Consider the following 70,208-nt stretch of genomic DNA (forward strand, 5'->3'; position numbering starts at 1 on the left):
TCACCTCTATAAAATAAATACGGAGTAAATGTTACTCCGTATTATATAATACGGAGTATATCATTAGACTAGTCATAATGTCTTGTTTCATAATATAATTTTGCTACAATATTTTTACAAATAAACAATTAAAAATATTAATGGTTAAAGTTGTATCTCGGCAAATGTGTTTTTTTTTTTTAAAAAAATAATAATAAAAAACAGAGAGAGTATTTAATAACTCTTGTCTGTATTTATCCTTTCAAAATGCTTGTAGAACAGAGAAAGAAAAAAAAAAAAAAAAGGAAAAACTTACAAGTAATTAAATTTTCCTAAATTTGAAATGACATATTTAGGATTCACATTGAATTTGCAGTTAATTTACTCTGAGCTTATTATTATTATTATTATTATGGGAAAATATATTGAAGATTGGTTTTGTGAATTTGTGCCAATCTCTTGGGTTAGCCAAACAAGCCATTTGGCCCAATTTCAAATGAACTCATTTCAAATAAGCCCTACAGCCCAACTTGGTGTTAAAATGTGCCAAGTTGCCAACCCAACTCAAATTGTTATAGTTAGTGGTCAATGCCAACTCAAATGTGCCATCACATATTTTACTTCTTCTGTTTCTTAAATATAATTTTTTTGGATGGTCCTCTCGGATCATCTTTAACGCTATTTTAGATCGGGGATCAATTCTGGGTGGTTAGGTTTCAGTCCCCTTTCGATTGTTGTTGCGGGGGATCAAACATGAATCCTCCCTACCAAATATAGTCCCAATCACCACTATACGTCTACACCAACATCCAATTGGTGTTTCTTAAAAATTATGGATACGGAATAAAAGCAGTAATTTGCATAGAGTATGTGAGTACTTTATACATCAAAGGAAGATGTTAGAAATAAATGCCTTTTATTAGGCAAAATTACACTTGTTAACATGAATTATAGCTTACCTACAATCATTGTCATGAACTTGTCCATATAGTCAATTGACATTAACTTAAGTCATTAAAGAAATACAAGCACTTAGCTTACATAAACATTATTTTTAAAACACTCAATTACGAGTACAATGTCATTGAAAACCATTCAAGTGGTGTTATTGGATTTAATTGTTAAGTTCATATTAGTGGACGATTTTAGTATAATACTTCGTACTTTGTAAAATTATGCAAAACAAGGTCGTATGATATGACCATATCGATGCTTATAATTGAGTTGTTTAGATCAATTACTATGTATTCCGTAATATAATTTTTTTGTTATTTTTTGGACAATTTTTTTTTTTTTTTGAAATAAGGACAACTTAATACCTGTTTTAGTGTTGTACTAAATACTTGCTCATCCTAATAAGTTTTGCTCCTTGTGTACTCTCGGACACTATGGACTCTCTATGTATTCTTGATTTCTTGGACACTATAGGGCCTGTTCTGATTGACTAAATTGAGCTGAGTTGAACTGAACTGAACTGAACTGAACTTATTAGAGCTAAACTGAATTGAACTTATTAGAGTTGAACTAAACTTATTAGAGCTGAACTGAACTGAAATGAATATTTTATAATAGAAGAAAATTAGGAGCTGAGCTGAACTGTTCTTATTAGAGCTGAACTGAAAATAATCGTATGCGAACAGACCCTATATTCGGCTCGTCACTCTTTCCTGGAATAAAATAAAAATAAAATAAATTACTCATCCTATTACCGCAACCCTTTGATGACCACCGTCAGATCCACGCTAACCTCATCACAAAGCTCATAGCATAGTTAACTGCGTAGTCTCACCCACACCAGAACATAACTCTAAAACCCCTCTTTTCTTCTCTCTCCAAAAAATTCTTCACAACTTCAAATCTCCCTCTACTTCACTTCTCAACTAGGGTTTTAATGGCTACTTCACATCTCGACGATGTAATTTCTTTCCCCTTTTCTCAATTCATTTCTTTTTATCATGTCTTCTGTTAATTACTCTATTTTTAATTGAATTGCTTTAATATAATGTTTATTAATTTAATTTTGGTAGGATGATGATTTCGGGGGAGATTTTCCCGGTAATCAACGCCCTGGTAATTGATTCCCCCCCCCCCCCCCCCTTCATTTATGCGCTTTTCAATTGGGATTAATGGGTGGAATTAATTCATTTTTTTTATTGATTTAATTTGCAGATATTAAGTTGTTGAAATTAGTAAATGTTGATTGTTTTTCTTGAATTTTAGGGGGTAAGCGGGGTTTCGGGGAGCTTGATGATGATGAAGATGATATATTCGGGTCGAAAAAGGTATTTCTACTTGTCTATGATACTAAACTTTATTGATTTTTTTTGGGTTTTATTGGATTGAGGACAATTTGATGTTTAGGGTTATTGAATTTATGTGCATTGCAACCTTAGTGCTGCCTAAATTTGTGGTAAGGTAATGTTTATATGTAATGTACTTTTATGAGAATAATGAGATGAAATGGGATATGGAAAGTAGCTGTGGAATTTAATGGTAAAGGTCTTGGTCGATGGGTTGGCGATGTGGCATCCGGTATGTTTTTCATAGAAGTATTTGTTTGGGACTTTGGGGTGGGAATGGGGGTGGAGGGTGAGAATACAAGTGGGAGTACATTCTATCGAACAATGTTGCCAATGTTTTCCCTATTTATCTCGACCTTAAAGATTCATTATGATTATTTGGTTTCTGTTTGTTTTGTTTACATCACTTTCTTTGTTGATGACTTAGGCGAACAATAAATTGGAAGAGACGGCTCCTGGTGTAGCAACAGGAATGATACTGTCCCTCCGCGAGAGGTATTTTTGCCGTATAAGCTGTAACTGTTGTTCATCTGTTCCGTTCAATTGTGATTTGAATACTTTATTATTTTTACTCAGTATTCTTTCTTGTTCCCAGTCTTCAGAAGTGTAAGGATGATCTCGCGAAATATGAAGTATGCATTCTTTTTACTTTTCTTCATCTCCCTCTTCTTTCTGAACTATATGTTGTTTTGAATGCTGACACTTGACAGTTACCTATACTCCTATATGCTATTTTGCATTCTGTATGAGAGATGAGGGGGTACGTAGCCGCTAGGTGTTCTAATCTTTCTTAAAGTGATGTGAATAATTTGGTATGGGGGAAGCTTTTTGAGGTGCATTAAGAGGATTGGGTTGGTTCTTCAAATGTAAAGGATTGGTTGCACTCTTTTCATACCTTTATCACAAGTTCCAATAAGGATCTCTGATCAAGGGTATTTGTGATTTTTTTAAAGGCTGATGTTAAAATTGTGAGATTTTTTTTTTTTGGTAGTTCCAAGTGTATCATTTTCTAGGTGTATAGGTTATAGAAGTTGTTCTTGTTTGATATGACCATGGTCATTGACCTTATTGTTAGATATGGAATCATAAATATACAAAGTAACAAATGATCAATTGCATCTGTGGGCAAGAGATTTTGAGGGATCTCTGGATTCTGTAGTTCACTTAAGTGATTATTGAGATTAATTTACACTAATATGTAAAGACCTGGTTAAATTAATTATGTATAATGATAATGCTAGTGATTTACTTAGTACGATATATTGAAGATGAGAATTACATACTTTAATTTGTGGCTTTGAACCGAATTGGATTTTGTCAAAGTGCATTAGCAAAGCCCAAGTTTTTTTCCCTTAAGTGATCTCTAGAAATAGAATATTTGACCTATTGACCTGTTTAGTGGAATGCTTGTCTTGTAGTGTGTTATTGCATCTTTCTTCCCATCAATAATCTGTCATTGTTTTTACATCTGCAAAGGATGACCTAAAAAAGAACTTTGAATCAGTAACTCAATTCGATTATTGTCTGCTTAAGTTTTTCTAGTTGACTATCGACAGTTGGTTAAGGGGTTTCTTAGTTTTGGCTGCTTTGTCTTAGATCGAGCTGGAATCTGCAAAGTCCGAAATTCAGAAATGGCATTCTTCATTTCAGGACGAGTCTTTTATATCCCCAGCTACTACTCCAGGTCAGTCATTATTTTTAGCTTATATTTTGTATTTTTAATGTTTTGTATATCTTTCCATTTAACTGTCTTGGAGCTTTTAATTCTGGTTGATATGAAAATGTTCGTTATTGTTCCTGCAGAACCTAAATTGGTGGTTAACTATATCCGGACCTTAAGGTCATCAGACAAGTCACTGAAAGAGCAGGTTGGTGCTTTTCTCTTTACTATCTTTATTATATTATTAATTTTGGATGGTGAATAATTTGTTATTTCTTCTTACCAGCTAGAAAAAGCAAAGAAGAAAGAAGCTGCCTTTATTGTGACATTTGCCAAACGAGAGCAAGAGGTGGCAGAATTAAAGGTCAGTTTATATTCCCATTTGTTTCACCTCGGGAATCCTGTAGTTACTCCATTAGATTAGAAAGGCAATCACCCTCTTTATTTGCTTTCATATTGATGATTGTAAATGTCTATAAAGATTTTTACTTGCTTTCACTTCTATGGAGCTAAGAAGTTGATCATTACCCTTCTCCCATGCTTTATAATCTTGGATGGGGGCACAATCGCAGAACCACTTTTGCAGTCAATGTGGATGGTTGATTGCTATTGCAGCTTGATATGTCAGCTGGTTAGATCATTAACACTTACCATGCTGTGAGGTTTCTCAAATTCCCTTACAATGGTGATATTGGCATGCAGTCGATTATAAAATTGGAGCATAATCAATATATAGACCTAGCTTGACGGTTTGTGATAGTATTCTCTAAAAATCTAATATGCACAATAAATATATGGACCTACCTTGACTGTTTACAATAGCAATCTTTTTGAAAATCCAATATTTAAATCCCACTTGAGATTGTCCTACATGTTCAACAAATGTGAAACTTGAAAGTTGAATGAGCCTCTAATAAACAATTCTTCCAGCTCTGGATTCTAAGAATTTGGCCAATTCTCTCAGTGAATTATCTTTCACATTCTTTTTTGCTGTAAGCCTGTAAGTAGCAGAGTAGACTAATCAATGTTCAGTAGGGCTATAGGATTGCCTGCTTTGAACTTTCATCGGGTAAGGGTGTTAGGTGGATCTGAATGTGCTCCATTAGAGCAATGTTGCCAAGGTAGTATTTTGGTTTTTTTTTTTTTTAAAAAAAAAAATCACTTTTGGCGGGGAAGATTTGGTATGCAAAAGTAGACTTTCAATGGATTATGTCATAGGATGAGAAATAGGTTTATGAGGTTTATAGAGATAATCCATTTTACATTTCAAATATTTGTTGTTGATTGATACATAATTATATCTGATCGAGAGAAAAGCAACTTATAATTCTATAAGTTCTCTCCTGGAAATGATCTGTGGCTGTCTATGTTGGTCCCTCTTTCTTGACGTCATTTATGGGGATTGGATTATTAAGGGTTTTCTTTTTATTTTGTGTGTGTGTGTGTGTGCGTGTGTGTATTGTTTTATTGGTTAACAGTAATCTGGAGTATTTTTCTTCATGCTTATCAGCTGGTGATTATAATTCCTGCTATTATCTAATTTCAGGCTGCAATTCGAGAATTAAGAGCACAACTAAAGCCCCCATCTTTGCAGGTATCTATGAGCGCTCTCTCTCTCTCTCTCTAGTTTTTTTTGGGAAGGCTACCTTTTTATATATGACGATATGTTTCATTTTATAATCTATATTTGAAGAAGATAAGGAGACAGTGGCTACTTGTTTAAGAATTTTATTGTATAGTCAGAATAATATTGTTGATTCTATGGTATGGATGTATGGTGGTATGTACATTCTGCTTAGTCTCCTCAAGGACCCTATAGTTCTCACTCTCCTACTTGGAACCATTGAAAGTTAAACGCTCTTTGCTTAGCTTGTTTATTTTGGCCTGGAAAGCTATAAGTCTATGATCAGAACCAAAACAAGAAAAAAAAAGCAAGTTGAATAGGGCTGATGGTTATTGGCATCACTAAAAGAGAGGGGGGCAGGGGGGGGGCAACTGTAGGAAGTTGAAGTAATAATAGAATATTGAGATACATGTTCTCATGTCATGTGCTGCGTTGTATATTTTTAATGATTGTTGAGTTATTTTTGAGATTTTTTTTTCCCTACCCCTTCTATCTCTCCCCCTTTAAACTCTTTATGGATAAATTCTCAGATTTGAGAGGTTCTATCTCTCAAATATTTCTCAGTTAGAACATATTCTTGTTCATCATATGTTATATGTTGACAAGTGGACACGTGGTACACCATATTTGCTTGGGCCAAAGATTTATTTGTTAAGGTTTTTTAATATTGTTATTATTATTTCTCAAAGTGATGTATATTTGATGTTTTGATCTTGGGCCAAGGTGGACTATTTTGCTGAAGAGACATCCTAGGGATTGTTTGCCAAACTTCATAGTCTTCAGTAGTTTTGTTAGTTATGTTTCATGAATCATTGTGTTTAACTATGCAGTATGGATTTCAGTATGTTTGATTTTTTGGGTGAAACTGTTTTCCTAAAAACCACTCTACTTTTGACTATGATTTGTTACCACTGGCATAACTTCTGGCTGTGATTGCTTGGCAGACGAGGAGATTATTGTTGGATCCTGCAATACACGAAGAGTTTACACGTCTGAAGGTTTGTCCTTGTCACCCTTCTATACCTAAATTTATGAAAGCTTGCTGCTCGTGTACAACTTTTCTGGTTAATTTGTGAAATCTTTTTGATAATGCATTATTTGACGACATGATCATGTTGAGTTCATTCTTGCATTATGTGATAAGCTTCATAATGCTTAAGCAATATGAATAAAAAGAGTTATTAATGAAATTGCATCCCTGCTTGTACATTGTATTCTGATTTGTTTTGATATCTTCTCCCTCTATCACTTTTTTGCTTATTAAAAGATGGATACTTTTTTCGTACCACCTCTGTTAGTTATTGTTTCCACTTGAAAAGATTGAAGATGCTAAGATTTCAGCAAACATTGTCTGCTATTACTTGCTTTCAATGTATTCATTGTTATCCAAGAGTTTGAACTTTGAAGTATGTTCATTCCATATCCAGGACTTATTTTGTAAGTAGCTAGTGGTTTGATGATGATATATATATATATTGGTTTATCTGAGATTGTTTTGTTATGATATCAGAACCTTGTTGAAGAAAAGGAGAAAAAAGTGAAGGAGTTGCAGGACAATATTAATGCTATTAATTTTACACCAAATAGCAAGATGGGGAAGATGCTTATGGCGAAGTGCAAGACTTTGCAGGAGGAAAATGAAGAGATAGGCAATCAAGCTTCTGAGGGGAAGGTATGCTATTACCCTTAGCTTTATTTTTAATAATAAATTTCCTTAAGATCTATGTCGGGAAGGGAAGAGGATAAGTGAATCGACCTAAGTGAATTGGCATATTGCATGAAAAGCTCTTCTGCCCCTTTTATATGCTATGTGAACAGGATTAGCATTCATGCTTTTTATAATCTTGCTTTCTGGGGCATGTAGGTTACAGGCTGAACTTTATTTATAGTGTACCTGCCCTATAAAGATATTTATTAAAACTATGATTGACATCTTTGTAAGCCTATATGTCAAGATGAAATTGGTACGGGTCTTTACTGTACTTGTTGGTTAGATTGCTGTTACTCCTAGAGAAATGAAGTTCTTCGAACGAGGATCTTAGTTTTATGAAAGAAGCCATTTTAGGCATTGGCTCCAATCAGTGGCGGTTCCAGGAATTTGCTCTTATGGGTTCGGAATCTCCAAACGCATACAATTATATCTAGTATCATAAGTAAAAACAAATTTTAAAATTGATAAAGTGGGTGTGCGCAATATATGTTGATTTGAGGTATTAGAGGTTCATTTAATTTTAAGGCGGTTCATTAATTAGAATTGTATTTGGAAAGGAAAAGGCAAATGAATTTTATAATTTTGACAAATAATATTTCCAAAAATACTCTAAACTTTCATCTCAGCCAAAATATATTCACATCATCATTTACCCAATAGGCCAATTCCTATTAACAATATTACAAGTTTACAACTCCAATCAACAATTTCACAACTTAAATCAACTACTTTAATCAATTAAATAACAACTTCAATCAACATATCATAACAATTTTACAACTCTAAAATTAAAAATCAAACTTCCTTAAGATGAGAGAGAGATTTGTGGGGGAAAAGTTAATATAAAAATAAAAAAGAAAGAACGTAAAGCTGCTGCTGCCCCCCCGGGTTTCGAACCGATGATCTACTTCTAAACATGTAAGGCATTTACCACTGGGCCAACTGAGCGCATATTATCATTACTTGCATGGTTTGTTATTTAAACCTTTTTTTTCATGTTAAAAAAAACCTATCTGATTTTTTTCGGATCCAGTATGGGTTTAGCTGAATCCACTGAACCCATACTGGAGCCGCCACTGGCTTCAGTTATGATGTCGTGAGTCCCAACTTTTTTCAGTCAAAGATGTTCTTGTGGATGGGAAAGAAGGATATAACAGTAGGATCTTTTGAGATTGGAAGATGATTTTGTGACAATCTGGTTAGTTTACTTGGTAAGGAGGAAATTGGTGCTTTTTGTATGATGAAGGTTGCCCATTTAATAGATTCAAGTTTCTTTACTTAAGGTTGTTGAATAGCTGGAGTCAAGTGTAACATTCCAACTGGCACATGAAAATTTGTTGAGTTGGTTGATAACATGTTATATGATAACTTGGGGACAAGATATATATGATACTTGTCTTCTTTTTGTACGTGGATAAAACCCTTTTGGTATCTTGCTAACTTATGTTTTAACTCCACAGATGCATGAGTTGTCTATGAAACTTGCTTTGCAGAAGTCTCGGAATGCAGAGCTTAGAAATCAATTTGAAGGTCAGTGATTTGGCTGGAACTCCAGCATCTCTATGCACATTCAGAATGATAACCATTTATCTGGGTGGATTTAGTTCTGTGAATTATAAATCTTTTTATTTAGATAGGCTCAGTTTTACTATTTTTGTGTGATTTGCCTCCTGTTATTGTTTGGTTGTGCGCATTTTAGTTTCTTTGGGTTTATACAACAACAAAGTCTTCGTCCTAAAATGATTTGGGGTCGCCTAACATGAATAGTCACAAGGAATTGTACGATATAAAGAAAGGGACATAACTAGATAATCATTTTAATGAGTTTGAAAAAAGTTGAGTAGAGTGAGCAAACGAAAGAGCATCCTAGAAAAATTAAGGGATTGTTAAAGAATGTTTAAAAGGTTTGAGTGAGGTACAGATAAGTTTGAGAAAGTATATACGTATACAAAAATAAATTTAGAAAGTATATACGTAGTATATAATCACGACACGTTGGCGTGAATTCTCTCCCTCCACACCGCCCTATCCAACACCATATTTTCCTCAATCCCCTTAGCACTCATGTCATTCTCAACCACCTCTCCCAAGTTTTTTTAGGTCTTCCTCCGCCTCTCGCGATCCCAACACTTTAAAATTCTTCAAGCCTCCTTACCGGAGCGTCACTTGGTCTCCTTACATGGTCAAACCATCTTAAGTAATTCTCCCTGATCTTGTACTCAATCGATGTAACACCTACTTTCTTTCTAATTATCTCATTCTTCAACCTGTTTATCTAAAAAATATTCTTAAGTTTTTTTTTTTTTTTTTTTTTTTTTTTTCCAGTTTGCATCTAAATTACTTAAAGGACTGAAGTATAACTTTGATTTTTTTCTCTGCTCATGATCTCTGCTGTTGTCAGTAACCTTGTAAGTTGATTTGGAGGGAAATTGTGCATGTGTACTTCATGCTCAACTTTGCATGTCATCTCATGTCCTTGACATTGTTTAGGAAAACTTGAGAAAGGAGCTTATTCTGTTTATAAATTTTGTGCCTTTTCTCCCGCTACATGTGTTTACTTACGAGATCTCGGTATGACTGCTTTGATCTTTATGCGGATGCTCTAGAGTGTTCAAGGCCAGGCCATACGTCTCATCTGTGATGAGGATGGAGGTGCCTGACTTATCTTATGCTGATGTGGTCTCTTTGGAGACATCTGATCTTATGCTGATGTGGATATGAAAGATCAACTTGGCAAGTTAACTGCACTAGTTTCTGGAATTAATTGCCCCCCTCCCCTCCCCTCTCTCTTCCCCCCCCCCCCCCCCACCCCACCCACCCCCCCAACACACTCACTCACTCACACACAAAAAAGGGAATGTTAGCATCTTTGGGTTATGACTTCATTTCTTCAGATTGATATCTTTTTTTTTTGTTCAACGACACGAGTAATGCGTTGTTATATACTTATATGCTCCCAGTTTTCTGATGAAATGCTTCTGTTGCATTTTGCAGGACTATGTAAAAGCGTAGAGGTGCTGACAACTGATGTTGAGAGATCAAATGAGATGGTAAATTATCTATTTATTTATTATTTGGTGGTTCTAAAGCTTCTGATATACTTGATGCCTGTTGATCAGATTATTGATTTTATACCTTGTTTTTCGTGCAAACTATGAGTCTATTACCTTTGTTGAACTGTAATATGATAACGAGGTAAGAATGCTATCATTGTACTGCAGATCACAAATTAAACCATTTAATTGGCTATTAAAGGATTTATCTTTGATGTTACCTGTTGCAAACTTATAGATGCTTTTCATCTCCTCTTCTTGAATTTTTAGTTCAAGCTTATCTTGTCATATTTGACTCCCTCTGTCCATTTTTTTTTGTCCTATGGCTAATGTTTGGGTCAAACTTAAAAACTTTGACCATAAAGTCTCGTGAATTTATAAGAGATAATATAGTCATCTGGGATCTTGTTAGATTTGTCTCATTGTATATTATATTAATGTATGTTATTTATTTATTTTTATTTTATCATCTTAACACGTATAGAGATGGAGATATATACATTTTAGACGCATCTACAATACCGTAAAAATCAAAGGGGTGAAATTATAGGGACGGAGGGAGAACACTTGGAACTTGACATCCAAAATTTTTTAGTTCACGTTTTTGCAGACACTTCATCTTTATAAGCTCTCGTGCAATTCTCCTTGAAGTCTTACCTGTTGAATTGCAAACCATGTAGTTAATACTCTTAATTTTTTAGTTCACATTTTGTCTTCAATGAATGAAATACTCTCTTTTTCAATTAGTTAAAAATTGAGTATTTGTGCCCTATCCCCCTTTATTATTTGATCTTGAGGAACTTTGCTCATATTATATAATTGCATGTATGGGGTAAGCTGGGTTGATGGATTGTGTATTACTGTCTCCAACTTTTATAAGATCTCAAGTAAGCCATCCAACTTTGCAGGTCGTCATCTTACAAGAGAAGTTAGAAGAGCGGGATGCTGAGATCAAGAGATTGAAGCTTGAGCTGCAACAAAAAAACGGAGCTGAAGAAATAAATGATTCAGCTCCAATGGTTACAGATGAGCCACAGTCGACTGAAGCTGAGGATGTACCACAAACTGAGCTCGATCAATGCTGAAGTCAATTTTTGAGGAGTCATTTGCATTTTCTTCACCATGTGTTACCTGTACATTATTGTTATATCTTTGGTTCCGTGTAGACTATCACTATAATTTTGCAGAGAAACATTCTCTTTGAAAAGAAAGTGAAGTCTGTTGGCTCCACTTGTATGTTGTATATTAAGCTTTTCGTTATGGGATAAGGGAATTTTTTTTTTTTTCCCCCATTGCAGGCAATTGCATTTCAAATTGATGGGTATGGTGCTAAATTGCTGTAACAGTTGGTGCATCAATTGCTTTGCATTATGCAGAGTTGAAGTGTCGACCTATCAAACTTTAAACCTGACCCAAAAGGCCATTTATAGTTATAGAAGGAAATTAAAACAACCTTATTTGATAAAACTACCATCAACCATTAGAATAGGTTTTTGAAATAATGGTTTTTTTTGAAGAAAATGTATACTACCCATTCTATCAAAGAGAAATCCAAAATCTAAAAGAGAAGTGAAGTCAAATCCTTTAACCTCCAATGGATCAACCCAAAACCAAACACTTTGGACAACTCCGCATACAAAAATAATAACTTGAGCCATTTGATAGAATGTGTACATTGGGAGTTAATTATATTGCACATTCTGAACTCAAGCTTGCAAAAGTTTCTCAGTACAATCTAAGGTGCCCTCCGAATATCTACAAACACTCTTACCTTTAAGCAATTAGCAAATGTACAGAGCATGCCTCTCCACTTTCTTATCTATGACAGACGACACGAGTAATCTTAGTCAAATGTCCTATATAGGAGCAAAATAATACAAATAATACTGCATCCAACAGTTTCCAAGTAAACTAACGCTAAACTAAGGCACCCAGGCTTTGGTAGGATTCGGCAGCACAAACGGTGCTAGTCTCATGACCTAACTGCCAGAGATAAATCGTCAAACTTATACCAGAAGTCTGTCAATTTGAGTTATTGCTTGTTTACTTCATCTAGATTTCCACCCCAATCCAGCAGTACCTTTATTTCCAATGCCTTGTAAAGGTTCTTTCAGCCCATGTTGAGTTTTGCCAAGTCCTTCGCCCTGGGCACAGAAGCGCAGAATTACTACTCTATAAAGTAATAAGGAACTACTAGCACAAATGACATCCATAGTATGCTAAAAGAAACTGCAAAGTAGTATTAACTATGAATAAATTCATTTTTGTAGGGCTGATCTGAAGTTGGAACTTGGAAATTAATTAACTGAAACAAGAACCAAAATGTTTTGTCCTTGTTATCCAGAACAAGGACATACCTCTTTCCAGCCCATGTTTTTCAGAATTTTTTGGGCATAACTACCAGCTCCAAGGGACATTTCCAAGGCTTCAGCTGCAGCTTCCTCAGTTGGAGGTGGACTAGCATCATCAGCTGACCTTTTCTGCCCAGGGGCTGCGCCAAAACTGCCATGCAGTGCTCTTCTTTCAGCAGCTCTGTCCCTATATACATTGGTTTTGTGCTGGGAAAAGAAATAATGTTCAGAAGCACAATAAGCAGTACTTGAGAATTTGAGATCAATGCACTTTCAGAGAACGGAAATGCTCTAGACGTGAAATGTTTAACTTTCTAAAAAGAAAAAAAAGAAACGATATGTCAAAGAATTATTGGAAAAATGATATTTGGCAAGTAGTGCAGGGATCCATTAGAATAATGCCATGAGTAAATTTGCAAGAATGATGATAAATTAGCCAAACACCTAATTAAACACTCTCTCAGCTGGTACACATACCAAAAAAATTTCACTAGTGATTCATCTGCATTATCTCTCATCCAACAAAGGCAAGACTAGGTCATCAGCTGTATGAACCAAATCTAGACTTAATCATCACAACAGGCAGGTTATAATTGGTATATATATCTCCATTCCGGCCTCACTACATCTTTCTTCCCTAAAGCAATGATGTTTCCTTGACCTGGCTAATTTCCCTCTTTCCATTATTAGATTCCATTATCTCCTCTCCTCTAAGTAGTAAATAGTGCCTCCTAATTCCCACCTTCCCTAGTCCCCCTTCATCAATCTCTGTCAATTCTCAGAAGTCTAGCTCTAAGATGGTTGGTGGACTTGATTCCAAATCCACCCGAAGTATGTAGTGAACTTGTGATATGATATAATCACATTTACATGCTCAATGTGATTGTCAACATTCTTTACACTCTAAAATAACACTTTAGTTATCTTAGTTGATTCAATATATTATAAATGATACAAAACTTCAGTTGGACATGATAAGGACATACCTTCTCATTAACAGGGGGGTCATCATGGCATGAACTTGTATACTGCTGAGCGAGATCTTTTACTGCTGTTCTGGAACCACATGTTTTATTAGTCCCTTCAGTTGATAGCTCAGGAAATCCCCAGTCACTGGTTGGATTGGAAGCATCATAGTTCAACAACGTGGCTAAATATCTTGCACTAGGGGTCCGCAGCTTATATACTTGCCCTGCATAACGATCTCTTTCAATAAGAAGGTTGCAGATACATGTTTGATAAGAAAGAAAGGAAGTAAAGAGAGTAAAACTGTAAAAGGAAATGACAGATAAAAAATAAGTGAAGGGAAAAAAAATTATTTCACTTGGCAGCAAAAAAGAAGCAACACAAAAATGCTTTAGCTAATGATCACAAAAAATTTTGTCTAACGAAGTTGATCATTATTCATTACACTAATTTCTGATGACGAATTTTGCAACTAGGCTATCTCCAAGGACAAACTGATGGAAATAAAACTCACACAAGTTGATCAATGCCTGGAAGCAAATACTATGACAATAGGATTGTTTTGACGAACCTTTAGGCTATACTTATTGAACTGAATTCAGTGCTCATTAATCATGACTGGATCAAGGTAAATGAATTTCACCCAGCTGTAGGGAGGAACATAGAATGAGAAACTGTCCAGATTTGAGAGCAAATGTTGTTACATGGTAATTGCTTTCAGGTTTCAGCTAGGGTAAAAATACTAAAAATAGATCAGGAAAGTCCCAGTTCTCCAGCAAGGCAATCATGTCAAAGGGCAGGAACGTATCAGCAGGTTGGCACCAGCAATATCTTGCCAAACTATTATGAAATCACTTTTCTTTTTTTCTTTTTTTTTTTATAAGAATGTTAGGAGTGGTTGCATATCAGGAAGTATGTGGTGAAGGAAGAGCATGATAGAATATAAAACATATTGTCAAATTCCTAAATAAAATGAGGTCGACAGCAAACCTGATCTAACCTGCACCAAATCAAGACGAGCCTTGCATATTGGAGCTGTTTTCAAACGACGACCATGAGAAGGCATGGAAGGATGAAGCTTGGAAGAAGGCTGCACTAATCTTCCAACCAGCTTAGCCACTGGGAAGGTTCCTTCCTTTTTGATCTCTCTTACCATTGACCAATCCCACAAATCTATAATGTGAAACTCTGTCCCAAAATCATTTTGCGGTTGGACAACTTGACCATACTGAGCCTGCCAGCTTTCTTCTTCCCAAGAAGCTTCTGCAGAAGATGGTCACAGGATCAGGACAACAAACAAGCCAGTTCATCGAAGACATATAGAAACCTTTTCAAGTCAGCCATAAAAATCAATCTGCAAAAATCACATTGGATCTTCAAAAAGGGTCCAATGTGATTTTATAACATCAAACTCAAATGGAAGAATAGACACGCAATAAGATAATCTGACAAAGTAAAAACTGAAAATAACCAAAATAAATCTGCAAATGTTTGTTAAGGATTGATGAGAGTATTCAGAGAAATTTGGATTTAAATAATAAAAAAAAAATAAAAAAAATAAAAAAAATAAAAAAAAGAAAGAAAGAAAAAACCTTCGTAAATGAAATCATCACTTGGATCCATTGCAGTGTGATGGTCCATACTCAACTCATCATCTCCATCTCCATACAATTTGTTGTTTCCTAGAACAATCAGAAGTTGTCAGAGATACGAAATCTTGATGTCTAATGCTACATACTTCATATGTACTAACATATAACCGAGTAAACAGACCATCAACTGTGGACACAGAACCATCCTTGTCATTTGTTTCCTCAGGAAACTGCTGGTAATCAGTGGGAGTAGATTCTGTATTTTGATATCCCGACAAATATAGTTCAATTAATGTATCTTCTAACCTTCAGAAAATGAAAAACAGACAACAATTAACAATTTGGAAATAGAAGTACTGAATTTGCTACAATGATTAGGTTTACCTCAAAGTAGCTGCCTACCATTCTGACGGTGGAGGATTACCATGCAACTCACTGCTAGTGCACTCGCCTGCTGGAGAGATTAAAAAGATTTTGTTTTTGAACAACATATGAAAAACAAAAAGGGTACTAGTGACATTAAAAAATAGTGAGTTAGCTCGAGAGTTGTACTTAATGTTCTAATACAACTATCAGATGAAATGTGATGCACCAATGTTCACAGGAAGGCAAAGGAGGTGAAGAACTACCAGTACTTAAAAACTTTAAAACAATAAGACTGCTGCAAAGGCGAAGTCGGTACATAAATTAAGCAACAACTTCATTTTGTAAAGCATTGAAAACTGGCAACAAACAAGAGCAGAATTCAATTAACATACAGATTTAATTCAACTATACCTATTTCCTGAGCTGCATCATCATTTTCTTGGTAATTTAGCTCATATTCCTGCTTACATTCAGCTTGCAGCTGAGATTCACCCAGGCCTTCAGTTTCTGATTGATAACCCTGCAATTTACATTGCATAACAATAAGATGTGATTCTAGCATTCTACCATCTATCTCCCAAGAAAATCAAATCGATCAAATAAAGAAAACAAACATTATACCTTATTATAGGAATCAAAAAGTATATAATTTCCATCCTTAAATTTGTAGTAAAATCCATCTCTAGTACTGTAATACCACCCTTCATTTGGGTTATGATAAAACCCACTTCTGCACCCATGTAAATTACTCATATAAGGCAACAACAAATACACACAATTTATCCATTACGGAGTAATAGCTTAACCACCCAAGTTTATTATATATGAATTGGATGCAAGGAGACAGGAAATGATGTAAACCAAATTTAATTACATATTTTCGAAACCCACTTAGGAAGACGGTAACCAACTAAGATAGTTGACATCCACGACTCAACTATTAATGGAAACGGGGCAATAACATCATTTAATCAATCAAAAAAGTAAAAATGTCCAATTTATGAATCTTGCAATATGTTCTTCTTCATCTTTGCATCAATTGAAAAATTAAGATAAATGGGTGATTGAATATTTGGAAATTACACATACATAAAAAAAATCCCAATAAAAATTTGAGAAAATAGGAAGAAGAAGAAACCTGGCATGATAGTAAAGCTGGGAATTTTGGTCCCAAACAAAAGAGTCTTCTTGATTCTGAGTATATTGCTGCGCCTCTTCTTCTCCAGTACAAACCTCAATTTCTTCCATCTTCCAAAAAGAATAAAAATAAATAAATACTATTCGTATTTAGAACATGTAATTATAAGGGTTAAACAGATTAACAGATTGGATGAATGTCATTCTATGTTTGAATGTTCACAACAATCACAAGTTCTCAACGGAATCTCTTGTTATTTTCTTCTAAAACAACGGATGATAAAATGTTTAAGAAAAGAAGGTTTACCATTTTATTTTTTTTTTCGTTTTAGGCCCAGATTGGTGGTACCGTTTGAGGTAGCGGTTAGCGTTTTGACCTGTCAAAACACTACTGGAAAAAATTTAAGAGTGTTTGGTAAGGTAGCGATTCTAGTAGCGGTTAGCGATAAAGGTAGCGTTAAGGCAGCTTTTTTCAAACGTTAAAAATAGTAGCATTTAGAAGTAGCGGGTAGCGTTTGACCAATATTATTACTTTTAAAACAATATTTATATAAAAATTGATATATTTTGGTATTGCAATTTGCAACCGTTACTTTTGCCAAACACTCATACTATTAACTGTTTCTTTGACAGCAAACCTCTACCACTACTCGCTACCTTAACAGATACCCGCTACTCGAACACTAAAAGCTACCCGCTACCGCTACTTTTGCCAAACAAAACCTTAGAAGAGGTGAATAGATTCACCGAGATGTTAATTAATAATCAAGAAATGATTAGCACCTCCCAATGATTTTAACAAATTAAAGACATATTTTGTCGTGTTTTATTCACTTTGTTTTTACTTATACTATGTATCAAATAAAAAAAAAAAAAAAAAGTTGATTTATCTTATTTTAGGTAAAAGTTAATTAGGTAAGATAATTTGTATGTAATTAGACTTCAATTTTTTTTTCTTTGTATGTAATCAGACTTCAATTTGATTTACTCCTATTGGACCCGTTAACGTGCAAAACGATGGCATAGCTACTACATAGTATAAGATGTTTAGTTGTTTACATTAGATAAGCCAAACATTTTTTTTCGCCTAAACAATATTGTGATGCATATAGTTAGGAACAAAGGGGGTATTTAGTATATTCTCAAAATACTTCACATTCCCAATATGAATGTATCATACTAGCAAGTGTGTATATGTGTAATACTAACAACAGGTGATGTAACAAGCAATGCTTGACTTTTAGTGGTGAGGATTGAGCCTTCCAACCTTAAATTATTACTAAGGGCATTTTGAGGGTGGAGAAGTCTCTTACCCTTCCTCCCTACTTTTAAAATGTTTAACCTGTAAACTCAAGTAACTCGATAGGGTTGACCTATAAAAGATTTTGATTCGATATGACATGATAGTTTGTCTTACCTACTTTTAACGGTAAATTCAGAAGACGGGATCATTACAATCGTTTACCTTTTTGGAAAATAAAGGTTTTGGCCCAACAAAGAAAAGTGGGCTACATCCTAATGAAGTACCAAAGAATTCTGGCCCAATAGCTAAAATGGGTTACATAGACTCCTAATTACTAGTTGCTGGACATAAAACCACATAGAATTAAAATCTAATCACCAAGTAGGCTACTACAGAAACACCTAGCAAGATTGTTTCTCCTACTAATGGTCTAATACTCTAATGCATACATTGCTAATTGCTCTGTTTTGTTCAAGTAATAGAAGTTGGTAAAGTGGATCAACCCAAGTTGGGGCCATGCCCTAAATGTTACTCCGTGCCTAAAATGCGACTTGAGCACGACGTATAGCCCAACATGCACACGTTTAAAGAATTTGTAATAACCGCTTCATACTTATTGATGTATGTGCTTGGCATAATGACATAACCTATATAAGCAAGCACTTCAAGAATGAGTAGTACCTAGTGAATGTGCGTTAGTGCACGCCAACTAAATTCATATGCTTAGACCTAAACTTATCGCAATTTTTGTTGATGATCTTAAATGCATAATGTTAGATACTTGAATTCTATAGCCGATATAAATTGTATTTTTATACATATGAGATGATATTTGTGAGTTCAAACTTCAAACTAATATCATAAACAAACTTGGTACATTTTTAGGGCAAATTCTAGTGACTGTAATAGTCAAAATATATACACAAGAAAAGGCCAAAGAAGGTAAATATGAGTGATGCAGAATCATACATACTGTAAATTAGATCAAAGCATGAGCATCTCTGAATTTGGAGAATGTTAGTCTTTGCTTAACCACGTGTCAACTTCCCAGTAGGGGACCTAATTTACCTATATTAATGGGTTTATAGCCATTCACAAATGTCAGCTTCAATCAATGCATGCTTAATTTTCTATCTATTAATGTTTTCATCATATGATTGGATAATAGTTGCAACTTGTTTTTTTTTTCCCATTTTTGTGATTGGTTACTATTCCTTCTATGACCTATGGACTATAAGTAAAAAATTAAAAAAAATAAAAAATAAAAATAAAAAAAAATAATAAAAAAAACTTCACCTAACATAATACCACAATCAGAGAGTGAGGGGTAGCTCAAGTGGTTAGAGCTTCCCTCCCGGTTCCAAGAGATCTTGGGATCGATTCTCACCCCCGCCCTTGTGGCTCTCTAAACAAAAAAAAAAAAAAAAATAAATAAATAAAAAAAAAAAACATAATACCACAATACTTTTACATATTAATACATCGGTATGATTTAATCGGTCGTCATCATGTTAAGATATCATTATATAGTAATATACTTTGTACATTGTATAAATCGATATACAATACAGCTTACTATCATTCTAAAGTCACAACGATTGATAATGTTATCAATCAAATACTAATTTGAAGTAAGCCAAAATTTGTTCTAACTTAAGAATCAGCTCAAGAAGGCTAAACCACACAGGTTTGGACCACTAATCTTAAATTGAAGCAGGCTGAAGCAAAGGCCGGCCTACAACCAATGCCCACAAATTAAGTGATAGGTAGAAACTTGGGACCTTATATATGGTCTGTTATTTGTTGTTGCTGGTGTTGTTATTACTATATTGACGTCTACTTCGATATGTATGGATAGTTTTCAATGATTGGTATACATTACTATAATATGGAGTATGTAGTTTATTGTAATTTGTTGATAACTAAGCAAGGCTAGCATGCATACGAACGCCATGGTTGTCTAGTTTGAGCTCGAGGCTTGTGAGTGCCAGATGTAGAATATTTAATGTGGAAGAGCGTTAAATAATTTTTTTTTAAAAAAAAGCTTGTATAAAGACTTGAACTTATAGGCTTTTTGCACAATTTCAATGCTTTACCAGTATAAATTTACATCTTTACCTAAAAAAAAAATCAATTTTTTGCGGCGCTGGTACCACCCAGACCCCTTATTAGTTGCGCCTCTGCATTGTGACTTGTGAGGACTTTTTTTTTTTTTTTTAACTAGGACAAAACGTGATATATGTCGCAGAAGATTGAGTTAGTAAGTGGAGTCTCCTTATAGAGTGAAATGGAGTATTTATCCCTATATTTGAATGAAAATTGTCAAAATAAATATGCAACTACTAAATAATTATTACCATTTGAATACATTATGGAATAGATCGATACATCTTAGCTTATTTGATAAATTAACATTGTTAGTTATAAAGGCCTCTAGTATTAAATAGTGTTGTATGGTTAAAGGATGAATATGACTTAACTCTCAATGAATTTAAGATCGATGATTAAACATTTGGTCCCAAACATACAAAGGATGCCCACATAATTTAACTACCTGTTAAAAAATCTGATTTTGTGGACCCAAATAATGACCAATCTAAAATCCAAAGGAGTATATATTAATACAATTACACAAGATGAATACAAGTAGGTTTAGTCACTTTCATGTTTTATATGTTATGGTCTACTCTTAATTATAAGTGAGTTTATTAGGTACAAGATTTTAATTTTGGTAAATATAGTAGTAGATCGTTTTAACTAACATGCTCTTTGTCTGCCAAGTACAGTCCCTATCTATATACCTCTGAGCCACTGATCATTATTTCATGTTTTTATATCATGATATGTCCCTATACTATACTATAGCTTATCGTACTTAACTACATAACTAATAATGTCAATTATAGGGGAGTTAATACTTTGTAATATTGTCCAACCAAATTTGAATTTATAATCGTTGATTAATTATAGTTAGGAATGAGTCATACTAACATACAGGAGACTCAACATTAAAAATGACTCAACACATCACACTAAATTTAGATCAAGTCGATGATTATTGTTTATGTAGTCATGCATAGATCGAATTAGTCAAAATTGTTTATTGACATATATGTATATCAGTCAAAGTGATGCATTTAAATAGATACGGAGGAAATACTATTGTTAGGTAACATAAATTAAAGAAAGAATATTCTTCCCCTTTCTTTTGCTTGCAGCAAATTGACTTTAAACTATTCACATATGTTAGTTTGTTGATTACTTTTTTATGACTTTTAATTAGAAAGATATTTATAATAATCGTGTGAAATCTTGTTGAATTCGTTAACCCATATCTTGTACTCTTTCCGAAATTAGGAACTATGGTTGATAGAGGCAAATATAATATTGTTACTAGTAATTTCATTTCTTAGTCTCATTTTCCTTTCTTATTATTATGTACTTCATTAGGCATGTAATAAGAAATTGTTAATAGAAAACAATGCAATGTCAACTCTTTCCGAAAGCTGAAAAGTGGGGTGGTGTATGTGTTTCACATGTCAACTCACTAATTACTGGTCTAGTGCGAATAAAGGGTGTTTCATCCCACCAACTAAATTAAGTCAATTCCTTAAGTATTTTACTAATTTGCTTTCTATGACAATTAATTTTTAAATTTCTAATCAAAAGTATGTTGTCTTGAGTTCTTTTGACTTGTATTTTTTTTCAATTTCTTATTAAATTTGAAGAGAATGTTTAATATATTATGGATGTACAAAGTATTACTTCCTCCGTTTTTATTTAGTTGCAAGACAACCCTTTGACACGCATGTTAAGGAAGATATTAGACTAGGTAAACGGGTAAATTAATTTACAAAATTTTAACACCTATAAGAAGAAAGGATAAGTTGTTACGGTTTAAATTTCATAGCTTAATTCATTCATTTACCTAGTTTAATCCTTTCATCGACAAGCGTGATAAAAAGGAAGTGTATGAGTATTATTGAAATCAACACTACTAGCTCTTTTAGGGTTGATGTTAGACTATTTGCAAATGATAATATTACAATATAATCCATCTTTATTTCTCAACAATCGTAAAAATTCATAATATTGTTGGTCATTAAAAAGTTTGTTGTCTCAATTATGTGCCTATTTCAAAAATTTACACGAGCTATGTTTTCTTCAACTTATTTTGAATGATGTCATACGTTGTAAAAAATTTTGAGATAATTTTAGGATCTATTTGGATTTACTGAATTGAGCTGAACTGAACTGAATTGAACTGAATTGAGCTTAACTGAGCTGAACTGAATTGTTTATGAGATAAGAAAATTAGGAATTGAACTGAACTGAAATTAAATTGAAGAAAACATGCCCTTGGATGATATGATTTCAAATGAATTAGGACAAAAATAAGTGACATATACTCTTAAATTGATTTAATTTCAAATAAGGGCCTATTTTGATTTACCGAACTGAACAAAATATTTTATGAGAGAAGGAAATTATTAAGAATTGAACTGAACTGAACTTATTAGAGCTGAATTGAACTGAATATCTATTGAGAGAAGGAAATTAAGAAAAGAACTGAACTGAACTGAATTAAATTAAACTGAAATGAAAATAAGCTGAATAGAACAGACCCTAAGTCATAATAAGGTCATATAGTATATAGACTGCATGATTACTCACAAATATCTTTTCAAGTCGTACTTCCTAGTTATGAATAAAATAATTAGAAAAAGAATTAGTAAAAAAAATAAAAAATAAATAAAAAAGAAAGAAAGAACATGCCACAAATTATTAAGTGCCTGGTTAAAGATGAGCTTAGCAAAGTAATTGCGACATTGCGCATTTGCGCACACTATATCTTCCATGTACCAAGGAAAATATTGACTTACCTAAAAACCTTTAGTTTTTGTTTAAAGCCGTCCCATAATTTAACATTCTTATTGGGTTGAAAGTCCCACTTTAATTCTAATATCAAAATATTTTAAGTTGTTCCAATCCAAATCAGAAACCCATGTTAGGACATGTATAATTATGACACTTGCACCATCTTATAAAGATCTAATTAAGTGTAGATGTGTCTACATAGTATAATAAAATATGTGCTATGCCTTTTTATAACTTGGAGATAGATCAACTAAATGCAGTTTATTTACAAGTATACTGTAACTAGTGATATATAACTGATAATTCGAGCAAGTAAGATTTGATGTAGTTGGTTGAAAATCCACTTAGCTAATAACCTTGAGGTCACAAGATCAAATCCTCAAAACTTGGATTGTTGGATATTTAAATCTTCAAAGTCTTCAATACATTTATTTGATGTTCAAATAAGGAGAATTGGAGAATAATGCTAGCTTTGATTACAATAATGGAATAAGTAGAAGTAACATATAGATTGAGGAAGAATTTATAAAAATTGAAAGAGAGTCGATCTACTACTGTTATTACAGGTTACTACTTCGTATGTATTTGAATAATGACTTACAATATGTAACGAACTTAACATTAAAATATTAAAATCTAATTCTAGATATTGCCCTACATAAATTAAGTTTTAATTGGAAAAATTACGAAGAAGTCTCTTCATCTTTGAATGAGAATTAATATAAACAAGCCTTAGCTTGATTGACTCTCTTTCCTCCCAAAAACATCCTCTATTAAGAAAGAAGAAATAAAAATTATGCACTTAAAAGAAAAATTATGATATGTATGTATTCCTAATCCTTTTCTTTACATTATACATGTATAACCCTTATAATTTCAAATAGCATCCAAAACCCCATATATATATATATATATATATATATATATATATATATATATATATATATATATATATATATATATATATATATATATATATATATATATATATATATGGGGAGGCTCTTGTGAGAATTTTTCTTATGTGAGAACACTCTTTATGTTCTAAATTTTTACTTGTATGTTCTAAATTTTAAATATGATGTTCTAAACTTTTCCTTAGGTGTTCTAAATTAAATCAAATGTTCTAATTTAGTATTCACATGTTCTAAACCATAAATTAGTTAAGTTTAATATCATAAATTTTAAATAACTTGTTCCAAAATTTTAACTTATATGTTCTAAATTTTAAAATGTGTGTTCTAAGATTTTTAATTATATGTTCCAGATTTTAAAGCGTATGTTCTATATTTTTACTCGTATGCTCTAAATTTTTTACTCACACTTTCTATATTCTATATTTGTTTGTTCTAAATTTTTATCCACATGTTCATAATCTTAAATCAAATGTTCTAAATTTTACTCATATGTTTAAAATTTCATAAAGCAGATTTTATAAATTTTAAATCACTTGTTCTAATTCTTAAATCAAATGTTCTAAACATATTACTCACTTAGATGTTCTAAATTATTACTCAGATGTTCTAAATTTTAATTTCAGACGCATGTTCTAAATTTTTACTCGTATGTTCTAAACTTTTACTCACATGTTCTAAATTTAAAATCAGTTCTCATATAAGTATGAATTCTCACATATGAACATATTCTCACCGGATTCCTCCCCTATAAATTTAGAATATGCGTCTGAAATTAAAATTTAGAATATCCGAGTAATAATTTAGAACATCTAAGTGAGTAATATGTTTAGAACATTTGATTTAAGAATAAGAACAAGTGATTTAAAATTTATAAAATCTGCTTTATGAAATTTTAAACATATGAGTAAATTTTAGAACATTTGATTTAAGATTATGAACATGTGAATAAAAATTTAGAACAAACAAATATAGAATATAGAAAGAGTGAGTAAAAAATTTAGAACATACGAGTAAAAATATAGAACATCAATTTAAAATCTGGAACATATAATTAAAAATCTTTAAACACACATTTTAAAATTTAGAACATAAAAGTTAAAATTTTGGAACAAGTTATTTAAAATTTATGATATTAAACTTAACTAATTTATGGTTTAGAACATGTGAATACTAAATTAGAACATTTGATTTAATTTAGAACACCTAAGGAAAAGTTTAGAACATCAGATTTAAAATTTAGAACATAGAAGTAAAAATTTAGAACATAAAGAGTGTTCTCACATAAGAAAAATTCTCACGAGAGCCTCCCCCTATATATATATATATATATATATATATATATATATATATATATATATATATATATATATATATATATATATATAAATTCATCCTTGACCCTTTAAATACCCAATAATAAAATATGTACATCCCCACCTCACCACCTTTGTGGGTACCCATACCCACCTCGCACCTACTTTACCGTCCAACGACCAATAATCAACCTCTCTCCATTTGATATTTACTTTTTTACTCATTTGAAAATCTGCATTCGAGCTAAAAATATATAAATGATTATATGAAACAAAATGCACTTAATTACCTAACTACATTGAAAAATATGATTTATTCTTTAATGTGCTTAAACCTAGTATGAGAATTGGGAATACATGTGAGAACTAACACAATTATTATTAAAACATATGGCCTACATTGTATTATAGAAAAAATATCCATCCATGTTTAACATGGCTTTGTAGATGGGCACGTCGCACAAGTATGAGATAGATACAAAGCGAGTCAGGTGGTGACGGGGTTGGGCAAGATAACCTAATATGATGGGGTTGGGCAAGATAACCTAATTCTACATTTGCCCCATCATCTATAATGAATTCACGAGTGAAAATATTAACCATGTATCCATCGTCTCATATTACTCTCTAAACCATTACCATTTTTGAACTTAAGTCTTCACAAAAACCATTTCGTTGACATCGTTACCTCTATCTGTCTATGTTTGTAATTTTGTTATCAAATTCAAACATTTTGCATCATATCCTTTTGCACTAATAATAAGGGTAATATAATAGGAGGAAAAGACATGTATACTCTCGATGAAAAAGGAGGTGAGTATGTTAGGGTATGTATAGTATATTTAGGGCCTATTCTCATTAACTAAACTGAGCTGAAATGAATTGAACTGAACTTAGTTGAACTGAACTGAATATTTTATAAGAGAAGTAATGAAATTAGGAGCTAAACTGAACTGATCTTATTAGCTGAACTGAACTAAAATTGAACTTATTAGAGCTGAACTAAATTGAACTGAAAATAATTGTATCATAACAGGGCCTTATATAGCAAGCATAGCTTAGTATAGTGGTAAGGTTTACATCTCACAACTAAAGATTGCACCCTCGAGGTTGTGGGATATGACCCCACTAGAGGCACTTTGGGGTGGGATTTTGTTACCCTTCTCCACCGCCCGTTCCCCCTCCCCCCACACCCACTTTCAAAGTGCCTGCTAGCTCGTTAATCCAGCCCGATAGGGCCCTTCTTCCTTACCAACACATCAAGATTATGTATCAAAGATGTGATTCCATTAAATAAATTTACTTTATTGATCATCTTCTTAAAATTTTCTATATATTATAAATTCTTAATGCTATGTGTCTTTTTCTTTAGATTTATTAACTTTTAAACATTATTCCCTTTGATTTTTGTTATTTCAATATAATATATCCTTGCAAGGGGAAAAAAATAAATAGGAAGAGCAAAATGACAGACAAAGTACCTAAATTTATCGTTATTGTATACCATTAATTTCCTCATTATATAATCTCTACATACAAGGAATCGAGGATTAATCTCCAATAATATCTTAAAATATTCCATATTCCCCTAAACAAAGAAGGGCAATACTAGTACAATTTTAGAATTATTAATCCTATATCCTCACCTCTTATTAGCTTAAACGTACGCCGCGTAAATTAGAGAAAAAGACCACACCTCTCTTCTTTATATAACCCCAAAATTAGCCATGTAATTATCACTCGTACATTTATTAAAATTGTGAGCAAATCTCTCTTTAATCCTACCATTTTTCAAATTTGTGGATATTCATTCGATATGTTTTTCCAATAAATACCTTCAAAATTTACTTCACTTTTTATTATTTTGGCTTTTCTTCTCTCGAAAAACAAACCATGCTCTATAAATCTATAATCTCACTTCATGTTACTTTGTCTCTCTGTTTTTCCTTTCAATGTGAGATAAATCAACAACCCTTTTAAATAAGAAACACAAACACCCCATTTCAATTAATTTTTTTCCCTTTGAAATCTTCATTTCTTTCTTTTAACAAAAAGATTTTTTTTTTTTCTTTCTTTTTCTTCAACCTATAAATTGAGGAGTTAAACCTGATTTTTTGGAACATTAGTCCCCAATTTACACGTTTTTTTCATTTTTCATAATTAATTTTCTTTAAAATAAAATCTACTCCCTTTTATTTTCTATTAATTGCGTATTTCATCATCTGGGTATTACTGATAAATCTGAAATTAGTTATTTTGTTATTTGGGTATTGTCAAAAATCTAAAATTTGTAACTGGGTATTGCTCAAAACTCTCAAAGATTCAATCTTTTTTAATAATAAAATAAAAAAATACATATAATAATGGGGAAGGGTTTAGAAGGATGGTCAGTGAGGCATTTATTAATGGTGTCAGTAGCTTTGAATGTATGGTTAGTGCTAAAGTTAGCGTATTATGATGGAAATACCAATTTTGCTACTGAAAGGATCTTTAATGGATTTTGTGCACATGAAAAGCTTCATAAACAAGCTCCTTTTACTTCTTCTTCTCCATCTTCTTCATTGGCGGTTGCTGTAGGAGAGAAGAAAGCTATTACTGTTGATGATGGAAGAGTTATTAACCTTGATCAGTAAGTTCTCCATTCTATTTTTCTTTTATTCCGCAGTATTACGAATGTTAGTCGTAATGGAGGCAATGATGTAGACGGGATTTGATTGCTAGTCTTTTGTACTCCGTATTGTATTATCCCTAGGTTGTATGATTTTGATTGCACTATTTGGGAAATCTTCTAATTTGGAGTATTTCTAATTAACTCCTTTTTATGGGATTTGCATGGTGGGATTACTGTTAATTGATTGACTGTGTCAAGGGGAGGGGCACATTGTTGGAGGAAAAGGGGTATACACATCATTAGAAGATTGTGTTTTTATTAAACAAAGGGTATTTTTGACATTTTCACCCTAATTAAGTTGAAATAGAGTACTATTTGATGTAAAGATTTGGTTAATTTTTAACTTGGGATGTTAATGAACATTAATTGATCAATGCATGGAGGAAGTTGCTTCCCAATTTGTATTTTTGCTTATTTTGAATTTTCTCACTTAGAAAAACAGGAGACATAATCTTTTTCTTGGTTGTCCCCCCAAGTCCATCCATGGATTCCAACTATATTAAGCTAAGTAACACGAGTTCCTAAGCTTGTTTCTACTTTTACATTTATTTGGGGTTTCTAGATGAATGTTCTTAATTAGTTTTATGGTGCTAGTTGATGAATGCATGGTTTTTTTTTTTTTTTTTTATTTATTGATTGGTCTTTTCTATTTCTTAAGAAGTCTTGGATTGGTTTTAGTCTTGACTTATGATGCTTCCATTAGTGATTAGAATTAAGGTTGAAAGTTGGAATTTCAATTTAGATTTGGACAACCTTTCAATCCTGCCCCGTTCTCTTCAACTAATTTTTACATGGTAAACTCATGATGTTTATTGCTCAAAACTGATTTTTGCTGATTGACTCTAATTTATAATGAACAAAACCTATTTGTATTACTTAATTTTTTTTTATTTTTTTTATTTTTTATTTTTTTTTATAAAATGCATTAAAATAGATTTTTTGCTGATTGACGCGTATTTTTGTCATACTTTTTTTATTGAAAACTTATCAATTAAGTTGTGTTTAATTCACTATTCCATGAAAAAGGACTAGAAGTAATTAAATGTCCTCAATTTGGATTTGGGGTTTACTCTGATACCACATCATTCAAATCCAATATGGATTGAAAAGAGGTGGAGTTTCTAACAGTTATTCATCCTCAAATCTGCCTTCAAATGTTAGGTTTTGTATTAAAATGAAATACACATGCATACCTATACAAGTATTTGTTGACTTAATTCAAAATTGAACAAACTTCTATCATGGTTCTCGTATTTAATGGTATAGGTTTGGATGTGAAAGTATCTACTTGATATGCTCTTATGATTCATCTGGTGTAAGTTAGTAATTTGTGGAAAAAGTAATTATTTTGTGAGTACTTTGGTAGTTTGTTATGGAAGGTTCCATATGGATGTCCAAAGTAATGCTTCTCCTCTTGCAAATATGTGTAATTTACATTAGTTTACATCATATCCACCATATCTCGATGTTGATAGTATTAAGGTTTGTAGAAATCCCATAAAAAAAAAAAATCAAATTTCTTAGACATCCGACATACGTAGACACGTAGTATCATACTACCATACATGTAAAGTTATGCACTAGTTTCAATTTATATTTTTGGTCAAATTCCTTAAATGTATTATTTAGCGGCCTTAGGTCTCAATCCAAACAACATGGGAAATCTGAATTTTAGGTTGTCAAAAACTCGTGAACATGAGGTTGTCGAAAACATAATGCTTTTGAGGTTTTCAAAGTCCTACTAATTATGTAACAGTTAGGCAACTAATAGGGAGTGAGCATAACGATCACTACTACTTACTTTAAAGGCTACATTTAAGACTTGTCTAGCTAGCTAGTTAAGCAAAAAAAAAACTTCTTTAGGCTTTGCAAATCTCACCTCATTGACTTACCTCTTGTTTCAATCATTACAAATCTTAATTTTTTTTCCTTAAAAGTCTCTTAGGGATAGGTGTCTTTCAATGAGACAACTTTTGACATAAGTTATTAACAAGAAAAGAAAGGAAATTGCATTGGGATATCCTTTGTAGGAGAAGTAATTCCAAATTCCAAGCATAAGCATGATGTTGGAATTACGTTTTCCAAGTGCCTTTTGTGCTGCCATAGACAAAGACAAGTCCTTTCTTTGAGGTTCAGATTCCCCATGGTGCATGTTAGAATTTGGCAGCCTTCTTTGTGCTTAGAGCTTGCCTCCTTCCTCTTAAAAATCTTTGATCTTTGCTCTTTTCTCTCTCTAGTTTCTCTCTCTAAAACATGCTCCCATTTTTGTGCATTGGGGTTGGGTCATGGGGGTGGTGGCCTATTTGACCCGCACAAGCTACAATGATTGTGTCAGTAACTCAGTCATGTGTATATCAGCATTGGACCTCAAACTCTTCAAAGTTCCATTTGATGATTTTAATGTTACATACACTTAATAATACAATAATTGCATAATAACCTCTTAAAAATCTGGTAAGGTGAATAAAGGCCAACTTTTGTTACTTCTACCTGTATTCTTTTTGCTACAATAACATTAGCAAGTTTATAGAGTATTGAGTTGGTATATGCATGAATTTGCCTTTTTTGGGACTTTACACCCGATAACACTTTCTTTTGTTGTCTTTTGGCCTCTTTGGAAAATCTAAAGATTAAAGAGCGCCGCCTTAAGCTCGTGAACCACCACTTAAAAAGAAACCCCATCTTTGCTCATGTGTGAGCTTAAGCCCCTTTATGTATATGGGGAATAATATTTTTGGGTCCTGTCTAAGGTATCCAATCATAGAGGACGATATCTCTGTCTTTTCATTGTTGATTTGCTTTGAATATGGTCGTGGTAGTTGTGATGTTTCTGCTTGATTCATGTATGCATTACAAAGTGCTAGCATTTGGAAAAAAGTCATCTTTGTAGTACGAAACATCGTTCTAATTGGAATTCCAGTCACTTTCTAATACTATTCGTATGGCTCCCCCTTGTGCACTTAGTGATTTAAAACAAACATGTGGCCATACTTTTTTATTTTGCACATATTCAATCATTGAATTGATGGAGTACTTTGGGTCCACCTGTTGTTGGGCTTCCATACCCCTCCATGCATGGAATATGATCACTAAATGGTATCTATAAAGTAAACTGGTAAGAAGTATGTATGTGCTTTTTTCTTGTGGGAGCTTTAGCACTCAAGGTTTTGAATTATTTTCTTTTATTGGTGGGATCGACCAACACTAGGAACTCATTAATTAGCTGAACAGAGATGAACTAAATGTTTAACTTGACCTTGATTCTCCCACTGCTGATATTAAACTTCTTATAAATTTATACTCCCTCCGTCCCAGTTGTAATTCAGCATTGCTTTTAGTTTATGAAGATTCCAAAGGGTGAAAAGTTGAAAACATAAAGAAAGGATGTGAGTCCTAACTTTTGAGAAAAAATAAATTGGATAAACTTACCTATAGTTGTTGATGTTAAGCTTGTTAGAGTTGATGCATATTTTTGGAGAATTTGTGAACTTACAACTAAAATAAATGTATTACATCTCTACATCTTTATAGAAAATATTTCCTCCATTTTCACTCTCTTTTGCCTCACTTAAACAGATAGCAAATTAGCCATGACAATAGAGTCTAGCTCAGATTCACCTACAAGGGAGACAAATATGATATCAAATTTTAATTTACTACTACACAGTACCAATGTTCATAGGATCCTTGATAAAATCTGATCCGTTTTTTGTGTCAAAAAAATGTTCATAGGATTCTTTAGGAAATTGATTTTAATGAAGTACAAATAATTGATAACTTTCCCACTTTATTGTGACTAAATGAGACTGTGCAAGTTATAACTTATTTGTCAACTGTTTTCATTTGGATTAGGCATGTGGTGAATGTATAAGCAAGACACTCTTGACCTTGTGTTCTTATGAAAGTAACAAACTTGAATAGTTTATGCACATAATTTCAGAGTTGCATCTAGAGCACTGTATGCAAAATTGAAATGAACCAGTCACCACAATGAAATTTGATACTGATTTCTGCTGTGAAACTGTCAATACAATGAAATTTGAGCACCATGTTATATGAAGCTTCAAGTTAAAAGTAATTTTATGCTAGTATTTATAATTTCTTGACAATTAAAAGTCTAATATCAGTAATATGATCTAATATTCTAACATGGAGAGAGGCATTATTGTGGAGAGTGATTTTTTTCAAGTTATTGACTTTCTAAAGTTTAGCACTTTTGTTTCTGAAATCTAATATGTTTTTTTATGTTTTAGATAAGATTGTTAGCTGTAAAGTCCCTGTTTAGTTTATGTTTATGGAGTCATGTTCGAGGGGAAGGTACTAGGATCACTCATTTTTTAAATTGCTAATTTCCCTTTGATTTTATATTATACTCGGGTTTGGGTGGAATGATGGATGAGTGTCTAGAAGTGGTGGTGACATTGTATCAGATGATTCTTGTGTGTCTAGCTCAATAAAGTCACACCCTCCGAGTTCTAACTAGAAAAAGGCATATTTTTTTTAATGACAGACAATTTGGCCTCTAGTATTGTGAGCAATATTCAAATCACTAAAGTAGGGTGATTAATCAAAGAACATGGTTTCATTAAATGCGGCATGTAGATATTATGGCTGATTATTCAATTAGGTTCATCAGTTATTAGGAAGAATGATATATTTTCACTCATCACGGCCTTAGGTGGATTATTCTAACTTTATTTTATTGTCTGGCTGTATAACAGTGGTGATCCGACAATGTATGAAAGGTATTGGCAACAAGCGGGAGACAAAACATCACTTTTGATCTCAGGATGGCATTCTATGAGTTATTTTTCTGATGTCAAGAACCTTTGTTGGTTTCTTGAACCACAATTCGCAAAGGAGGTTATACGATTGCATGATATTGTAGGAAATGCTGTCACAAAGGACCGGCACATTGTGGTTGGCACTGGCTCAACACAGCTGTTCCAGGCTGCATTGTATGCTCTCTCATCACCTGGAGGGACAAAGCCTATAAGTGTGGTTTCTTCTACACCATACTACTCTGTGAGTTAACCACGACATGTTCTTTTCTTCTCTTAGAATCATGAGTTGTGATTTGGCTGCTGTTTATTCTTAATATCTTCTAATGACCATAAACTCCGCTTAATTCAGCTCCACCTTTTCCACTCCGCATCAACATATTTATCATAAGACAAAATTCAGAGCTTGCAACCATGAATTGAATTGATTAAAACCCCTTCAATTTTGAATTATTTGTTGAACTAGGAGCATGCTTGTCAGTACTTGGCCTACGAGTGGGAATTTAGGTAGCACTCTTTTCACCTGATTTATGAGTTGGGATAGATGTTAGCTGCCTTCTATGGAGGAGAATAAGAAAAATTCAATGTAGCCACAATTGTTAAGGTGACAAGGTTTGAGTTATAATATAGCTTTCTCTAGGCCTTCAAAATGAGAATTCTAATAATATCTGAAATAAGATTTTGCGAAATCTAGTGTATATATATATATATATATATATATATATATATATATATATATATATATATATATATATATATATATATAGAGGATTGTCATGTCACAATTATTAGCAGCAGAGTTTAGGAAAAATAGATACAAGTTGTGTATGACTTTAAAATTTTTATCTAACCATTCCATCAACAGAGAAATTGAAATATGCTTTAAAATTAAGATGCCATGCAAGTATTTGTTTAGTCAATCTTTTACCTCACGCATTGCACGAGTTTAAAGCTAGTATTAAATACGTTTGACACTAAGTTAGTGACCAACAATCTTTCAATGATGTTTCTGCTTCTAGATCAAAAAAGTCAAATAGGGGTGGAGGAAATGGAAGACTGGAAGTCAACTTTTGTTTTAATGAAACATTATCATGATGTTAAGAATCTTAATAAAGTTAAATTTTCTTGTCTACTTTACTAATAATGAAATTATGCATAAGACAAAATTGATAAGTAGATGTCTCTTTCTTTTCCGTTCTTTTCATTTTTCATTATGTGTGTTTCTTAGGATTAACATTTACATTACATAATCATGAGCCCTATATTCTGGAATTCCTTTCTAGCTTCTTGTTTCCTCTGTATGTGGTCATGAATGTCTCCACTTGAACTACATGAGAACTTTGGACTTGATAAAGTTGCATTACTTGTATTTAAACTTCTAGGCTTTAGTGGATGATAGCAAAGTTTGATTTTGACAAGCAAAAAATAATTCTTTGGTTGCTATTGTTGTGTATTTCCACCCCAATTCTTCGGTTTATAATATCCTACTCGTTTCAGACGTGCGTCTGACACCCCATTGGACATGGATACTTGGTTCTTGGATCCTTTAATTGCAGGGTAAATCCCAGATAAATGGACCTATATTTGACACTTAAAAAGAATAATGTTTGAAGTTTAATGATCATAGACAAGCAATAAAGCTGAGTATTACCAAAGATAATCTTCTAGTGGAGTCTTGACAAGATTAGATAGCGAGTTCAAGTTACTGTGAATAAGGAAATTTTTGTGTATCAGATGCTGATATTCTGATAATCTCTTTAACTTTCAGTTTTACCGCCAAGTGGTCGAGTATCTGAAATCTGGGCTCTACACATGGGCTGGTGATGCAGCCATTTTTGATAAAGATGAGCCTTACATTGAGCTGATCACTTCTCCTAACAATCCTGATGGGTTTATTAGACAACCTATTGTCAATCGAAGTGGAGGGATGTTGATTCATGACTTTGCTTATTACTGGCCACAGTACACTCCTATCACTTCACCAGCTGATCACGAGATTATGTTGTTCACCGTCTCTAAAACCACTGGACACGCTGGAATGCGTATTGGGTAAGCAGCTGTCTTAACTCTTAGATTCCACCTAAACATTGATTTTGCATACATCATTTTAGTGACAAATGCTTTTGCAATGAGTTAGATTTTAAAATAGTCTCACTGTTAATCATTGGTAAATGAAACTTTTGCAAGGCATAAATCTAATTTTGAAGTATAACACTCACAAAAAATTTGTTCTCCCTTTAATTTATACTCCAATTTTCTCATGCTCTTTACTCCTTACTTGATATGGGCCAATTACCCTGATATCTGAGATGTATCACTTCTTGTCTACTAGCTATAATATAACATACATATAAGATGATTATCTTTGAGTTTTCCTTGGAAAAAATAGATGTTATCAATTTTCTTATAAAGTGCAAATGCTATGCTGCAGCTGGGCTATTGTCAAGGATAAAGAAGTAGCTAAAAGAATGACGAAGTTCATAGAGTTAAACAGCATAGGAGTTTCCAAGGATTCACAGCTTCGAGCAGCAAAAATTTTGCAGGCTGTCTCTGATAGCTGTGAGCCTGCTGGTGATAGCCGGAACTTTTTTGAGAACAGCTATCATCATGTAGCACATAGATGGCAGCAGTTGAGAAAGGCAGTGGAAGAGAGCAGGCTTTTCAGTACTCCTGAGTTTCCTACTGCTTTCTGCAATTACACTGGTCGATTGTTTAGTACTCAACCTGGTAAATTCATCCTCTGTGTTAAAATTTCTGACCCTTGCTGCTAAAAACTCATGGCACTTTCTGATCATCATTTTATGGTTTTTCAGCCTTTGCATGGTTGAAGTGCAAAGATGAGATTGAAAACTGTGAAGACTTTCTCCGAAGCCACAAGATTTTGACAAGAAGTGGAAAACATTTCGGCATGAGCCTCAAATATGTGAGGATAAGCATGTTAGACCGAGACTCAAATTTTGATCTATTTATTAAGAGGTTGTCAGATATGCGCTTATGAATCTGAGGAATGATTTCCAGGGAGAGGAAGAGAAGAATCTCCAGACTTTGTATATTAGCAAAAATTGACCTTCAAGAACACTTTCTAACATGTATCTTTGTTTTAGGGCTGTTAAGCCTTGAAACTCATATAGCTTCTAGTAAAGTTATAATATTCCTAGAGAGATTTATTTAGGTACATGGGATAAGAGAAAATGTAGGTTGTAGGAGTGTACTGGATTGGATTGTGAGTTTATACTTTTTGAACTGCAGTAAACAGAAATCTGCAGGATGAATATACACAAATAATTGCATGTCATAGATAAGGCGGCATATATTCCATTACACAAGCACATTCCTCGCGCAGTAGAGGCAGTAAAGCATTTACATAAGAAGTTTGCTGTCACTCTTGCTTGGATTTGTACTCACAAAAATCTTTTACATGTTTAGCAGGCCAATACAGTATAAAAATGAGCATATTGTACAATAAAATCGTGTCAGTCATAAATAATGCAACACCAAAAAAAAAAAAAAAAAAAAAAAAAAAAGAAAAGTTTTGGAGCCATAAGGACAATGATATGGGGGATGATCTGATACAACTGTTTGGACTTTTCAGCGTTTCTACTTGCAGGCTGTATAGTTGTCTGCCCTCTGTTAAAACTGTAGTCTATTGGGTTCGTAGTTGGGTGTTTTTAATTTGCGGTTAATAAGTTTAAGAACATGCATAAAAAAAACAGGACTGCAAGAAAGTTTACAGGTAGAGCAAGTGTCAATAATCAATTTTCTTTCACAGATATGCTCAAGTATAAGCTAGAGTTCTGATGTTTGGAAGTACGATTATTAACCTCGCGAAAACAAATCCAAGTTACTGTGTTTCATTTGCGTATGGTAACAAAATATGTTCATTCATGACAGCAAATTTGTGTGTCGATTAAGATAAAATTGTTTCCTATAGATAATATTTCACCGATCAAAACTTGTTCACCGCCTATTATGCCTTTTTTCAAATTTGGCTAATCACCGATTTGACTGCTGGTGGCTGCAACATCTGCTATAATTGTTAAGTGCACCAGGTTGATATGCAATCTTGCAACGATTAGCCATCCTTCAAACAACAGAAATTGAAACTGTGAGGGTTGCAGACAAAAGACCAAGCTCAGCAAAATTGTTTCTTATATACTAAGGAATACAATGCTTACTTCTGCTGTTAATGGATAGCCTAGCTTCTAATCACATGCTGGAAATAGCTTTCAGAACAAACGTATCTCATATTCGCCTGCTGCTGTTATGTATCTTACCCATGGCAGACTCTGGTATCCACTTTTTTCGATAACCTTTAGATACCTCACCTGGAAAAACCAGCAATCAGACATTCATATAACTATATAAGTAAGCTCTTACTAAGCTGATGACATCAAGATGTAAAAGTGAAGATAGAACAAAGAACCTGGATTCCTGAGATGGTAAAATAAGGTATCTCAAACTTGACACGTACGGGTGCTTTTCTCTCGGGAAGTCCATCATCAGAACTTATACTAGGAAGTGTGAATTCTGCCCTCAAGAGATACTCCTAAGAAAGTTTGAGTATAATACATAAGTCTTAATGGCAATCCCAAAATTGCTGGTGCATTCAGTAAAGAAAAAGTCTTACCTTATTTCCAGGAAAAGATCTTATTTTCCATTGAATTGCATCATTCTCAGGTTTATATGTTGCAGTTCCCATTGATGTCCGGATTTTTGGATTTGTAGCATCAGTTGGAATAGGCAAATCGATCTCAACATTGTTTGCGTAGCTGATGACAGGTTAACACAACAAGAAGACCAATAATTAGATATAACCTTAACATGTTTCTGTCTTCTTTCTAGTAGTATATAAGAAATGAATTGTCCTAAATTCTAACCAGCAAACCAAATGTTTCATAAATAGAATATAAATACTTGCCAAGAATATTATGAAATTATCATTACTCTCAGGTAAATTAATGTTGTAAGAGGAAAATTAACAATAATTCGTGGTAAACAGCTGATAGATAGACTATATGTCCTTTGTCCTTACACTTCACTTCATTTTCACATCAGTATAAACAGACACTTCAGAGATGTACCTTCGGTCCTTGAACTGAGACTTCGCTTTGATCATGATCTCAACACGACTTTTTGAATATCTTTCCACTTGAGCTTCAATCCAAATAAGTGGTTTCACCTAATAGCCAACAAATGCTTTTTTTTAGAATCTATACTTTCTATCTATCAGACAGAACAGAAATCACAAAAAGGAGCTTTTTAAAGTTCCATAAAATTTAAATTCAGCATCTCATACAAGAGAACTTAAGAGTGAGCAATTATGGTATAGAGTCATATACACCCATACAGAGGGAAAAAACCTGAGTGCTCAGTCGGTATGTCATCAAGTCGAAGGCCCCATCAGGAGGTATGAAGGATATTGTTCTGTCATTCTCAAATCGTGCCAAACGCACACACCTGAAAAGGAATGTAGCTGTCAGAGACTCATAATTCGGAAAATTGAAGGATGCATGGTAACAAGATGAGGTACAGTTGATAAGGGTGAAATGTAAAAGCTATGAGCACATACTGATGAAATTTGATGTCCTCCATATCAATTGCCTTTCCCTTTGTCGTTTGACCTTGAGCCTCCAATAGAAGTCTATCGTTTAGGCCAAGTTTACATTCAGGCATACCACTGCATCAAATGTTCAAGAATCAATCTATTAGTCAAAAGGGAAGAATAGTTAAGCAACCCAAATCTTTGAAATTAAACCATATTAAGCAACATTTCAACATAAGTGCCAAAAGAACATTTTTACCAATTATATATATGCTCTAAAGTCGACAGTATATTATGAGAAAAGAGAGGCCAAATAAAAACAGCAGAGAAGATTTTTCTTCACCTCAAGTATGCTCTCATCTTCAATGCCCCAATAACTTCTGAACGGATTAGCTGACCATTGCTATTAACTAGTATGTTTACACTTTCTACCACATCCAAGAAAACCTGAATCACGAAAAATAGAGGCTATGAGTAAATCATCATACGGTCATACTTCACAAACTCATTAGTAGCTTCTATATCTAAGAAGCAGTATAAGAAAAAGATATAGTACCTCATTTCTCTTGTATTTAATCCCTTCACTGCGCCAAGAAACTGCATTTGTCACAGCCATTGGTGGCCGCTGCACAACTTCCATCTTATAAGCATTCGTTTTGATAAACTCACTGAGGATTAAGGCTTCAGTGTACTGAGGGTAACCGAAGTCCATCATTTCATCAAGAAGCTCATACTGAAGGGAAAAGGATTGGAAAGGATAACATCATAAATGCTAGCTATTCAATCAAAGTTTTTCTCTATGGATTAAGATGAGTAACACGTAAAGTCCTGTTTTTTTTTTTTAAGTTTGCTGTCAGTACCTACCACAACAACAAAGTTGTCCCTCAGCGATTCCTCTTCAAATTCTTCGAAATAATGATTGAATACCTGCATACAGAACAGGCAGCCTAAACAGATATCCTCAACTCCTCAAGCCATGATCATAATAGAATTTACATACACCGCCTATTATCATATATCACAGCCTCAATGGAGAGCTTAAAATGGAACACACCAACTTCAGTATTAACCCTGAATTACAGTAAGAATCATTTGCAATTCCACTAGTAAATTGCAGTCCCACTACTATATATGTTAGCAAAGTGTTAAATTACAAACTACACAGTTTGCTTTCAAGCTCTGAAGGCTTCAAAACACGAATAAAGTACCAGGGACTCATCAGTTAGTTAAAATTTACCTGAACTACGCGATGGAGGAAAAGAAGAAGACTAGCAGCATTGCAATTCTGACGAGAGGCTGCCATCAGATAAAGATTTTTGTGCTGCACAAACATGTATGTTACCCCTTTCTCATGTACCACTGGCCCTTGAGAGATCACATCATCCTTTACTCATATATCAAACAAATTTGTTAGTTTTGTTCCTTGTTTATTCTTTTACATAATTTATCATGATCATACTTATAAATTGTGTTAGACTTGTAATAAACTTTACCATGACAAAATCAAAATATTTCAAAGTACTTTCAAAGTAACAACTGTTTTTTTTTTAAAAAAAAAACTATCAATTTATATCACAAAATCACAAACCAAAAACTATTCTCATAATTTAATGCACTATTCCTTTTAGAAAATGTTGTTATGTTACGAACACCTAGTAATAAACTCACACAGTGTCACACGTACCAATGCCATATTTCACAATGATGTAAAAGAAGGGATTGGTTATTTTGGCGGTCTTAGACCACGCAATAATTTGAAACGATCAACGTGTTATGAAATCATAAATCTAAATAACAAGAAAAGAAAACCTGTTTTTGGACAAGGGTGGTGAAGAAGCGTTCGGCCTCAAGAGAAGTAACATCACCACGAAAATCGCGCCATATTAGAACTCGTCCCTTCACATCTAACAAGAACAATGCTGATGCCGCGCCTGCCATTTTCGCTTATGTTATATTTTTCTCCTACAATGTGATGTATAAAATGGATGAATGATCGATCGATTTAATATGATCACAAAATTTGAACCACTAATAATAATGTGATCATAATCTTCATCAAATCATACAATGTTTTTTTTTTAAAGTGTTACTTGATTTGATGATGATTTAATTTGATGATAATTGGATTATTTGGACAACATTTGTAAGAATTTTAATTTTAATTGAGAAATTTACAAAAGTCAAGATAGATGGAGAGGGTGTGTGTTTGTTTATGCTGTGCTCTCCCACTTTCGTAGTTTCTTCTAACGGAAACGTGCATTATTTATGTGGCACGTTATTGAAAATTTTACCCAAGTCATCATTAAAATAACTTCTTTTTTTTTTTTTCCAAACTTTTTTTTTTTCAACGGAAATTCATTTAAGATATACAGTATTAAAAAGAGAATCCAAATGTTAAAATGGTTGGATGATATCTTTTCATTTATTTTACACAAATTTTTAAAAAAAGCGGGTGTTCAATAATGATATTGAATGGCGGATTTTAAGGACAAAAAAACTGTCCTGGGCACGTGCTTTCCAAAATTAAAGAAAAAGAACTTTCTCTCTCCTTGATTTTCTCCTTCATTCACTCATTCACGCTTTCTCTCTCCTCGTTTTTCTCTCTCTAAAAACCAGTTAACTGCGATTTCTCTCTCCTCCATTGTTGCTTTTCGAGCTTTTTCGAGCTTTTTCTCACTTTTCTTTCACTTGTGAAGTTGTTTATCGCTTAATTGTGGTTAGTTTACTTATTTTTTTGAGATTTTTGTTAGTTTAAATTGTTTTGGTTCTTCGATTTTTAGGTTTTTTGATTTTGATTTTGTTTTCGTTTTTTGTAGTGTTAGTTTCAGCAATGGTGAAGAAGAAGATTACAAAGAAGGCTGTAGATGCTGAAGAAGGTGTGTTTGTTTAATTTTTCATCATTTTTTCGAATTTTCAATTGAATTTTCGCTTATATATGTCGAATTAGTAGTGCATGTTATTTTTTATTGTTTTCTGTTGATTTATTATGCATATTATGATAATTGAATTTCAATTTTGAAGTTATTATGTTTAATTTTGCTTTATTTTATTGTTCATTGTGATAATTGGTTCAAAATTTGATATATATGTGTTGTGGTGTTGTTACATGTTAAACAAATTTTGCATGTTTGTTTTCAGAAGTTTTATTCATTATTCTTCAAGTTTTGATGTTAGGTTTTAGTTAGATTATGAGAATAGTATGCATATCTGCATTGTGTTTGTGTATATGTGTTTGAGTACCAGTAATATGTGCATTGTGCATTGTGTGTGAGTAATATATACATTGTTATTTATATGCATGACAAAGGTTATTTTATGCTTTGAAAAGGGTCACTTTATGCTGTGAAAAGGGTCACTTTATTCTGTCAAAAGGGTCACGTTTGTATTTAAAAGGGTTACTTGTTGTAGTTTAAAGGGTGACTTTATGCAGTGAAAAGGGTCACTTTATATAGTTAAAAGGGTCACTTTATATAGTTAAAAGGGTCACTTTATGCTTGTTAAAGGGTTACTTTTTTATTTAAAAGGGTTACTTGTTGTATTTTAAGGGTGACTTTATGCAGTAAAAAGGATTTTTATGCATATATTCTAAATTTTCCCCTGAGTAATTTGTGAATTTGTAATTTATGGTTATCCTCTGTATTAATTAGATATAGGTGGTTCAATAGGTGGATATCGTTATAAATCGCCTTCAAGGGGAAAAGGAATGGGTAAAGAGCCTGCTAAAAAGAACAAGACAGGTCCTGAGAAGGACAAAACAGAGTCTAAAACTGGGAAGTCTAACATTGTGAAGGCTAAAACTGTGAAGGCTAAAACTGTTCCTAAGAAGGCCAAAGCAGAGTCTCAGAAGGTTAAAGCATCTCCTAAGAAGTCTAAAATTGTATCTAAGAAGGCCAAAGCAGATGCTGAATTGCAAGTAGTTTCTGATTCTGATTCTGATACTGTTGTGTAAGTATAAATGTTTTTTGTTTTGTATTTTTTTAATCATATATATCATGATTCTGATTCTGATTCTGATATTGTTTTACTTATATTATTATTATTTAGGGAAAAAAGACCCTTGATTGCAAGGTGCAGACCACACACATTGGAATTAATGATGAGTAATTTTAGTCCTAATCAACAAAAAGCTGTTGAAGAAATAGGTTTTGGTGGTTTATTACATCTGAAATTGAAAACTTTGAATCGTCAAATGCTACATTGGCTGGTTGAACACTTTAATGGAGGTAGCTGCATGTTCACTATTGCTGCTGGTAAAGAGTTTGTAGTTACTAAAAATGATATATGTGATGTCTTTGGCTTGCCTATGAGTGAGATTGCTGTTCCTGAACTTCAGAAGAATCCTGAAGAAGGTAGTGTAGATAAACGTATCATTCAGTCATGGAGACATGATTATGGTCTTACTGAGAAGCAACCTCTACATTTGTCAAAAGTGGAGTCTAGGATGGTTGATTTGGATGATGGTGGTGAAGAATTCAAGAGATGTTTTGTGCTACATGCTATGTCTAGCTTCTTAGCTCCTACTACTAATAGGACTGTTTCATTGAAGTTGCTGAAGGCTGTGGAAAATGTTGATGAAATCAAAACATTTGATTGGTGTTCATATGTTTTGAAAAAATTAAAGAAGGCTGTTGTGAATTATAAGAATGATGAAAATGCTCAAAATGTAAGTGGTTGTTTGCTAGCTTTGCAAATTATGTATTTTCATCGATTAAATTTCCAAGGAGAAAAGGAAAGTAGTACCCTTCCTTTGATTCAACATTGGACTGATGCGAAGATTAAGAAGCGGATCAATTTGGAGATTAAAGCTGGTGATTTTGGGCAGGGACCATTGGATACCCTTACATATCCCGTTTCACAGCCTGAAGTTAGGGATCCTATAACTCCTGTTGTTAAGCAAACTTGTGGTCAAGGGGCTTCTACAAGTGGTAGAAGTGGCCGCATTCTTGCATTTGATCTTCCAGAAAGTGTGATGACTGATGATGAAATTAAAGAAATTTCAACTGATGTAAGTGCTCTTTTTTTTTTTTTATTTAGTTATTATCTCTTTATATGCACTAAAGTTACCCTTTTTGTGCACTAAAGTTACCCTTTTTGTGCACTAAAGTTACCCTTTTTGTGCACTAAAGTTACCCTAAATATTCAGTTATAAGGGTTACTTTATGCATTTTAAAGGGTAACTTTATGCATAATAAAGGGTAACTTTATGCATTTAAAAGGGTAACTTTATGCATATATCATGAATTTTCATTTGTTTTTTATTTTTATTTTTTACATTTGTATAGTTTCTTATTGGTTCATATGTTTGCAGGCTGTTCATGAAACATTTCTTTTGGTCAAAAGAAATATGGATGTATTATTGTTGGTTCAGTCACAGGGTTTTCAAACCTTGAGTGATATGATTGCTTCTCGCAGAACTGAATCATTATCCTCTGATGATCCTGTTGTATTTTCTCAAACACAACAGTTACTTTCTGATCCTCATTACCTGAAGCTTTTAGATGGTTTAATTGAGGAGTGTAACAAGATGAAGTCTATTCATGAAATGTTTCGTGATTTTTATGAACCTGAATGTCATAACAATGATGATCCTGATAATGAATCTGAAGAAGATTTGAATTTGAATAGGTCTGAGGATGATGTCAATGGTAAAGGAAAAAGTGTTTTGATGAATAGGTCTGAGGATGATGCTGGGCCTTCTGTAGCAAATGCTTCTAGACGTATCGTCAGAGGCAATAAATCTTTTTGCTCACTCGACTGTGGGCCAGTAGGTGTGGATGTTCCTTTTCTTACTCTGTTTTTGAGGTCTAATGCTCGGATTTTCAAGAAATTGCCCAAGTTACATCAGGAAATTCTTGATTATTGTTTACTGAAGGATGATTCAATGATGAGGAAGTTAAATGTCATTTTTTATAATAATTATATTTTATATGTTTTTTTTCCTTTATTTTTTTGTTTAATGCTTATCTTATTTTTTATTGTTGCAGTGAGAATCTTGTTACTATTGGGATGAATTTTTTAATTCCAAGAGAAGACATGGTATCCCTGGTAGCTCCACTTAGAATTAGATGGTGCATCATTGATTGCTACTGTCTGTATTTGAACGAGAAGGCATGTTTTGATTCTGGTCCTCGAAAATTCTTCTTTGGTGTGAGGCAAAGTGTAAGTAATTTGATTTTTTTTTTTATATGCACTAAAGTTACCCTTTATGTGCACTAAAGTTACCCTTTATGTGCACTAAAGTTATTATCTTTTTATATAAACAAGTTCTCATACTTTTAATAGTTTGCATTCTTGCATGTTTGTGAAAACATTGGCAAAGGTGAAGTTTCACAAGCTGTTAATGATTTGCACGGTTTATGGGAAGGTTGGGTGAGCTATGAGAATCCTGAATGTGATATTATGGATGCTGAACTGGTATATTTCATGATAAATTACTATCAAAACTTTAAAAAAGTTCTGTTTTGTGTTAAACTGTCTAAATCAGTGTTTTAATTTTTTCTGTTTCAGATATATTTTCCTGTTCTTATTGAGAATCACTACATTTTGTTTGTTATTGATCATACAAAAGAGGTGGTATATTATCTTGACAATATCATCTGGCGTGATGATGCTCTTGAATATACCAAAGAATTGTCTTCACACTTGGTATGTTTATGTTGATTTCATTGTTATGTTTCTGTTTACTTATTGTTTCCATTTAAATTTTTTTTTTCTTTTTTCTTGTTTTATTTTATTCTAAACTTTTATATTTTATGTCAGTGTGATCAAATGGGTGTTTTTCTCGGAAAAAGAAATCATCCAAAGAGTGTTCAGCTACCTTCTTATAGGTTTCAAATTGTTGAGTTGGAATGGAGAAAAGAAAAAGTTGACAATTTGGACTGTGGGGTGTTTGTTATGTATCACATGCTCCATTTTGTTGGCGAATCGTTCAAATTAAATGAACTCAAAACAGTAATTATTCATCTATTTTGTATGTATTTTTTCCCTTTCTAATGCTTTTATTAATTACATATTGATAAGTTTTTTTTTTTTTTTTTTTTTTTCTGTTGTGAGATTATTGGGAGAAAATTTCTGCGAGGTGAGATTTGTACGACACTGGTGCTGTGTGATTTGAATGAATCTAGGAATGATGTGTTGTCAGAATTAGAGAAGTTCAATGAGAAGAAGAAAGATCCTGCTTATTGCCAAGAAATTGAAATGAGAAGAAAGGATGCAATTGCTGCAAAGAAGAAGAAAGATAATGAAGAAAGAATAATGGCAGCTGAAGTAGAAGCAAAGGCAGAGGCAGACGAAGAGAATCCCAAAGGAAAAAGGGCAAAAAAGAAGACAGACAAGTACACTCCTTCTAAAGGGTGAAATGACTGTTAGAAGCAAAGGTTGATTAGGTCTAGGAGCATTTTTTGAACAATGAAAAAACTTAATGTTTGTGCATATACATCAAGTTAAATGATGTAATTAAACTTAGTGGTTAGTTTTTTGTTCTTTTGGAATACTGATGTATGTGCATACATTAAGTAATTTGAAAGGTTCTTGTGTATGTTTTTTGGGGTCACTTTTGTGCATAAAAAGGGTTACTTTGTGGCATAAAAAGGGTTACTTTTTATATTTGATAAGGTATACTTTTTTGGGTAGATAGGGTAACTTTTATGCATGAAAAGGGTAACTTTTATTGACAAAAGGGGTAACTTTTATTACTTGAAAGGGTAACTATTAACAAAGAGAAGGTTAATTTAGTGGATAGAAAGGATAAGGTATACTTTTTTTGGATAGATAGGGTAACTTTTATGCGTGAAAAGGGTAACTTTTATTGACAAAAGGGGTAACTTTTATTACCAGAAAGCGTAACTTTTAGTGGATATAAAGGATAACGTTTATGCATGAAAAGGGTCACTTTAATTCATGAAAAGGGTAACATAAGTTGATGTTTCCAAGAATTAAATATCTGCTAATAAAAGTGTCAATCACATTTTCATTAAACTTGTCATAGAGTAAAAAAACAAAAGAAAAATAGTTTAACAATACAAGGTATATTAATTTCAAAAAAAAAATGTTCAAAAAAAGATCTTAAAAGAGTCGTAAGTTAGGTGTTTTTGATCCAAATTCTGAATTTGGAGGTGGCAGTGCTGGTTTTCTTTTTCTCTTGCTTTTTTCAAGTCCTCCTTTTGCTCTCTTGCTTCTTCCTTTTGTTACAGCCGTTTTAGGATCAAGTATTTGTGGTACACTTGTGCTTGTACTCGATGCTGAAGAAACATCAGTATTGCTTTGAGTGCTGTCTGCCACATCAGGAATGTTAGAAGCAGCTTCTGTACTTTCTTTCTAAGCAGCAATAGCAAGTAAGTCTTCCACCATTTTAAGACTGTTTCTGAAGCTTAATAATACAAGGTATATTAATTTCGAAAAAAAAAATGTTCAAAAAAAGATCTTAAAAGAGTCGTAAGTTAGGTGTTTTTGATCCAAATTCTGAATTTGGAGGTGGCAGTGCTGGTTTTCTTTTTCTCTTGCTTTTTTCAAGTCCTCCTTTTGCTCTCTTGCTTCTTCCTTTTGTTACAGCCGTTTTAGGATCAAGTATTTGTGGTACACTTGTGCTTGTACTCGATGCTGAAGAAACGTCAGTATTGCTTTGAGTGCTGTCTGCCACATCAGGAATGTTAGAAGCAGCTTCTGCACTTTCTTTCTGAGCAGCAATAGCAAGTAAGTCTTCCACCATTTTAAGACTGTTTCTGAAGCTTTCTTCCATAAATGCTCTTGTGTCTTCATTTTCTTGACTTTTTAAGATTAGATTGTAGTATTTCCTCATCATTGTTTGCCTCCATGGAATATATTGCTGTTTAGGATCCTGATTCTTCAACCTATCCCATGCCTCTGTTTTTGCAAACTTAGTCCATCTTTTTGAAACATACTTATCTGGTATTCTTGTTACTGAATGCAAATGTAGAATTCTGATGCAATGATAACATAACCATCCAGATGCTTCAAAATTTTTGCAAGTGCACCATACAGTTTGGCTCTCATGTATATAGTTTACTTGATGTGCAGACCATGGCTTGTCTTCTAGTGTTACTTGATAAAGTAGGCATTCTTCATTACTGCCTAACATCTGAACAGTTGTTGCCATAGAGTATCCAAACTCCTCTTCAAAATCTCTAAAGAGTGATAAAGTGAAAACCTGTACATCAAAATCATGTAGGTTCATTTAAATTGCCATATATTAGGTGTAATTTATGTAGTTGTCAGTTAACTTTTTACCTGTGCAGCATGCTTTAGCATTCCAGAGAGAGGCAATGAAGTGAATGCTATTGACTTGCTACAGGTAAACTCATCATATTTCTCTGTGCTTCTCCAACGATTGGTTGTCTTCTTAAATATGGTATAAAATTCTGTCAAAGTAGTTGTTTTACTTGCTCTGAATCCTATAGCATGATTAGTGCTTTCACTCCTTTGTGACGATAAGATTCCTGCTGAAAAGAAATCTCTACTAAGGGCAGGACACCATTTGTCTTTCAACTCATACACTCTTTTGTACCAAGAGTGTTCTGTCAACTCATATTTCTGCAACATTGCCTGCCACTTTTCTTCGAATTCTTGTTCTGTCACACACATCTTTAAGCACTGGTTGAATGCAAATTTGAATTCTTTGTCTTTTTTAAGAGCTCCAAATCTGGTTATGGCATTTTGCTCCAAATGCCATATACAAAGTCTATGCCTTGTATTTGGAATCACCTGCATTGAAAATAAAGGGGTCACTTTATGCTGTTAAAAGGGTTACTTTATGCACTAAAAAGGATAACTTTATGCAGATAAAAGGGTAACTTTTATGTGAAAAGAAAAACTTTATTGTCAGATCTCAAATCTGTAAGATGTCAATATAAATCTTTTACCTCCAGAATTGCATTTGCCATTGCTTGGTCCTGGTCAGTGAATATTGAAGTTGGTTTTCTATCCTCCATAGCTTTGAAGAAGGTTTGTAATAACCACACAAATGAATCTGTTGTTTCATCCCCAATAAAAGCACATGCAAACATACAATTATGCCAGTGGTTATTTATGCCAACAAATGGAGCACATATAAGATTATATCTGTTGGTTCTGTATGTTGTATCAAAGACAAGAACATCTCCATATATCCTATAGTCTTCTAGCATCATTGAATCTCTCCAAAAGATATTGCAAATTCTTCCTTCTTTGTCAAACTTCACTCTAAAAAAGAAGTTTGGATCCTCTGATTGTTCTTGACTTAAAATGTTCACTAAAGTTTGAGCATCTCCAGCCTCAATTTGTTCCATTCTTAACCTTGAGCAGAAATTCAGGTGATCTACAACACTATGGCCTACATTCTGTTCTCCTCCAGCCTCTGTAGCCATGTAATAGTAAGTGTCCATTGTAGTTAAACCTGAAGATTTCATTGTTTTGATTGCTTCAGTTTTTTCCTTTGTCATTTTTCTTTCAGAACGATGCAAATAATGCCACTGTGGCTTTGTTAGCTCGTGGTTATGCTGAATAACATGAGACACCACCTCAAACTGTCCTTCTTTATTCACTTTTGCTCTTATGCATGCCTTGCAATTTGATCTTGTAATGGCTACTTGTCTTGGCTTTCTTGCTTTTACATTTACATCCTCTTCATCAACCATTTCAACTAACTTTGTTTTCTTCTGACCTGAATGTCTCTTTCCCTCAGCAGAACACACATAGTTTTTCTCAGTTACTATTTTTGTGTGTTGTTTGAATCTAGTTGTATGTTTTCTTATTGAAAATCCCAGTATAGCAGCATGTTTTTCATACAATTCCAAAATTTCTTCAAAAGTTTCTCTTACCACACCAACAAATGATCCTCTAAGATCTAAACCAGAAGCATCAATTGGATTTGTATCTGTTATTTAATACAAACAAATCAGATAATAACCACAGCCAGCATAAAAAAGGGTAGCATTCGTGTGAAAATAGGGTAACTTTTATGCATGAAAAAGGTAACATTTAGGCATTCAAAGGGATACTTTCTGCATACAACTTGAATTTTCAGCATACAATTTGAGTGTAACATTTGTGCATAAATAGGGTCACTTTTAAGCATGAAAAGGGTAACATTTAGACATTCAAAGGGTTACTTTTTGCATACAATCTGAGTGTAACATTTGTGCATAAATAGGGTCACTTTTAAGCATGAAAAGGGTAACATTTAGGCAATCAAAGGGTTACTTTTTGCATGCAATCTCAAAAGTTCTGCATTCAATCTGAGGGTAACATTTAGGCATAAATAGGGTCACGTTTATGCATAAAAAGGGTAACAATTATGTATTCAAAGGGTTCTTTTTAGCATACAATCTCAAAAATTTATAGAAATTACCTTCAGTTGCATTTGTTTTGGTTGTTTGTTCTGAATTTGAATCAATTGATTTATCAGGAACCACTTGATTTTCAGCATTGTGTATTGCGTCTTCTGCATTATCAATTGCTTCTGCATTGTCTGGATGGTTGAATATTGGTACGAATTCATCTCCAAAACAATAAGTTTCTTCTTCTTCTATAATCGATCGATTTAAATCGATTTCAAATTCAGTCTCAACTTGCCTCTGTTTTTGTAGCAATTCGTGAATGAGATTGCTGCATTTTGTTGTATCGAAAGTCGAATTCTCCATTGATGATCGATTTCTGCAATTTGTAAGTTTTCTCACCTTTTTTCTCCTCGATTGATGATCGAATTCTTCTATTTGTGCGTTTTCTCACCTTTTTTCTCCTTTATTGATGATCGATTTCTGCAATTTTTGCGTTTTCTAACCTTTTTTCTCCTCGATTGATGATCGTTTTTTGCAATTTTTGCGATTTCTCACTTTCTCTCTCCTCCATTGTTCTGCGTTTTCTCACTTTCTCTCTCCTCCATTGTTCTGCGTTTTTTTGATTTAGGTATAAAATTCCGTGATTTTAAATTAAGCTATTTTAAAAAAAAAAAAAAAAAAAAAAAAAAACAATAAAGAAGTTGCACGTGAGAAAAACCCGATGTACAGTAAAAATACTGTACACCGGGTACATGCAAATGGAGTTGTTTATTTTATTGGTTGTATATCTTATTTTATTATAGATAGGTCGAATAATCGATACAAATTTTTATATTTGGCTGAGGGGCTACTTTGTTAGCATTATAAGTGTTACTTATTGATATTACAAGGATTACTTCATCAGTATTATAGGAGAATCTCGATCAATATTACATGAATTACTCGATCAGTGCTATTGGGATTACTTTGGTCATATGGTGTAGCTAGCTGCACAAAGAACGTGTTCTCATTATATGATATAAATGTTTTAAATTTTCTCTAAAATTTAATAAATTCGAATAAAATAAGTTTAGTGATAGATAAAATTTTCATAAGATTAATTTTGGAATAATAATTTCCTGACTATGAGTCCAACAAGATAAAATAAGTGAAAAACACATTACTTTGACCATCTAAGAGCACAATCACAAAGCACCATTTCTCTTAACAATTGCCTCTTCACATAAGAAGCCACTTAAAACTTGATATCAAAATTCTAAATTGCACAAATTATGGCATTATTAGATGCAAAACATCCCACAAAACAAAAACATAAAAACACTCAAAAAAAAAAAAAAAAACATATTGACCATTTTACCCTCACTGACTCAAAAGGCCTACAAGGCCCAATAGGCCCATATTACAACTTTCTTTCATTCCCCGCGGACTCTATCTTTAATACCTTGGCCCATTTCCTTAACTCTATGACCCATATCACCAGCCTTGTCATGAGCCCACCTTGAAACATGATCCATATCCATACCCGCCGCATGACCCGTTTCGTACCCCCTAAAATAATTTATAATCCACGAAAAAGCTGAAAGGCCGGTGATCCCAAAACCTCCGGCAACCAAAAAGCCCAAAACAACAAGCCCAATAGTCAAAACAGCCGGTACAATAACCGGGCTAAAGAGAACAAACAACGGTGTCGTAAGCGCGAGCCCAATAAGAGAACCAACAAAAGCCAGCCCAGAAAGGCCCAAAAGAAAGCCTCCTAATGGTAAAATAGTAGCAAATGCAACAACATTTGATGATGAAGGGGCTTTTTCATGTAGAAAATGTTTGAAACTTTGAACTGCTTCTTGACCTCTTTGTTGAAGATCTTGACCTTGACTTTGACTACCTCTTAGATAAATATCTTGGCGATAAGATTGATCTGCCATTTCTTTTTTTTTTTTTTTGAGAATGTTTAGTTTTTTTTTTTTATGAGAGAGAAAATAATGAGAGAGAAGTGAGGGTTTATAATAGGAGTTGGTGGTGTGACGTGTGGAAGAAGGTGGACACGTGGTGAGATGAGAGAGTGTGAGAGTTTGCATGCATGAAAACGGATAGTGAGTGTTTATCTTGTTGGGTAACGGTGCTTTTATATATTGTGAAATTGTATTAAAGTTTTAGTGTAATTAAAGTTAAACATATCATATGGTATTTGGCAGAGAATTGATAAAAGAAAACATTAATAGGTTTATGCCTAAATTTATATAGGTAACATATGTTTTTTAGGAGTATTTTGTATTCCTGAGAAAAGTGGAAATTCATTAATGAATGCCATATACCACCAAAAAAAAAAAAAAACAATTTTGACATGTTTGTAGAGTAAGATCCTGTTCTTTAGAGCTGCTCCGTTCTACTTAGCTCTCCCTGTTTTGCTCTGCTTTGCTAAAATTTACTCTATTATGCTCCGTAATGTGTGGAAGTCCAGTCTGCTCTGCTCTGTCCAAAAACTCAAAAGAACAAGACCTAAGATTACTTTGTAGCTTGTGAATTTTTGTTTTGTTGAACTCCCTACTTGGCTACCTGTGTTTGTTACAAGGTTCAATTTTTATTGTGAGAGAGACAACCCAGAAATGTTTACATTGTGGGCCTGTTTAATATATTGGGCCGGCCTTGTCTACAACTTGACAAACCAGAAATGATTTAAATTGTGGGCCTGTATATGACGAACTAGCCCAACTTTGTGTAGGCTCAAACAATGTAAATTTTGGACCGACTTATTCAGAATAGACTTGAAACAAGGGTGCAGTACATAATCACAAGTAAATGAGTTAAGTGTTTGTTCATGGTCTTGCTTGTTACACTATATCCAAATTACTATTCCAAGTTTCCAACTAATTGTTGAAATAATCTATATAATTGAACAACAAATTTTGGTTGAACTATTATGTAAATGTGTTATACTTGTCTTTACATTGCAAATATTCATAATCTGATCATGTTTCTCGTAATTAAGAATTTACCATGATTTTATAAGGAATTCTTTTTTTTTTTAAAAAAAAAAAATCGTACTCTAAGTAAGTGGAATCATGGTAAAAAAATTTGTCATAATAATCGTATACTTGATAATTAGGTATAACATGAGTTCGTTTGATAATAGCTGTTACACTCGGAGAATATACATATTTTATAGCAATGAATGGAGAATCCAAGGAATAAGGTGAGGAATTGAACAAGTAAAGGCACAAAAAATACATTGGAATCAAAATTAAATGAAATGAAAGAAGGGACATTAGAAATTAAGGTCTTAGGAATATAGCGATATTCGAATATGGTGTCTGAAAGGGAGCAACAACAAGTTATGAGTGGATGGAAATATATTGTTGTGTTGATAATATTCCAGCTAGAGTTGACTCAAAGGTTTTCTACTTTAATTTTCAATTATTATTATTTTTTTATTTTATTTTATTTTATTTTTTTTGAAGGAATTTTAATTTGGGTGAATAAGCTGAACTTTCTGCGGGGTTTTCTGGATTATGAGGTAAAGAGAGTCAAAGGGGTATAAAGTTGCAATAGAAGCATATAATAAAAACATTATATTAATATTCTATGAATATGAAATGTAAAGAGGATATCGTAATATTCTCCATATCTGTGAATATCTCCAAGGCGGCGACAACTCTTTTATAACTTACCTGCTAAACGTGGGTAGTTGGTCGGTTGTTTTTCAATACTATTTCCTACAATTTTAAGCATTATAGTTTTACCCTATTGATAATAGTGTCGCAATGGTAATTCAGCCTATTACGAGAGGAATCGTTGATTCACACAATTGGTCATCGCACTTAGTTGAAAAGCCAGTGGCGTGAAGCTACCGTGTGCCGCAGGATTATGACTGAACGCCTCTAAGTTAGAATTCGGGCTAGAAGCTACGCATGCGCACGTCGCCCGATTGTCGTCCTACAGTAGGGGTTTCGGCCCCTAAGGGCACGTGTCGTAGGCTAAACTCGCGCGGTGGATGCGCCGTGAGAGCCGCCTTGAACTACAATTCTTACCGAGCGGCGGGCTGAATCCTTTGCAGACGACTTAAATACACGACGGAGTATTGTAAGTGGTAGAGTGGCCTTGCTGCCACGATCCACTGAGATTCAGCTCTATGTCGCTTCGATTCATCCCTACCCCTACCCTATTCCCTAAAAACACCTATATTTTGGAAAACGAGGTTAGCGGTGCTTCTTATATGCTAAAAAATGCTAAGTAGTGGATTGAGACAAGTCACAACGCCAAAGTGTTGGGTGTGGGATGGTGCAAGGAGCGTGTGGCATGTGCACAAGACATGTGCACCCATGGACAAAGCATACAAATAACTAGTTTTGTCGTTTGAGGGCATGCCGTCGTTGCCATAAGACATGATGATTAAGGATGAATGCAATGACTCTGGGCATTATCCATGACTCCAAAGGCCTTTTGGGAACCCATTGAAGTACTTAGATGCATTATCTTGCCGGGTGAAAAAATGATGTACGTAAGCCAAATTTGAAGGCTATAATATATATACGAAATCAAAGCAATTTAGGAGGTATCGAGACTCAGTGTCAAAAATTCACGGAATTGTACGGGATACATTTCGGGGTCATATAATGTTGTTTGGACCCATATAAGACCCTAAGTTGGCCACATAAAGGCCCTGTGAAAGCTTATAACCAATACAAGAGGCGTGTACGGAAACTGGCAAATTGGATGCTTAAAGGCAAATTGGATGGTTCCACCCACCCAATTGGACTCTCGGAGGGTATTAAGGTCTATAGGTAGCTTCTCGAAAATTTTTGTTTCCGGGTAAAAAAAAGTCGAAAATTGACAAAATTAAAGGCTTTTTGGCCAATTTTGGAGGTTTTGAGACCCGGTGTCGAAAAGTCTTGAGATACCAGGGGATACATCCTAGAGTCATATAATGTTGTTTGGACCCATATAAGACCCTAAGTTGGCTACATAAAGGCCCCGTGAAAGCTTATAACCAATACAAGAGGCGTGTACGGAAACTGGCAAATTGGATGCTTAAAGGCAAATTGGATGGTTCCACCCACCCAATTGGACTCCCGAAGGGTATTAGGGTATATAGGTAGCTTCTCGACAATTTTTGTTTTCGGGTAAAAAAAATCGAAAATTGACAAAATTAAAGGCTATAAGCCTATATATAATACACGCCTTTTGGCCAATTTCGGAGGTTTCGGGACCTGGTGTAGAAAAGTCTTGAGATATCAGGGGATACATTCTATAGTCATATAATGTTTTTTGGACCCATATAAGACCCTAAGTTGGCTACATAAAGGCCCCGTGAAAGCTCATAGCCAATACAAGAGGCATGTACGAAAACTGACAAATTGGATGCTTAAAGGCAAATTGGATGGTTCCACCCACCCAATTGGACTCCCGAAGGGTAATAGGGTCTATAGGTAGCTTCTCGGTAATTTTTGTTTCCGGGTAAAAAAAAAGTAAAAAATTGACAAAATTAAAGGCTATAATACACGATTTTTGGCCAATTTTGGAGGTTTTGGGACCCGGTGTCAAAAAAGTCTCGAGATGCCAGGGGATACATCCTAGGGTCATATAATGTCATTTGGAACCATGTATGATCAGTATATGTTGCCATAAATGTCTGTGGTAGCCTCGAGTTTATGAAATGGGTGCAAATTGTAAACGGGTAAATTGACAGTTTGAAGGCATATTGGATGGTTTTACCCATCCAAATGGACTCCCGGGGTGTATTGGGGTTCATAGGAAGCATCTCGGCAATTTTTGTTTCCTGGCTGAAAAAGTGAAAAATTGTCTAAAATTGAAGGCTATAATACACGATTTCGGGTCAGTTTTTGACAAGTTTTCAAAAAATGAACTGAATGTGTGGGGTGACTCATGTGGCCATATAAGGTGGTTTGAAACCATAACACACCTATAAAGATGTCTATAAAGTACCAAGAATGAGTTATGTTTCTATTTTGAAATGTAAATGAACTATATAAGGATGTTACTCTGTACACATTATACTCTCTTTGTTTTAAAATAATTGATTCATACAAACTTCGCATACATATTAATATCTCGATCTTATATTTATATAATTAAATATTAATAATTTTTTTAAAAGTTTCATATTTATATAATTAAATATTAATGATTTTATTTTTTAAAAAAAGTTTTATTACGAACGCTTGAGATTTGAATTTGTAACGTATTGTATATAGACCTTCAATATTAGGGGTCTGGTCTCATACGATTATTTTCAGTTCAGTTTAGTTTAGTTCAGGTCAGCTCTAATAAGTTCAGTTCAGTTCAGTTTAGCTCATTTCAGTCAATGAGAACAGGCCCCGGTCATGACTTTATTGGATGAAATCTTAGATCATGCATATGGTATAACTCTCGCAACCTTCTTTATTTAGTACTTCATCCGTTTTTAATACTTTTCACGGTATTTAAGAAAAATAGGTTTCATATGATTTAAAACAATTAAAATGGAGGAGAGAGATAGTTAAAAGTATAATTTAGTGGGTCATGAGATTATAATAAGGACGATAGTACAACTTTATTTTGATATAAAATACTTTCCAATTATAGTAGTCTGTTGCAACTATTGTGACATTTCTATTTTAGGAAAGTGTTGCAACTATAAAAAAAACGGAGGAAGTATGAATCTTGTCCATAAACAAAATAGTTTTTATTTTCTTAAAGAAAAATCTTACTCTACACATTGTAAAATTTAAAGGCAACATACAAGTATGGTTTAATATTTGCCCTACTTTTCTTTAGCTTGTTCCTTTAAGTTAGTTCAAACTATAGTGAGTCGTAGAGGATCATATATATATATATATATATATATATATATATATATATATATATATATATATATATATATATATATATATATATATATATATATATATATATATATATATATATTTTAAAATAGTCCTACTAAACTTGCATCTTTCATATTTATGTAATAAAATGATTTATTAATAGGTAACTGATTGGACTGCTAATGTAGTTACATCTTGTTGACTAATATAAAATGTTGTCATATTATAATTTTTATTTGATTATTAAGAAGTGCACATTAGGAATAACCCTTAATAATTAGAAAGGTGGTAATCGATCTCATTTGAATTTTTCATTGTATTACCTAATAAAAAAATTAATTAAAAGATGGTTTTGTTTTTAAAGGAACAAAAGTCGCTGCCTTTAATTATTAGTGGGACAAATTTAAATCTATCACTAAACTAATAAAAAACTTATCAATTTGACCATATACTTATTACATATAAGTCATATAACTTTGAAAAGTAATGATCTTCTTCGTATTAGATAGTGTAAATCAATTGTTTCATGCAAATTAAATAAGGATTTCTTATGCCTTTACTATATGCCGGTGACTTTAATTAGAATATAAGTTGAGTATAATGAGATAAAATATATAATGAATTGAAATACATACTAATCATCATTTTTTCATCATTGGCAATCTGCCAAAAGAAGATCAGTGCATAATTGGTTACTTATCAGCCAATAATTCTAATATAATCACTTAATAAATTTGATAGTTGTATAGTTTGTTAGACACATAAACCGTACTTTTCATATCTTGGCGTGCTTAAAGCTCTATTATTGGATAGGTAAGGTCCAAATCCTAAATAAATTATAATGTTTTGCATATATAATATGATATTCTATGTCATATATATATCCTCCTCAAAATTTATAATCTTTTCATAGATTTAGTTCTTCTAATCTAGATTGAATATCATTATTTGTCATATATTTTGTGTATATGATGCATGAAATTAAATACCTTTTTAGGTAAGCCGAAATAATTGATCAATGATTTAGCATTTGATCTTTTGATGTATTATATGAAGTTATGATTACATGCACTAAATTGTGATTTGTGAAGTTGGATATTACGAATCTAGGAATGATTTGTAGCCAAAAGTAGTTAAATTAGTGCACTTAACCCAAGCCTCAATTAATTGATATTTGCACTAGTTTAAAGTGTTGTTCAATGTACATATATATTATTAGTCAAATAACTTATTGAAGTGGTGATGTATAAAATATAGGGAGTTTTGGATTTATTTTGAAAGATAATGTCTTTAATAATTATGTAATTTTATGAATATCATGCTAGTACTTTTGGAGTTTTTGAGTTATCACTTGGAACGGCGGTCGTGGTGGGTGTATATATGTTGTACTTTGGATTTTTGTGGAACATAAGATTTCTTTTTATAAATTTTAGTAGTATAACATAATGGATATATATACATAATTTATATAATAATAATGAGCCACAATGTCTCATGAAGTCATGCCCCAATTATTCCTCTTTGGTTCATACTATGATACTAACATGAGAGACAATCTTGTGATGATTTCATTGATCTTCTATGTATTTATACAAAGTACAATATGCTAGAATTAGTAAGGTTAATTAATTAGGTATTCAAATAAAAACTCATTCAATATTTTATTTGGTTTTCCTTCATGCTTGCCGATGCATTATTTTAATTGTTATTATCTTTAATTTTCAATATGCAAATAAAATTATTATTATTATAATAATAAAATAGTATTAAATCGAGATGAATAATAATTATAACAAGACGTGTGCTAGCTACATACATGCATGACTATATTTTTGTTTATCTATAAATCACTAAAGCTAGTTGCAATTAAAAAAGCAAAGGAAATATTAGATAATTCATATTCTATCACAATCAAAGCAGGAAGTTGTCACAGACTACTACTTGAAACTGTCCCAAAAATCATCAAAATAATTCGCAAATACCTTATACAAAACATCTTGGCAATTTTATAGTGGAATGATAACATGGACTATCATGATGTAGTGAAATACTATGAATAATTTAAAGAGACTCAATTTCAATTTACATCGACTACGTTTAGCATTTTCCTTAATTTATTAAGGAAATTCTATTGATTAGAGTTTTAGCTCCTCAAACTTAGCAATTATCAGTGTAAAAAGTTGACTCATAAACTACACAAATAAGTCATCTCTTAAACAAACTAGTTACGTACATACTTAGCTCAATCACAAAAATTCCATATCATGATTTCAAATAGTGGCTGGAACACCTCATGTTTAATACGAGTAACTTTTCAGATTATAATTAACTTTTTTTCAACTACATTATATTGCATGTCAATAAAGCCAAATTGATTGTTAAAAAATTCCAACCTCAAAAATCCAAAACACTAACAACATATACACACACATAGTTGGTGGGGGTTAACTATCTGTCTTTTCTATCTTCTGATCTGCAATTTAAAAGTTTTATCAACTCAATTCTCTTTACTTCTTTTTTACGTCTTCGATCTTCTACTGAAAATAAAGACATTGGTTGATTTTTTGTATTTAGGAAAAAATAATAATCACATTTCAGAGTATAGCCATACCTTAGTTCATTATTTGTGGACCTCCGTTACATCATATATATAATGACACAATATATGTAAGTTATGTAACAAGCATCAAGGTGTCAATATAGGACTCGATTCATTCATTGTATACATAGTCGTGAATGTCAATTAATTTAGATAGTAATCCGTTATAGTTTAAGGTGGTGTAAGTCTTTGATGTACTCCAATATTTACGGTATATTTGCATTGCACATATCTTACATTCACTGTTAAAATCAACTTTATATGTGTAATTAGTGACCTAAAACCTAATATGTAACATGGTGGACATGTTACATTATTCACTTTTAAAATCAACTGTATACGTGTAATTAGTGACCTTAAACCTACTCCGTAACATGTATGATGGAAACATTACAATCACACACCCAGATAATGTTACCTTTGTGATTGGTATATTAAACCCTATATGTATGGTTGGTATGAAAGCTATGAACAATACAAAATTGACATCGATAATTAAATTTAACAAAAAAATGCATGATATATTTTTAACACAAAATTAGTAGAACATATAATTCCAATCAAAGAGAAGATATAAAACTTTAGATCACGATCAAGAGAAGCAATAAAGTAGAAAAAGTTAGCATTCTTAAAAAGCTAACCTATACAATGGAGATCTTCTTAATGTAGGGGCTAGGATTTTTGAATAAATAGCCACTAATCTTAGTTAGTTTTTGTTCCAATTAGGAGTTGATCGATATACCTAATAGAAAGTTTTATTTGGACACTAGCTTTTTCATGATTATTCAACTTTGTCAAACCTCTAACAAGATTCAATCTTTAATTAATATGAGTGATAACAACTTTTAATGTTGTCGTTATGCGTGTGTGATTGAAATGTTTCACAAAAAGCTTCTACATGAAACCTTAATGGGCTAACTGTTTGCTCTCTACTGTGTTTTTACACCTCAAATTTATCAAATTAACTGTATTATTATTGTTATTGCTTACATACTGTTATTATTGCTTATTCACAATCCAACATAATAGTTTTATGTTTAAGTATGAAACAATACGGAGTAGTTCTCAATCCTCTGGCTACAACTTTATGCACTAATTATACTGCGTGTTTTAAAATCAAGCTAGTAATAATATGGGATGTCTAAAGGTTTTAAACCGGATTCGAATTTGACCTAAAATGTGGTTCTTGAGTTTTGACCAAAAGGTTAAAATCCAGAATAATTTACTTTAATCTAAACTTAAATTAAGTTCATCAATTTGGCTAATATTTTTTCAGCAACCATGTAACTAAAGATGGCACTTCGTTGGGCTAGGTCGAGCCAACACAACCTATCACAAAAAAGCACACATGTAGGTAGGTATAGTTCGCCCCCCCTCCCCCTCTTTTTTTATTTTATTTTATTTTGAGAACCAATAAGATACAGAGCAACACGACCCAATATGACTAAGGTATACAATAACAGCAAAGCACAACACGACACAATGACACCTAAGTGATGTTTTTTTCAACTTCTGAGCAAAATAGGTGTCAGTAGAGCAGAGCAGAGTAGAACATAATGATACAGCTCAAGAGAACAAGCTAGACTTTAGGTTGCTCTTTGAAAATTTCAGCACCACACATACACATAGTCACATACACATAGCAAGATAAGTGTGCTTAGGCGTATGTTTAATTGGGGCTAACTAGTAGTAGCAAGACACGTGGGCCCGACACGAGACACAGCACACGACTATCTTTAATGTAAGGAGGCCAAAAGAAAGGGAGAGAGGCCGAGGAAGGGAGAGTCATACGACATAGAGACATAGAAGAGTGTTTGATGGACGTGACATGCTCTCAACTTTTCAGGAGAAATAAAGAAACAAAGAAAGGGGGGGACGGATTTTCCAATCTTTGAATAAATATCCCATTTAATCACTCACCAATTTCAATTTCAAGCCTCCAATTACATTTCTGGAAATTTTAAAGAGACATGCGAATGTGAATGTAACTCTTCAACTGTTACTCATTCATCATAATATTCATATTCTGAAGAAAAAATAAATAAATATTTAATAAAGTCTGCAACATTAATGTATGTTTCACTGTTTCTTAAATAGTGCTTGTCACTATATTTATTATTTTTATTTATTTATTTGACTGTATGTATGTTGGTACTAATATATATTTAATTAATTAATTAATATGTAGTTTTATATTCTATGAATATGTATCATATAATTATCCCTTGTTATTGCTATAATTAAGCAAACATATGCATTGTCAAACAGTAGCTTAGAAAGGGAATAATCAACCAACTATGCTCTTTTTATGTTTTTGGTCAACAGTCAAAAACCCTAACCCTAATTATTCTATACTTTATCTTTTTCATAAGAATCATTCTCTGCTAATTATTCAATCAACAATCCATGATTTCGCAACTCTAATTAACTAGCTACTTAACTACTACATTCACTAACTATATAGTATATATCAAGTGTCCACTAATATATGAAGAATATGTAGTGTAATTATATATACTTGTAAAGTTTCTAACAATAAACCAAAGTACATGTTAATTACTCCATATTTTTATCTATATAAATAGATAATTATAATAAAAATATACTTTGTACTTAATTGGGGTAAAAGGTAGTACATAGTAATCTTAAACACATGGATTTTATTAAACTACTAAGCCCTAGTGTAGGCGGTAACACTGTATGTACGTACGTATATATTCAACACTCCTGATTTTTGGTCCAGTATTTGTAGTTCAGGTAAGGGAGTCGGGGGAAAGGTTATAAGAGAATCTCCACCCGGCCTCATGATATGCAAGCATTAACTTGACAAGATTTGAACTCCCTCAAAAGGTATGAAGTAAGAGTCTTATCAAGTGAGCTAATTAAATCTTGTTCGTTGTCTTAATTACCGGGTATGCTTCAACTACTCGGTAATGTATAATGTATATAGTAATTGCAGGTATTTATGTGTTAGCTTTGGTCAGAGTAGATAGTACAGTATGCATGAAGAATAGAATGTGTATAATAAAAATGTAAAGGTACTAAATGGCTGCAGTAGTACTGGGAACTGGTGTTTGTTGAATAAGTAGTCTGTAGATATAGGACTTAAGTAACAGTGAAAGAATTGGGACAAAGAGGCAAGAAATTATTGTATGGGACAAGTGGGAATGAATAACCCTTTATTTTCTTCCTTTTTGTGGATCCAAAAACATGATGAGAAAATCTCAACTGTTACCTAAACCACTGTTTAAGATTAAATTCATCAAGATGTGGGCCCTTTGTATATTTATTTGATTTCGGAAGTTTTTTTTGTTTTTTTGTTTTTTGAGATCAAGATCATATCTAAGGGATCACAATAATGCTTTTCAAGTTCATAGTTTATCTATTTCTTATTTCTAGGCCAAAAAGAGATTTGGGGAAATATTTTTAAATTCTTTCTCATATTGTTGGTAGGGTTTCAAATATTTATGTTAATTTGATCCATATATAAGTATATAATTTAATCTTTAAATTAAAAGAAACAATACATACTTTATAGTGAAACTTGGTCGTATCATGTGCCATACGTAGTATGTGAAGTTATTTGAACCATTTCAAACACTAAGCTTGTTTAAACTATTTTTTTCGGAAAAATGTCCATTGCTTTTTACATTTTTAACAAAAATTGAACAAAAAAAAAAAATTTGTATATTTGTCAAATTGTAATTTGGAGTCAACTTTCATACTTAAGTGATGAGGGTCAAATTAGTTGAAGTAATTATTGTTTTACTTCATACCCAAGATGACTTTTAATTAAAACAAGAATTAATAGAAATTTCATGCATAGTCCGTCTTATGTAGTCCAACTATTTGAGAAAACATAACTCTTATAGTTATAAAATGTATGTTATATTGGTGAAATTAAGCCTAAAAAATTGTTTTAGGATATTAAAGCATAAACTATCTATAGTACAATGCATATATAATATTGTTCAATTATATATGCAATGTATAGGATATATCAGCACAATTAAAATAGAACATATATAATATTGTTCAATTATTATCACAAACTTAATTAAAATTATACAATGTATTTTATACCTCTATTTCATTGCACACAATTTCTTTTACTTAGATAATTTTATACCATTTTTTTGTTATATTATGTCATTAAAATTGGTGACATGTCAACAATTACTACTAAAAAAAATTATTTTTGTATTGAAAAGGTGAAGTAAAACCAAAATATCAATTTTATTCAAATTTGAGCTCAAAATTTATAAAGGGTTCCTTAAAATTAAAATATTATCATTCCTTTTTTTTTTTTTTTTTTTGAAAAAATCATTCTAATTTAAGGCAATTCAAATATTCTTTCATAAAGTTAAAAAAAAAAGCTTTTATAAAAAGTAAAGAGATCAAATGAAATAAATTGAAGGTAATTATTTTGTAACTTCATTTTTTATTCATCTAAACTTAAATTAAACCAAGCACAAACAAAAACTTATTATACTCAAATCATATACTCCGTACTTTTTAACTTGAGATAGGACATCTTTTAAAAAATTGCTCCATGTATGATAAGAGTAAATTTTACCCTAAAAAAAAGAAGAAGAATTTAAAGCTATTTAATGAAAATCCATCATTTTTTTTTTTTTTTCAAAATAATACAGCATTCATATTTGAACAGGAAAGGAGCAGAATATGCATGAGTATGTTGAGGAATCCAGAGCCTAAATCATGAAGAGAAAGGAAATGTAAAAGAAGAAAACAGTTTAATTTGAGTACTTTGATTGTGCACCACCACACTCAAAGAAAATGACATTACAACAATATATACTTCATGTATATTCCTGCTTCTTATGCCATATTCATTCATTTTTCTACAAGTTTATCTAAGTTATAAATATGCATGTATGTACAAATATAGTCATATACCACTCTTTTAACTGCTGGTTAAAACTATATACTGTGGGTAAAAAACTAAGAACTACTTGACACTTTTTGACAGAATATATGTCACACTTTTTAAACTTAAGTGGTGTTTGTTTGGTGGAGGCAAGCTACCTTATGAAGAGACATAGCTATATATGCTGAGAATTATGTAATGTAATATAGCATATATATATCTAGCTATACTTTAGTGCTACTCATATAAAGAAGAAATATAAATATGACCACAAGTTGATCAAGTCTGTCGAGAAAGAGTGTGATCGATAATTAATCTTATCAAAACCCTTTAACTTAATTATTCCGTTTCCATAATTAGTAAGTTTAGATGCTTCAGGACCGGCCATAAGCACTTAACTTTTCGAACTTTGGAAATAAACCATCAACTTACACAAGTTAATGATCTAGAAGATTAGGGAGAAATATTAAGCAAAGATGTGGTCCTTGAAATTAAGAAACAAAAGCACCAACAAAGTGAGAATATAATTAGCTAAATATGTGTAAAAGGAATATAATTAAGGCTTAGACTTGAGCTTCTAGCTAGGGAATCCTCCTTTAATAATTCACTAAGTAGCATAAATATATACTCTTATCTTGTGTTTACTTAAACCGTTAAACGGTGACAAGTAAGGAGCTCTACTTGCACGCGTATGAATTCTTTATTTCCCCTTTGCTTATAAATGAAATGAGCTATATACTACTATTAGCTTATTAAATAAGACACTCTAGTGCAACTTATAGCCCTTAACAAACACACAAACACACGTTTTTCAATTAAGAACTCTAAACCTCTATCCGAGAGTAGACTCAAGACTCTACTTTTGGGTTTTTCGTTCAAAAAAATACCATTCAGTGACTCGGAAATAGTCAAATTTAAGTTACAAGTTGATCTATTATATTCCAATTCAATTCATGTCCAAACGTCAATTATCTTATCACATCACTTGAGTCCATCGATAATTAATTACTTTACAACTTATCTAAGCTAACCTTTATATGGATCAAAACTAGACATGGGACATAAGATCTTAACTCAAATTCAACAAAATATGTGGAGCTAGCACATAAACATCAATTTATCAAGAATCTTAACCTATCCATAGTTTCATTAACGGTTCTTTTTTTTATTCTAAGTTAAAAGAAAATTTGTGAGTAACATGGCAAAAAATCACCCAACTAGAGGTATATAGTTCATCATACCTCCTCATAGAAGTCATCTGAAAGCATGTTAACTTAAACCTGAAACACATAGAGATCATAGATGACAACCTTGGTTTACCTTAGACTAAGGATCAAATAATCAAATTTCGACCTTTTTCTCGAAGAACCAGCTTAATGATAGGATTTAATTTAAGCTTCTTACTAATCACTTGTAGGAGTACAAAAGGAAATAATGCAAGTAAATCATCCAATCAATTAGCACACCATGAATTGAACCCCCCAAATTTAGCTAGGCCTAAATCAATGTATTGATCAAAGTTGACACCTTCAAACTTCAAATAAAAGCTAATATCTAATCGGTCTCTTGAATGCAACTAAATCATGTAGTCAAGCTATATAGATAGACTAAATCGAAAACAAAGAGAGAGTTTTATGATAATTGAAGCGTACGTATACATCAAATTTAAAACTATGTTATGTTGAAGATGAATACCCTTGAGATGTGGTAGCCTAATTAGGGACTCAAGGGGGGTGTTTTGGAAATTTTGGAGAATCATAAGGGGGTATTTCGGATTTTTATATAGGAAAAATAACAGAAATCACCAATTTGAAGTTTCTCAAGCGTATACACAACACAATTTCATAATCAAGATTCATCAATAAGACCATATATATAGCATTACAATACAAATAAACATCACAATTGATAATCCAAGGAATACACATTTATATAAATAGTTGATTTATTTCATATATATAAGCCCCAAAAATATGATAACACCCACAAAAAAAATAAATTGGAAATCCAATGACTCCAACTAAAAAGTAGAAGTTGAAATAATAAAATTAAGGGTATCAACCTAGCTAAAGAGAAGCATATATCAAATAATATAGATAATACTATATGATGAGTTATATAATTCTCACCTTAATTATATATATATGCCATCTCTAATTAGCTTAATTAGCTAGGAAAGCCTTTTTTATAAATCAATAAGATCACATGTTACCTTGATCATCATCACCTCCTCTTTGATCAACATTATTCATGTCATTCCAAGGTAAATAAGGGTAAGGCTGCATCATCTGTGAGTTAAGATCAGACGGCTGATAATAGCTTCCAAACTGATCAAGAGGCGGCCGAGGAGGAGGAGGAGGAGGAGGTGGAGGGATACCCCCCATCCCCTGCATTGCGCCCGTGGTAGAGTTGATATCGTTACAAGCGTAACGAAGAAGATCCGCATTGGCAGCATCAAGCTCCTTTTGAAGCTTTTGTACTTGGCGTTGAAGGTAAGAAATGGCTCCTACACAGCCGTAGACGGGGTCCCTGACCCTCGCCTCGGCCTCGTAGGCTAAGGAGTTGACGGCGTCCTCCCTCTGGTGAGGGAGGAGCTCGTTGAGGAGTTTGGTGACGTTGCTTGCTCCGAAGATTTTGTGAACGCTGGCGAATTTTTGAGGCTCTTCGGGAGGGAAATAGGGCGCGAATATGCACCCTGGCATACATTTTCTACGCAGGAACTTGCAGGCTGCACACGGTGAGTTGTAGGAGCTTGATGATGCCATTTTAGTGTCTACTTTCTTCTGTGTCACATTATACAATGTAATAAAGATGAAATGAAAAGAAATAGTCTAATTTCATGAACAAGATATTAAAAGAGATGTATGTTTTGAGATTCATTTTTTAGTGATTGGTAAAAAGAATCAAGAATCAAGATTGAATCAAATTAGGTTAGCTAAGGTAGAGAGTTTTTCAGAGTATGTTGTAACATGATTTTATTTCTTCACAAATTAATGTTACATACATCATAAATTTATAACTATAAATGAGGTTTTTCATCATTATAAAAGTAGTATATTTGATTTGTTTTTTACTTTTGATGATTCTTTGTTTATCCCAAAAATACAATATAATGGTATATATATATATATATATATATATATATATATATATATATATATATATATATATATATATATATATATATATATATATATATATATATATATATATATATTTTTCAAACAAAGTTTAGATAATATTCTAACATGCAAAAAAAGTAAAGAAAAAAAAAAAAACTTCTTTGGTGGATTTATTATTGACAAAATAATATTATTATAATTCCCCAGTTTGATATGCACTTAAAAAACTTTTTTTTTTTAAAAAAAAAACCCATAAATTAATCAATGAAATATAAAATTGTTGATGATTTTTTGTTAATCACATATAATTCAATGAAGATACAAAACAAAAAAAAAATTAGACCTCCCTGGCCTTGTGATTATAAAACACATCCCAATTTAAAAACAAAACCAAATCAAATAAAAGCCCTTTTTTGCATTTAATATATTTTTTTAAAAAAAAAAACTCAACTTAAGAACACTAACACTCCATCCAGGCAAAAAAGAAAAAAGAAAAGAAAACACACCCAAGAAAATTGCAAAAAAGAAGAAGAAAAAACTCAACCAACTTCATGATTTGGCAAATTGATATTTGACAAATCAAATTTCAAAAACAAAGATATCAATCTTAAAAATTGTCTTTCTCTCTCTCTCTCTCTCTGTCTAATTTCTGTTTCTCTCTCTTTTATACTCCTCCATGTGAAAAAATCCTAAAGAAATGAAGACAATAATCATGATGATCATAAGCAGCTATTATAGACTAACAACAGTACACACACATACATACTCTTCTGATTCATGGGATCTAGTCCTTTTTTATTTTTTTTTTCAATTTTCCCTTACTTTCTCACCTCACCTCTTTCAACAACCTAAGCTAACAAGATACTACTACAACTCTATATTATATTTAATTTATAATATAAAGTTTTCATAAAATTCAAAACCATAGGTTATAACTTTCATGTGTTATAACCTAAGCTATATATATATATACACACACTAGATCAGACTTGATGTCTTGAAGCTAAGACAACATCAACAGCAGTAGTATGTAGTAGGCTATATATTCAAAAGGGTAGGTGCTTGTTTCTTACACTTTACCTAAAAAAAAACAACAATCATATAGGAGAATTTAATTTGTTTAAGCTGCTTCTGCTGCATATCTTTATTATTTTTCCTGTTTATTTCTCTGATCCAAAAATAATAAACCAGGAAAAAAAATGAAGGAAATAATTAAAAAAACAGTACCTCTTTTATATTTTTTTTACACTTTCCTTGTGTTAAGGCTTTATTTTCCAAAGAGTTTTTCTTGTTGTACCCTGATATTAAGAAAAGATAATAAACTGTTATTATCGTTGGTTTAAGTTGTAGATCACTAGAAGTACCGAATTGAACTGAAGTGATTGAGATTTATGATGTGATCATATTAAGAAGAGGGGGTGGGGGGGGGGGGGGGGAGAGAAATGAAAAACCCTAATTAGTAGGGGAAAAAAGGAGAGAGAAAATGTGTGATAAGAGGGAAGATTATTTGCAGAGAATGAAGAAGAAATTGATGATATAAATTTATGACAAAAAGGAATGGAAGGAAGGCAAAGAGCATTTTTAGTGGAGGGGAAATCAGCAGGAGAGAGAATTCAAGGCTAAAAGACAAAATAAAAGTGTAATTAATGGGGCACTATTTTTATTTATTTTTTGAAAAATTAAATTAAATTTGAGGAGAGGGGAAGAGGGAAGAAGGGAGGGGGGGGGGGTATAGACTATAGTATGATATGATACTGCAAAATTAATAATATTACTATAAGTGTTTGTGGGGTTGTCTCCATTTCTGCTCCTCTAATCTAGATTGATCTCCTGCTCCCCCTTACTGATCATGCACCCTGAAAATAAAATAAAATAAAATAAAATAAAAATTTCTACCTTCAGTCTAGAATCTGATTTTTACTAAACTAAAATTACTTTTAAACTATAAAATAAGAGTAGAAATAAAGTCTGATGAAGACAGCATATATAGTTTGGTGAGGTAAAAAACAACAAACCCTAACATGGGATCTGATGATTAATTTGGTGAATTGAGATTGTAAAAAGATACGTTCACAGACTGTACAGGTTGCGAAGACAAACGAATAATCAACACGTTGGATATGGCTAATAATTATTTTAGATATGGCCCATATCCTTTGCCTTTCTTATTGTCTTAACCTGGGGTAAGTAGTAAAATATCCTTGGATAATATGGATTATTGAGATTAAGAATATGATAATTGTACACTCACTTATTAGGTTGTATAATTTTACTTATGAACAATAACCATCCTAATCATTACTCCTAAATAAGGTCCTATCACTTTCAATACTATACCTTGGCCAATTCTAAGAGAATCAAGATGAGATGTGACATATATAAGTAGATTACAAAATCCAATAGCGTTTGGTTCTATCATAAAGATGCTTACACTTTAATTTATTGCTATTATTAATATTGTTGTAGATAATACTATTAACATGGTTGCTATCAATATTATTGTTATAGATACTATTAACATGGTTGCTATCAATCAGGAAGTAGCAATTAACCATCTTTACATATATATACATATACTCATTTGTGGAGGCTACACAAAATGATCCTTTGTTTGTTCATAAATGTAATTGAGAACATTAGTTTGCTTTAAATTATATGGAATAGAACGAAATACTTCATAGAAGCTAGGGTATTGTTAATTCCGAAAGTCATTTTTAAGAGTATTTCTAAAAGTCGAGTGTCTCATAAGAAGTCATTATCTGGACCTATGTCAAAGAAGTTTAACAAATTAAAGTAACATTTTTGAAATATTTTATGTAAAAAAAAAACTTTGAAATATTTTATGCAACCTTAAATTCATAGGCAAGGAAACTATTATGAAGCTATATATGATGAATCTAAGGTCTACAAAGTCATGATTAATGAAGTGCATGATGTTATTAAAGGGTGAGCAAAGTAGATGAAGAACACCTCATACAACCATAAACTAAAATATAAGCTTTGATTCAAGGTTATAAATAATGGTTTATCATTTTGATTTGAAAGCGAAAAGAACATTAAACATGTATATTTTTCAAATCAAGCAAGGTAAATTAATTACATGAAATTGTGTCATGTACAAACTACAAAGTGAAAATCTGATATATTTTACAGAACTAGTACATACTTACTCATCATTCTATTTGGCACTACAATACTACACAATCTCTTTTGATGATTTTTGTATGTGCCCTTAACCAAGTGGTTGTAAGAAGCTTAATTATCTAGGTACCCTATAAATTCTTCCAGATAGAAATTATGAAAAGGAAAGCTACCCTACCATGGTTACCACTCTTTTTTTTTTTAAGGAAAAAGAAAATCAAATATAATACATGTAATCTTTTAGAAATTAAAAATTTATATATATTTGCAATTTTAAGAG

The 70,208-nt window shown here is 32.6% G+C and overlaps 7 protein-coding genes, 1 long non-coding RNA gene and 1 pseudogene across 17 annotated transcripts; 4 read left to right on the plus strand and 5 right to left on the minus strand.

Annotated features, from left to right (window-relative positions):
* Positions 1-1,778: 1,778 nt before the first annotated feature.
* LOC145589728 (FKBP12-interacting protein of 37 kDa-like) lies at positions 1,779-11,607 on the plus strand. Its single transcript, XM_081646410.1, has 14 exons — positions 1,779-1,894; positions 2,007-2,049; positions 2,200-2,261; positions 2,707-2,774; positions 2,875-2,911; positions 3,876-3,963; positions 4,083-4,147; positions 4,226-4,303; positions 5,486-5,533; positions 6,508-6,561; positions 7,074-7,235; positions 8,735-8,804; positions 10,269-10,324; positions 11,236-11,607. Exons 1-14 carry the CDS (start codon positions 1,871-1,873, stop codon positions 11,410-11,412), a joined length of 1,032 nt encoding a protein of 343 aa, XP_081502536.1. The 5' UTR covers positions 1,779-1,870; the 3' UTR covers positions 11,413-11,607.
* A 356-nt stretch (positions 11,608-11,963) lies between these two features.
* On the minus strand, positions 11,964-17,004 carry LOC145589739 (uncharacterized). 3 transcript variants are annotated; one of them, XM_081646438.1, is made up of 10 exons: positions 16,741-17,004; positions 16,224-16,329; positions 16,014-16,122; positions 15,639-15,690; positions 15,418-15,542; positions 15,237-15,326; positions 14,635-14,907; positions 13,665-13,870; positions 12,685-12,885; positions 11,964-12,471 (listed from the first exon to the last, which is right to left on the minus strand). In XM_081646438.1, exons 1-10 carry the CDS (start codon positions 16,848-16,850, stop codon positions 12,376-12,378), a joined length of 1,368 nt encoding a protein of 455 aa, XP_081502564.1. In that variant the 5' UTR covers positions 16,851-17,004; the 3' UTR covers positions 11,964-12,375. The 3 variants fall into 3 exon arrangements, with proteins under 3 accessions (XP_081502564.1, XP_081502547.1, XP_081502556.1); XM_081646421.1 differs by having other exon boundaries at positions 16,224-16,332; XM_081646430.1 differs by having other exon boundaries at positions 11,965-12,471; positions 15,639-15,687; positions 16,224-16,332.
* Positions 17,005-26,775: 9,771 nt separating this feature from the next.
* Positions 26,776-35,839, plus strand: LOC145603442 (tryptophan aminotransferase-related protein 2-like). Its single transcript, XM_081659355.1, has 5 exons — positions 26,776-27,719; positions 32,483-32,786; positions 34,311-34,591; positions 34,974-35,269; positions 35,356-35,839. Exons 1-5 carry the CDS (start codon positions 27,454-27,456, stop codon positions 35,538-35,540), a joined length of 1,332 nt encoding a protein of 443 aa, XP_081515481.1. The 5' UTR covers positions 26,776-27,453; the 3' UTR covers positions 35,541-35,839.
* Positions 35,840-35,852: 13 nt separating this feature from the next.
* LOC145577608 (AP-1 complex subunit mu-2-like) lies at positions 35,853-40,022 on the minus strand. Its single transcript, XM_081635102.1, has 11 exons — positions 39,894-40,022; positions 39,322-39,468; positions 38,949-39,011; positions 38,641-38,817; positions 38,428-38,531; positions 38,112-38,219; positions 37,903-37,999; positions 37,624-37,721; positions 37,170-37,311; positions 36,966-37,088; positions 35,853-36,867 (listed from the first exon to the last, which is right to left on the minus strand). The coding sequence occupies exons 1-11, from the start codon at positions 40,020-40,022 to the stop codon at positions 36,769-36,771; spliced, it is 1,287 nt and encodes a 428-aa protein (XP_081491228.1). The 3' UTR covers positions 35,853-36,768.
* Positions 40,023-40,519: 497 nt separating this feature from the next.
* LOC145603414 (uncharacterized) lies at positions 40,520-45,623 on the plus strand. 5 transcript variants are annotated; one of them, XM_081659317.1, is made up of 10 exons: positions 40,520-40,800; positions 40,901-40,960; positions 41,732-42,029; positions 42,129-43,089; positions 43,393-43,976; positions 44,069-44,243; positions 44,367-44,498; positions 44,592-44,729; positions 44,844-45,035; positions 45,138-45,623. In XM_081659317.1, exons 2-10 carry the CDS (start codon positions 40,915-40,917, stop codon positions 45,438-45,440), a joined length of 2,829 nt encoding a protein of 942 aa, XP_081515443.1. In that variant the 5' UTR covers positions 40,520-40,800; positions 40,901-40,914; the 3' UTR covers positions 45,441-45,623. The 5 variants fall into 5 exon arrangements, with proteins under 5 accessions (XP_081515443.1, XP_081515463.1, XP_081515437.1 ...); XM_081659337.1 differs by having other exon boundaries at positions 41,750-42,029; XM_081659311.1 differs by having other exon boundaries at positions 40,520-40,960.
* Positions 45,624-46,319: 696 nt separating this feature from the next.
* On the plus strand, positions 46,320-49,952 carry LOC145603461 (uncharacterized). Its single transcript, XR_014104864.1, has 5 exons — positions 46,320-46,417; positions 46,635-46,775; positions 47,339-47,394; positions 49,486-49,566; positions 49,667-49,952. It is a non-coding gene; the product is annotated as an uncharacterized LOC145603461 (long non-coding RNA).
* LOC145603452 (protein FAR1-RELATED SEQUENCE 5-like) lies at positions 46,455-47,799 on the minus strand. The gene is made up of 2 exons (XM_081659367.1): positions 47,331-47,799; positions 46,455-47,250 (listed from the first exon to the last, which is right to left on the minus strand). The coding sequence occupies exons 1-2, from the start codon at positions 47,682-47,684 to the stop codon at positions 46,507-46,509; spliced, it is 1,098 nt and encodes a 365-aa protein (XP_081515493.1). The 5' UTR covers positions 47,685-47,799; the 3' UTR covers positions 46,455-46,506.
* A 481-nt stretch (positions 49,953-50,433) lies between the features above and the next one.
* Positions 50,434-51,279, minus strand: LOC145589759 (oleosin H2-like). The gene has a single exon (XM_081646449.1). The coding sequence runs from the start codon at positions 51,277-51,279 to the stop codon at positions 50,770-50,772; it is 510 nt and encodes a 169-aa protein (XP_081502575.1). The 3' UTR covers positions 50,434-50,769.
* A 14,354-nt stretch (positions 51,280-65,633) lies between these two features.
* LOC145589769 (protein LATERAL ORGAN BOUNDARIES pseudogene) lies at positions 65,634-68,619 on the minus strand (annotated as a pseudogene). Of its 3 annotated transcripts, XR_014101812.1 has the most exons (3): positions 68,563-68,619; positions 68,015-68,085; positions 65,634-66,448 (listed from the first exon to the last, which is right to left on the minus strand). The product of XR_014101812.1 is annotated as a protein LATERAL ORGAN BOUNDARIES pseudogene, transcript variant X2 (transcript). The 3 variants fall into 3 exon arrangements; XR_014101806.1 differs by lacking the exon at positions 68,563-68,619 and having other exon boundaries at positions 65,634-66,445; positions 68,015-68,206; XR_014101813.1 differs by lacking the exons at positions 68,015-68,085; positions 68,563-68,619 and adding an exon at positions 67,294-67,732.
* Between the last annotated feature and the right edge of the window lie 1,589 nt (positions 68,620-70,208).

Source organism: Chenopodium album, chromosome 2, assembly GCF_948465745.1.
Source record: "Chenopodium album chromosome 2, dcCheAlbu1.1, whole genome shotgun sequence".
NCBI lineage: Eukaryota > Viridiplantae > Streptophyta > Magnoliopsida > Caryophyllales > Amaranthaceae > Chenopodium > Chenopodium album.

What these genes read in the sequence shown, in the direction of transcription:
- LOC145589728 (XM_081646410.1), top strand. Translation starts at nt 1,871, where the DNA reads ATGGCTACTTCACATCTCGACGAT. An exon ending in CTACTTCACATCTCGACGAT is followed by an intron (nt 1,895 to 2,006) that starts GTAATTTCTTTC and finishes TAATTTTGGTAG; the next exon opens with GATGATGATTTCGGGGGAGA. An exon ending in ATCAAGCTTCTGAGGGGAAG is followed by an intron (nt 7,236 to 8,734) that starts GTATGCTATTAC and finishes TTAACTCCACAG; the next exon opens with ATGCATGAGTTGTCTATGAA.
- LOC145589739 (XM_081646421.1), bottom strand. Translation starts at nt 16,850, where the DNA reads ATGGAAGAAATTGAGGTTTGTACTGGAGAAGAAGAGGCGCAGCAATAT. An exon ending in TTTTTGATTCCTATAATAAG is followed by an intron (nt 16,123 to 16,223) that starts GTATAATGTTTG and finishes TGTAAATTGCAG; the next exon opens with GGTTATCAATCAGAAACTGA. An exon ending in AAAACATGGGCTGGAAAGAG is followed by an intron (nt 12,472 to 12,684) that starts GTATGTCCTTGT and finishes TTCTGTGCCCAG; the next exon opens with GGCGAAGGACTTGGCAAAAC.
- LOC145603442 (XM_081659355.1), top strand. Translation starts at nt 27,454, where the DNA reads ATGGGGAAGGGTTTAGAAGGATGGTCAGTGAGGCATTTATTAATGGTG. An exon ending in AGAGTTATTAACCTTGATCA is followed by an intron (nt 27,720 to 32,482) that starts GTAAGTTCTCCA and finishes GCTGTATAACAG; the next exon opens with TGGTGATCCGACAATGTATG. An exon ending in CTTCTACACCATACTACTCT is followed by an intron (nt 32,787 to 34,310) that starts GTGAGTTAACCA and finishes TTTAACTTTCAG; the next exon opens with TTTTACCGCCAAGTGGTCGA.
- LOC145577608 (XM_081635102.1), bottom strand. Translation starts at nt 40,022, where the DNA reads ATGGCAGGCGCGGCATCAGCATTGTTCTTGTTAGATGTGAAGGGACGA. An exon ending in AAGATGAGAGCATACTTGAG is followed by an intron (nt 38,220 to 38,427) that starts GTGAAGAAAAAT and finishes CATTTGATGCAG; the next exon opens with TGGTATGCCTGAATGTAAAC. An exon ending in GAGGACATCAAATTTCATCA is followed by an intron (nt 38,000 to 38,111) that starts GTATGTGCTCAT and finishes ATTCCTTTTCAG; the next exon opens with GTGTGTGCGTTTGGCACGAT.
- LOC145603414 (XM_081659311.1), top strand. Translation starts at nt 40,915, where the DNA reads ATGGTGAAGAAGAAGATTACAAAGAAGGCTGTAGATGCTGAAGAAG. An exon ending in TCTGATTCTGATACTGTTGT is followed by an intron (nt 42,030 to 42,128) that starts GTAAGTATAAAT and finishes ATTATTATTTAG; the next exon opens with GGAAAAAAGACCCTTGATTG. An exon ending in ATATTATGGATGCTGAACTG is followed by an intron (nt 44,499 to 44,591) that starts GTATATTTCATG and finishes TTTCTGTTTCAG; the next exon opens with ATATATTTTCCTGTTCTTAT.
- LOC145603452 (XM_081659367.1), bottom strand. Translation starts at nt 47,684, where the DNA reads ATGTGTGTGACAGAACAAGAATTCGAAGAAAAGTGGCAGGCAATGTTG. An exon ending in TGCTAAAGCATGCTGCACAG is followed by an intron (nt 47,251 to 47,330) that starts GTAAAAAGTTAA and finishes TTTGATGTACAG; the next exon opens with GTTTTCACTTTATCACTCTT.
- LOC145589759 (XM_081646449.1), bottom strand. Translation starts at nt 51,279, where the DNA reads ATGGCAGATCAATCTTATCGCCAAGATATTTATCTAAGAGGTAGTCAA.